The sequence below is a fragment of the Nilaparvata lugens genome, chromosome 1 (genome assembly GCF_014356525.2).
Source record: "Nilaparvata lugens isolate BPH chromosome 1, ASM1435652v1, whole genome shotgun sequence".
Taxonomy (NCBI): Eukaryota; Metazoa; Arthropoda; class Insecta; order Hemiptera; family Delphacidae; genus Nilaparvata; species Nilaparvata lugens.
Window position 1 is genome coordinate 87436239 of NC_052504.1, and position 72089 is coordinate 87508327.

At 34.9% G+C, this 72089-nt stretch overlaps 2 protein-coding genes across 3 annotated transcripts; one reads left to right on the top strand and one right to left on the bottom strand.

The window, feature by feature from the left end:
- The first annotated feature begins 32351 nt into the window (after positions 1-32351).
- On the top strand, positions 32352-40146 carry LOC120355503. The gene is made up of 5 exons (XM_039443977.1): positions 32352-33148; positions 35398-35494; positions 37357-37458; positions 39188-39343; positions 39779-40146. Exons 1-5 carry the CDS (start codon positions 32352-32354, stop codon positions 39848-39850), a joined length of 1224 nt encoding a protein of 407 aa, XP_039299911.1. The 3' UTR covers positions 39851-40146.
- A 3419-nt stretch (positions 40147-43565) lies between these two features.
- On the bottom strand, positions 43566-56930 carry LOC111050538 (homeobox protein Nkx-2.4). Of its 2 annotated transcripts, none has more exons than XM_039419506.1 (4): positions 56278-56930; positions 52736-53315; positions 50297-50394; positions 43566-45016 (listed from the first exon to the last, which is right to left on the bottom strand). In XM_039419506.1, the coding sequence occupies exons 2-4, from the start codon at positions 53271-53273 to the stop codon at positions 44672-44674; spliced, it is 981 nt and encodes a 326-aa protein (XP_039275440.1). In that variant the 5' UTR covers positions 53274-53315; positions 56278-56930; the 3' UTR covers positions 43566-44671. The 2 variants fall into 2 exon arrangements, with proteins under 2 accessions (XP_039275440.1, XP_022192571.2); XM_022336879.2 differs by having other exon boundaries at positions 52736-53322; positions 56278-56929.
- Positions 56931-72089: the final 15159 nt, after the last annotated feature.

The following is a 72089-nucleotide window of genomic DNA, read 5'->3' on the forward strand; positions in this document are numbered from 1 at the left end:
TTTTCAACATCAAAATGAACTTTATTCCGAACTGAAAAGTATAAATTTAAAGTATTTTGCTCACTATAACCTTAGTGTCCGGTTTCCCATTAGGGAACTTTGGACTATATACGGCGAGGTGGAACTACCCTTGGGTCTCCCCACCATTCAAAGCCATACGCTAATAATAATAATGATAAACCTCTCCATGAGTGTTGATTCAACGATGAATTGGACTAGTACAGAGGACAACAGGATAGAGAGTCACTTGTACTCCTTGAGGGTTAGTTCAACGATGCAGTAGACTACTAGAGAGGACACCAGGAGTGATCTGCAGAGCTGCTCGTCAGTGCACTTGACTTGGCAGCGACAATCAGCCATCAAGAGCCCGACTTGATAAGTACTACCTCAGACTCATTCTAGAGAGAGAGAGAGACATAGACTGGCAGTGATGTGGAGGCGGAAGAGAGTGATTGAGAGAGGATGGATCAGTAGCTCACTCACACACACTCACTGCATCCACCCTCCACCCCTGTTCTGTGTTCAATCTAACGAACAATGACACAGGGATCAATCAGCTCGTCAACCGGAAAATCGTCTTCAATATGTTCTCTCTATTACGAGTGTCTCTTCTATAATCCCCTTCCGATTATGTAAATGTCCGAGTTACCACAACCCACAACTTATCCTAACGAGTCGGACGTGAGAGTCTGATGTCTTTACTGGAGTGGTGAGTTATAGCCTAGTAGCTGAGGTCAAGTTGGATTTTGAAAAAATCTTAATAATTTTGAGGGATGTCACGTTATTCTTTATATTTAAATAACGATTAGCCTCCTGCTTGGCATCAGTCGGTAAAGCATGAGATTTGATATAATTATATAATTAGGTCGTGGTTTTCTAATAGTATTCAGTCTTAAAAAATCTTAATAGGCCTAGGTATGGGCTTCTCCTATAACTCTTGTAATTCAATAAAAAATAAATATATATAAATATGATACTTATACAATAGTGATGAGGAATAATAAATAAATTGCACACCATAAACGTTTCATACATATATTACACAAATAATGCAAAAAATAAATCGAGGCAAGAAATATATAAAGAGCGATAAAAAATATAATATAAAAATAGAACAATAATTGAAATCAATAAAATATCACAGGCTAAATTCTATATTCTAGATTTATGGCACGAATCATTACCATGTGCCTTTATATTAAAATCATATGCATTCTTTTGCATGTAGCTGCGATATGCGCTTGCTAATACTTGTCGACTTGGACAATTCAATTAAAAAATATGTGCTTTAAGATCAGCTTGATAAATTAGCCACTAATAATCCAAATATATATATATATAAAAATCTCTGGTGCTTAGCAGATTTCTTTGTATCGAATATATATTTTTTATCTCAGGGTGCAAGATTCGGCACCTGACGGAATAGGTAGAGCCATTCATCTAGTGAATTAGAGCTATAACAAACTATCGCAAATTATATTGCAAAAAATTAAATATCATATGCATATGTTTTGATAGCCTAGATTTTGTACTTCTTTGATTTAATAGAAATTTCTGAAATATTGATCTATATTTTTCTTTCAAATAAATACCTTTAATACTATTTTACTTGCGCAAGTATTACTCTTATTAATTTCTTAATTTACAATAAAAACCCTTTCGGCGAGCTAGCTTTGATCATTAGATTAATTCGAAGCACTAGGGCGCCCATCACTAATTCAATATTAATCACTCACGTGTCGAAAATCTTTTTGTAAGCCGCCGATGTCGATCCAACTCCATGTGGTCCGGGAATATGGTAGCCGAATCGTCTCTTCCAAGGGGTTATAAATTTATTTAAAAATGAAAATGACTTCTGCTTCACAATAGCATCACGAAGTCTTTTAAGAAATTTAATAATTTACTTAACTTTAACTTTTACAAAATCATTATCAAGGTACTACGCTCTAAAATATTTGGGGTCCTCTCCTGGTGGCATTTGGTTGGCGAGTGCTGGTTCTCCTTTCTCAAGTTTTACAGATCCTATTTCCGACTTTCAAATTAGCATAAAATTTAAATATCTTAGTCCTCCGCCATTTAGGTTCAAGTAGATCTTACAAAAAATACCAAAATATTGCTTACATTGTATGATTAATAATTTCTTTGCTTTCGAGCCATATCGATAACATAGACTATACACAATTCAACATAGATTCCGAACATTTATAGAAATATATATAATATTTTTGAATTGGCCTACAATTGCCGCCTATTAACTGCCATTTTACTATTGGTGCATGCAAATTTTATTCGGTATTCATGCGCCTGGTACCTCTTATTTCCTGAATACATTAAATTATTTTTATCTGGTTTATTTGTTATGCTCTTTACATGCTAGCTAATATTCTATACATTAATATTAATTTCATGCTACCTAATAATTAGCCACGTGAACAGGTGTTTTTTCACATTGCACACTATTTGATTGCAGTAGAGCTCTGCCAAGGGGTTTTGGTCAGATTCTACGTTTCTCGATTTGATCGATCTCTAGGTCACCGATCCGTGAATACATGTACCTAACCTCAATCTTCAAATATTTTATATAATAATCTATTTATGAGCAATAAAATTCCTTCAAATCCTTTTTAGGTTTTTGTACCATTTAGCCAGAACAGGCTGATGCTATCTAATCTTATTTATTATCTATTTGGCGATATTAGCCAGTTACTTTATTTTCAGACCTATTACTGTTTCTGTTAGGGCTTTTTATCTACCCAATTTAATACTTTACACGCGCCCCTGGGTTTGAATTCAAAATATTTGAGAATCACAATGTTTTTAATGAAAACCCACCCTTCAATACATCGATATACACTATACTTTAATTATAAATTATACTCTCATACTTCTATCACAGTTCGCAGACATATTTGCTGCATCTCCTTTATACCTTTATCAAATACAATAACAAATTCTTCTCCTCAACACACATAAAATATCATAAATATAAACTTCTAAACGCACTCCTCCTGACAACACTTAAACATAGTAATTTTTAAATTCGCCGCTTGCAGGGCCGCCAACCTAACTACACACATTTCATAATTCTCACAAATGATTCCTTTTAGACAATAATTTCGATTCACAAAACTTCTGGCTTATATCTTATAGTATTCCTTAGGTCTTATATAAATAATTTTCTATACATCAGGTACAATACTTTTCTTTTGCTAATGGCTCTTTGGTTTTTTGGTAGCTTGTATTCACTTTAGGTTTTTTTCAGGTAACAACGTGGCATAATTAAAAGTAATAAATATAAAACATATAAATAAATATACCGACATTAATAAATATAATAAATAACAATAATAATAACAATTTGGGGTAACCATACTTTTTCATAATCATATGTTTGCAGGTATTACATATTTGATTCAGGTGGCTTTGCCCAGCTGGTCACTGGCTCTACAGAATTTGCTGTCGACTTTCATAATTAACCTAACTGCTGCATTTTTTCTCTTTAAAGGTAATTTACAAATTTTAAATATACTATCCCTGCTTGTGTCCTTTTTTAGTGGATGTAGCTAATTTAATTACACATTTAAAAATTATTCTTTTTCTTATTGCAGGCTTCTAACGGCTGGAAGGAATTAAAACACTGGATTGTTGCCATGCGGTCCTATGCCAAGATTAATTTATTAAGGAAGGTTAGTAATCGGTTTGATAATAATGTTTTCCTTGATTTCTTATCATATTTATTTCAAATTCTGTGATATGGCTTAATATTGGCTACATTTTCCCACCAAACAATGTGCGTGTTCTCACTCTCTTGTAACTGAACTGTGTTATGCTGCGATATGGCTACTATAGTGAATGGCCCTGAATAAATTAAAAAGAATTTGCGAGTTACTTTCTCCAAAGCATTTGATAACCTGTGGCTCTTTACTAAAACTTCATCTCCAACGTTATATGAAAATATTTTATATGCTCGGTCGTGGAATCTCTTTCTGCTATTTGCCTTCTGCTCTAGCTTTAACCTTACGAGATGATGGATATTAGGGTTTGTTAACTTATTCACTTCTGAGCTTGGAAAATCAATTAATTTTTCGATAAATGTATTGTTCCTTTTACCGAATATGATTTCGTAAGGCGTACGACCGGTGCTTTCATTTAGGCTATTATTATAGCATTCTTCTAAAAATGGTATATACCTAACCCATTGTTGGTGTTTTTCATTACAGTATGTCCGCATAAAACGAGAGATCTCTGCCATACGTCGCTCTACCGGATTAGCGCTGGGGCTGTAAAGAGATGTCCTCGACCATTTAATATTAGCCAGGTGAAGTATTTCTTTCCACTGCTTGCTACAAAAATAGGTTGCGTTGTCTGATAGTACTCGTTTGGGCTTTCCTACTTCACTTGTCCATCTTTCCGTTATGCATCGGGCCAAAACTTCTCCGGTCAATTTACCTATGGGAAATAGCATGGTATATTTTGAAAAAACACATGTAAGCACGAATATGTATTTTTTTCCGTATTGCGCCATGGGCAATGGACCATATATATCCGCTGATATCAATTCCAATGGTGCGCTGGGGAGAATGGGATTCATTTCACCCCTGATATGGTATCGCGGGTATTTGGCTTTCTGGCATATATCGCAAGTTTTCACTATTTTGGCCACTTTTTTATGCATGCTTTTAAAATAACAGCTTTCTTTTAGTAGGTGGAGGGTCTTCGTAGTTCCAAATGTCCAATACGTTCGTGAGCTTCTTTTATCAAATCTGTTTCCATATTAGCGGGGATGATTAGGCGCCAGTCGTAAGTATTTTTAGCCGGTCGGTGGAACATAAATCCTTTGTAGCGGGTATACTGTCGCAGGTAGTCGGGCGGTTCGGCAGCTCCTTCTTCCATCAGTTCGCGGATCCGGGACAGTCTTGGGTCTTCATATTGGGCGATACGGATTCTTTCAGGTGTTAACATGGCAGTATGAATTCGTGGTTGGATGTTGGGAGGATATGGTATGCTTTCTCCACTCTTTACGGCGAAACATCTCAGGTTGGTATCTTGACAATATGTAGCGTCTATTTCCCTGGATAGAAAGTCGGCGGTCTGATTTTTCTTTCCTGGCAGATGGGTCAATTCGATATCGTATTCTTGAAGCGCAAGAAACCATCTAGATAAGCGGTTGTGATTCAATTTGGCTGTTTTGAAAAATGTTAAGGCTTTGTGGTCGGTATTGATAAATATCTTATTGCCGAGTAACAATGTCCGGTACTTAATACATACTTCCACAATACTCAACAACTCTTTTTCAGTCACAGAATAACGACGCTGGGATGGATTGAGTGTCTTACTGAAAAATGCCAACACTCCTTTCTCTCCTTGCTCATCTTCTTGGAAAATCTCTGCGCCTATCGCGTAATCTGATGCATCGACATTCAAGAAAAAAGGTTTCTTTAGGTTAGGGTGTTTCAACACGACGGAATTTAGGAAAGCTTCTTTTAGTTGTTGGAATATGATCTCTTCTTTGTTAGTCCAAATCCAAGGCTTGGTACTAGACAGTATATGACTGAGTTGAGCAGTGTAGTGTGACATTTGTTTATTAAAACGGCGGTAGAATTGTAAAAATCCAATAAACTTTTGTAATTGTTTACGGTTGGTTGGTGATGGAAATTGTCTGATGGCTAATAATTTGTCCGGGTCCTGTGATATGCCAGTAGGTGTGATTATGTGTCCTAGATATTTCACCTCTCTCGCAAAAAATTCGCACTTAGATAGTTTGAGTTTCAATCCGCAATTTATCAATCTATCAAATACTATATCTAAATGCTGGCAATGTTCACGTATATTCTGTGAGGCTATTAATCCATCGTCCACGTATAATGTACAGTAGTCACTGATATCGTCTCCTAGCGCCTGTCTCAAACATCGTATGAATATAGCCATAGCATTTCTTAATCCAAACGCTAAACGAGTGAACCTATAATTGCGTCCATTAAACAGGAAGGATAAATAATCGCGCGATTTCGGTGCTACTTGGACTTGCCAATATCCTGCGCTCAAATCTACCGTTGAATATATGGTCTTGCCATGGAAAGTTTGCATAACTTGTTCAATTTGGTCTGGTCCTTCTCGGTCATCATCCAATATGCGGTTCAAGGCGCGAGCATCCAGACAGAGTCTCACTGTTCCATCCTTTTTGGCTACACACACAATCGGCAAACTATAGGGTGCTGTGGATTCTTCTATAATTCCTAGTTGTTCCATGCGAGATATTTCTGCTATGGCGGCGGATGATAGGTGAAAGGTATGGGGTATGATTTGCGGTAATACGTGTCGTGTGGTTTAACGTTGAGTGAACATTTGAAGTGAGTAGCTAGGCCAGGTTGTTCGGAAAAAACGTCTGCATTTTTACGGAATACTTGAATTATTTCCTGTCTAGTGTCAGGGTGCCAATCGGTACGTTGATGAATTCTGTTTATCAGTATCTCTAACAACTCTTCGGTACTAGAGTCGGCTCTTGACGGTGCTCGGTCCTTAGTTGTTAGGCTTAGTACCTCCATACACTCCATAGCATTTTCCATTCTGTGGATACCCCACTCCCTCGGCACGCCTTCCATGTAGTGAGCGAAATGTACCTCAGCGATTCCTTCAGTGCGTTTCTTCAGATCAAGGGGTACTATAACTTCGTATGCTTCGGTTTCGGTGAATGCATGAAATTTCGAGGTTTGGAAATTTAAACAGGCCTGGAAGTGTTGTAGAAAATCTGTACCTATTATTATGTGCGGACCGGAAACAGGTAATACAAGAAATGTATATGCGAATCGTTGTCGTTGAAGATTTATTTCCAGTAAACATTGAGTAGTTATATGTATTCGCCGTCTGGACTGATACCTGATACATATACGTTGGTTAACGGTAGAGTAGCTAATTTTGTTTTTTCTTTCAGACGTTGAAATATGTCTGTTTGTATGAGGCTACATTGTGAACCACTATCTACTAATGCTTGAACCTTCATTCCATATATTTCGATATCGATATACGCTTGCATTTGGATATCCGGTAGCCTGCTTTCTTTTTCCGTTTCTTCTAACAAAGTCTCTGGCAAATCATTTCTGAATGTGGTGTATGATGTTGAGATATCCTGCTTTTCTTGGTTTGTTTCACTTGAGCGTGTGCTTGCTGTATCGGGGGTATCATATAGTCATGGTTTATTAGCTGTAGTTTCCTGTATATCTGGTGGCGGGTCGTTGGGTGTTGGGTTCCGGGTTTTTTGTTGATTCAATCCTATTGCATGTGCTAATGTATAATTTGTACTTACTTGTTGAGGTGGCGGTTTATAATTTCGGTTGTAATTGTTTTGTGTGTGATTATTATGTGAGTTTAATCGATCACGGCCATCGTAGTGATTCTTACGATTGCTCTGCTGGGCATAGTGGTTGGTTGTACGATTTTGAAATTTTTCATTATTCCAGTTACCATTTTGCCTGTGCTCATAGCGGCGTTCAAATTGAGGAGCAGATCGGTAGCGATCATATGATACCGGTTCATAATTTTGGCTGTTATACTGATTAAATTTTGAGTTATGTTGATTTGGTGCGTATCTCTGGTCTGAACGGTGGTTTGATATTGCCATCACAGACTGTATGCCATATAAATGATTTATCAGCTGCTTGCAATCAGTAATGGGTTGTGTGGCGAGTGCCATTCTAACTTGATACGGTAGCTTCTTTAAAATAATACTTGCTAATGCCAATTCGTTAATGGGCTCGCTCAATTGAGAATTTTTAAACTGTAGGGCAGTGACGAAAGTGGTACATGCACCGTCTAAGTTAGGGTTGAAATCGCATGATATGATGTCCGCTAGCACGTCCAACTGTTTACTTCTGCTCCAATACTGTTCCAGGAAGACAGCTACAAACTCATCCAATGATGTAAATTCATGGGCTCTACTCCGAAAGAACATCAGGGGTTCGCCAATCAATAAACTAGTCAAACGAAGACGCCAAAAATTCCAAGAGGTAGGTGCAAGAGTTTGTACTAATTTTATCTGATCAATGAATGGTTGAGGTTGCAAATGGCGATCAGTATTATCAAATTTTCCTAGTCCTTGTAATATACTATGTACGTTGAGGTTGTCTGTTTGATCCCTTGAGGTCGTTGTTGAATATGATTTTCTAATGCTGTTATTTTTTCCTGTGTTATCTGCCATTGACTATTATGTGTAATTTTATTTGCGTTTATTTCTTGATTTAATTGAGTCAGAGTGGATTTTGAATTAGTAGAGTTCCGTTTAAAGCTTTACAGGTTTCAGTATTTTGATTGATGCTACCTTGCAGTTGGTTCATTTTTGTGGACATATTAATCTGTTTATTTTGTATTTCTTTAATACTGTTAATATTTTTGTCAACTGTAGTTGTTAATGTTTGATTGGCAACGGTAATTTGTTTGTGGATTTCTTGGTGGCAATCGGCCTTAATGTTATTGGTTATATCCTGAATGGGTGTAGTGATTTGTATGGTTAGGTTATCTATCCTTTCATTGAGTTCACATGTAACCGTATCCAACCTTTCCGATAATCCTGCCGTAACTTTATCCTGACTTTCTTTTGTAGGGTTATCATTGCTTTTAATTCTTCCCTATGATTCTCTACTTTAGTTTCAATATTATCCAACCGTTGTTCTACTGATTTTATAGCGCCTGCGGTCTCTTTCATGCCCTGCTCCACTGTTTGTTTATTTTCCTCTTTTACTGTAGCAATCTCTTTTTAATCTCCTGCATCATATTATCCATTGTTTTTTGTAACATAATATTGAAAGTACTGCTAGTTTGTTCCATTATTACCTTTTGAAGCAGATCTAACTCTGTGATTGAAAATATACTTTGTTTGCTCAGGTGTGACTCGGCCTCCGGCGATGCGGGTTCTGCAGGCTGCTCCTCGCCCCCTTCAAAGTTGATCTCTGCTATCCGTTGATTCAATGGTGTGTCAGCGGCGTCGATTCGAGTGGATGATAGAGGTTGCATACCTTGTGGATCAAAGACTATCGACCCGACGCTTCCTGGTTCCCTTTCTCATGGCGTATTGGCATCTACCGTGGTGGGGTTTGATGTGCTTGGAGTCGACAAAGTGGGATCTGTGCAACCGCCGTACATATATGAAACTTCAGAGTTTGCGGGAGTGTGATTCATTATGTCAAATATGATAAATGCTAATTAAAAAGTGATAAATGATAAGCGAAAATGCTTAAAAAAGAGACACAAACCGGGTGTTGACTGTCAGTAGATCGGGTTGTAAGGCCGATCTGCAAAGTAGTGGACTGTGTGGAAGTGTGTAGATGAGATCTATATCTGATCTAGGCACTGACAGCTTTTCATTATTTGCTATGAGCGGATTTACAAACCTTGAATGTGTAGATCCGAAAAAATACTCTGGTTTACTGTGCGTCTGAGCACAAGTAGAATGCACAAAGGTAGTGCAATAATGATGACTAATAATTGAAGAATGATAGATAATAAGTTTCTTATTATCCGTATGTAAAGCTGATATTTGAATGTAACTATTGGAATGCTTAAAATTAATGTAGTTGTAATTAAAATAAAAAGAATTAGGAATGCACTCAAGTTGTTTATTGTACCTAGACTTTGCTAGTACGTTTAAGAATACTGATACAATGTTTCAAAATGATGTTACCTCTGTGAGCGCAAAAGATTGAGTAATACAAAGATAAAGTTGGGATAACAATGTTAATGTTGAAATACACAAAGAGTATATTGATGCTGAAACTAATAATAGAATAATAATGACAATGAGTAAAGATTGAATTGAACGTACAAAATTTAGCAATGTTTAAAATGAATAAAATTTAGAATACTTGAAAAATGATAGTAAATATGAGAATCTTAACCTGACTAAAAATCAGTCGAGAGACAAAAATCCTAGATAAAAGTCCTGCAAAATTCTTAGTAATCTTAAGGTATGAAAATACAGAAATTATATGAATATGAACAATTACCTAATTTCACAAAAATGAAAACTAGGAATTCAGTTTAGGTAGAATCCAATCGTACCTGAAGCTTTCAAGCTGTTGACTATGTAACACTGAAAGAGGACAAATATAGCAACTTGGCTATAATGTAAGCAGAAGGAGCAGAAAGTCTGTCCAGAACTGAAGGTTCGATTAATAATAAAAATAGAAAAGGTTGAAAAATACCAAATACAATATTGAAAGGAGACGAAGCTCAGCATATTGTATTACATAAGCGGGCTGGGAAATGACAGCTTAACGCATGTCAAGTTACATGGGGAATATTACTATATGTAGAACACATAAGTAATAATAATAGAAGATAAAAAAAATTGAATGATTGATAGTATTAAATAGTTATTATTTAGGAATAAAAAGTTAATCAGGAACAAAATTGAATGGGATGAAGACTACCAGTAAACACAGTGCCTCTGAGAGGGTAAGTACAAAAATGTGAATAATAGAATAAGACTTCCCTGAATAATTAATGATGTGTTGCCAAAGTGATAGGCCTACGGTGACTCAAATTCCGAGGATGAAACTTGACTCCTGTCAAGTACATTGTAGTTGCAGACAGCTGCTGGGCTAATAGAAGTTGAACGAAGAAGATATCTTGATTATATCCTGATAAACGATGACCGATGCGGAAGAGAACTTGACTTGAATACGTTGAGATATTGAAAGTTGAGACTGTTCCAATATTAAATTGATAATGAATATAACGACGAATGGGCACTTCACAAATTGAATGAGTTTCACTGGTTGAATGTTAATTGGAAAAAGTTCCACCATGAGTTAAGTAGAATAATGTTTGAGGTTATGTCCTAAAGTTGATGTAATTGCAGTGAATAAATATTTGAAAAACGAGGTAAAATGTTCTTGATGAATGAAATCACTGGCATCAGTAAGAATTGAGATTGACAAAGTTCGACTAAATAACTGATGAGTAGCTAAGACTGAGTAGCAAAAAATGAGTAGCGGTTGACAATGAAAGGCAAACTGCACTTGCGCAAATTTCCTGAGTTGAAATGTTGAATAAGGTAAGCTGCACTTGCACAAGACTTCCCAAGTTGAAAAATGTATCTCCTATGAGCATAAATGAAGAATGAATGTGACCGCTAAAAAATGTGTACTGATGCTCAGTAAAATTGAAGTGATAAATAATAAATCAAAAGTTCATATTGAGGATTGTTGAAAGCTCATGTGGAATTCATGTTGAAATTACTTACAGTTCATAATAATAATATGATGAATAATTGAAAAACGTTGTACGCAGAAAGCATGGCGTGATTTGCAAAAAGGACGCTTAGTAGAAAAGTCCCGAAAGGTAAGTTAAATTCATAGAAAATATGGTTGAAAAACGTTCACTGATGAAAAATGCGTTGAATGGTTCTTGAATAAGCACACAAACTAGGACATAATGAATGATGAAAATGGATAAAGTTTTCCAAAGATGGACGCGTTAAAAACTGAGATGTTACATTGTATGACTGTACAAAGAGAGTGAGTCTTCTTGCCAAAAACTGGTTGAAGAGACAGGAACTGCCCAATAGCGGAAACATGACGTCAACGGCAGTCATGAGCACAAACTCAACGAATGAAGTGAAAATATAAAATCGATATTAAGCGAACTGAAGGTGTTGAGGTTGAAGTGACTGTTGAAGTATACCAAAGGAGGTTCAAAAACAATGAAAATACAATTCAAAATACTTATAGACGAATATTAAACTAGAAAACATTGAAAGAAGCAGACGACAACTAGCGCTACTATCGATCAAGCGATCAATGAAACCGTGACGTCAGAGATCGCATGACACGTGAGAAAGTTGTCTGCGGACTGTAGCAGCGGTAGATTCAAATGCTACAAAAACAAGATGGACGACCATAAGACTGGCTAAAATATGAGACGAAATCTAACACCGGGACTTACAGTGAAACAGTGATGTGTAAAGTGTTTGGATACTCATACAACAAGGTATTTATACTTAAGTTTTTTATAATGCTCTAGCGCCCCCAATGTTTTGTTTTAATTTATTCTTGGCTAGTTTACAGGCTGTGACTTATTTTCCAACCGGCTTAAACATATAATATATTTTTGACTAGAAAGTAATAGCAGTTTAGGCTTATAAAATATAATCTCTCTCTATAAACATGTATTTTTTACAGTACTAATAATATAAAATTTTCTTTAAAACATATAATTCTCTTATTTAAAGCTATTGATTCCCCAAAAAGTAATACAAATTTCACTTCGCCAGTTTTCCTCAAAACTCGTATAAGTTATCTATAATTTTCAATATGGTTATTGACTTAATTTCAAATAATTATTCAATGAGCTTGGCTCTCATCATCAGTCCCACGTTGGTACGGCATGTTTTTATGTCACGTTATTCTTTATATTTAAATAACGATTAGCCTCCTGCTTGGCATCAGTCGGTAAAGCATGAGATTTGATATAATTATATAATTAGGTCGTGGTTTTCTAATAGTATTCAGTCTTAAAAAATCTTAATAGGCCTAGGTATGGGCTTCTCCTATAACTCTTGTAATTCAATAAAAAATAAATATATATAAATATGATACTTATACAATAGTGATGAGGAATAATAAATAAATTGCACACCATAAACGTTTCATACATATATTACACAAATAATGCAAAAAATAAATCGAGGCAAGAAATAGATAAAGAGCGATAAAAAATATAATATAAAAATAGAACAATAATTGAAATCAATAAAATATCACAGGCTAAATTCTATATTCTAGATTTATGGCACGAATCATTACCATGTGCCTTTATATTAAAATCATATGCATTCTTTTGCATGTAGCTGCGATATGCGCTTGCTAATACTTGTCGACTTGGACAATTCAATTAAAAAATATGTGCTTTAAGATCAGCTTGATAAATTAGCCACTAATAATCCAAATATATATATATAAAAATCTCTGGTGCTTAGCAGATTTCTTTGTATCGAATATATATTTTTATCTCAGGGTGCAAGATTCGGCACCTGACGGAATAGGTAGAGCCATTCATCTAGTGAATTAGAGCTATAACAAACTATCGCAAATTATATTGCAAAAAATTAAATATCATATGCATATGTTTTGATAGCCTAGATTTTGTACTTCTTTGATTAATAGAAATTTCTGAAATATTGATCTATATTTTTCTTTCAAATAAATACCTTTAATACTAATTTTATTTGCGCAAGTATTACTCTTATTAATTTCTTAATTTACAATAAAAACCCTTTCGGCGAGCTAGCTTTGATCATTAGATTAATTCGAAGCACTAGGGCGCCCATCACTAATTCAATATTAATCACTCACGTGTCGAAAATCTTCTTGTAAGCCGCCGATGTCGATCCAACTCCATGTGGTCCGGGAATATGGTAGCCGGAATCGTCTCTTCCAAGGGGTTATAAATTTATTTAAAAATGAAAATGACTTCTGCTTCACAATAGCATCACGAAGTCTTTAAGAAATTTAATAATTTACTTTAACTTTAACTTTTACAAAATCATTATCAAGGTACTACGCTCTAAAATATTTGGGGTCCTCTCCTGGTGGCATTTGGTTGGCGAGTGCTGGTTCTCCTTTCTCAAGTTTTACAGATCCTATTTCCGACTTTCAAATTAGCATAAAATTTAATATCTTAGTCCTCCGCCATTTAGGTTCAAGTAGATCTTACAAAAAATACCAAAATATTGCTTACATTGTATGATTAATAATTTCTTTGCTTTCGAGCCATATCGATAACATAGACTATACACAATTCAACATAGATTCCGAACATTTATAGAAATATATATAAATATTTTTGAATTGGCCTACAATTGCCGCCTATTAACTGCCATTTTACTATTGGTGCATGCAAATTTTATTCGGTATTCATGCGCCTGGTACCTCTTATTTCCTGAATACATTAAATTATTTTTATCTGGTTTATTTGTTATGCTCTTTACATGCTAGCTAATATTCTATACATTAATATTAATTTCATGCTACCTAATAATTAGCCACGTGAACAGGTGTTTTTTCACATTGCACACTATTTGATTGCAGTAGAGCTCTGCCAAGGGGTTTTGGTCAGATTCTACGTTTCTCGATTTGATCGATCTCTAGGTCACCGATCCGTGAATACATGTACCTAACCTCAATCTTCAAATATTTTATATAATAATCTATTTATGAGCAATAAAATTCCTTCAAATCCTTTTTAGGTTTTTGTACCATTTAGCCAGAACAGGCTGATGCTATCTAATCTTATTTATTATCTATTTGGCGATATTAGCCAGTTACTTTATTTTCAGACCTATTACTGTTTCTGTTAGGGCTTTTTATCTACCCAAATTTAATACTTTACAGGGAATGAAGATCAGATGATTGGAGAGACTTGAGAAATTGTCAAAATATCTACTTTATTTTAATAAAAAAATTTCTCATCTGAAATAATATTAAAAAAGGCTTTAATATTCGAATAAAGTGGATTTTTCTACAATCAGTCTATTCAATCATGGAAAAGTTCCACAACATCAATATTCACTCTACAAACTTTATAAAATACATTTTTCTCGTGTAGCATATCCATCCATACTTTCTCACTAGTAGTTCTGTGAACAGTAGACCTCACGCAGTATTCTCATCCACAAGTAGCTGATTGAAACTATAGACCCTATGGAAATACAGCAATAGACTGGCTTCTCTACACATCTGTGTAATCACTTGTCAGCTGATTTATGATGAATAATTCTATAGTCTGATTTTTACTTTCCTTGCCCTATTACCATAGGTAAGGAAAGTATTGCTTTCCGAAAAAAATTAAGGTACCCCAATTCTAAATTTCTATACGTTTCAAGGTCCCCTGAGTCCAAAAAACTGGTTTTTTGGGTATTGGTCTGTATGTGTGTGTGTGTGTGTGTGTGTGTGTGTGTGTGTGTGTGTGTGTTGTGTGTGTGTGTGTGTGTGTGGTGTGTGTGTGGTGTGTGTGTGTGTGAGTGTATGTGCGTCTGTGTACACGATATCTCATCTCCCAATTAACGGAATGACTTGAAATTTGGAACTCAAGGTCCTTTCACTATAAGGATCCGACACGAACAATTTCGATCAAATGTAATTCAAGATGGCGGCTAAAATGGCGAAAATGGGTTTTTCGTGATTTTCTCGGAAAAGGCTCCAACGATTTTGATAAAATTCATACCTAAAATAGTCTTCGATAAGCTCTATCAACTGCCACAAGTCCCATATCTGTAAAATTTCAGGAGCTCCGCCCCATCAATGCAGATAGATTCCCAATTATCAGGCTTCAGATACAATTGAAACAAAAAAAATCAAAAGGAGTAGATTGAGCATGAAAATCTCTACAATTAATGTTCAGTAACATTTTCACCTAAAATTGAAAATAAGCTTTAAATTCGATAACTTGTTTATTTTAGCATTAATCGCAAAAAAACGCATATAAAAACAAAGCCAATGATATACTGAATGTATTAAAAAAACTCCAATGGAAAATTCAAAACCGTTGCTTGTACATTAAAACAATTATGAAGTGAAAAAACGAAGATAAACGAACGTCACCGCCAATAGTAAGTGCATTCTTCACTTCATAAGTGTTCTGAATTCAACTTTTTCTAGTGGAAGCTGACTACTAGATAGCTTTCTCTGGTAGTCCACTAATGGAAATCATAAGTGAATTCCTCTATGTGAACTTGAAAAATGAAATATTTTTGAGATAATCTCTCTCCATGTAAATGTTCTTTCCAAAGTCAAAAAATATTATAAGATATTTAGGATGAACAGAGATATTGTGGAATTTCTCCACATGAAGGTGAAATAAAAACGATAACGTTTTTATTTCACATTATTATAAGACACATGTAAAATATAATCGAGAAAATGTTTCACAATATAACTTTCCATGGTAATTATTATCATTAAACGAAAATCCAAATTAAATGTTGTAATTCACCCCGAAAACTTCTGCTACTGCAAATATTGACAACAGGGTAAACAGCAAGATGGAAATTCGATAAGCTCTACTATTCAAAAATGATTTGTCAGCCCGGGAACAAATTGGGCTTCATTGTTATAGCAGCTTCAATGTAGGGGATGAAATTTCCATTGCTGCAAAAATAGATCGTTTGAAAATGACATTTGAAGGGGGTGTCTGTGACACAATTTTTGACTTTGCAGCTTAATTTGGACTAGTTAGTAGGTGAACATAGCAGAAGTGCGCATCTTTATCCCCTCTGTTGAAGGTGTGGAACCGCTGAGTTGACACTTGTTGCAGCAATTAAAATTTTCCCCCCTTACTTGAAGTTGCTATGACAAAGAAAGGAAACTTGGAATGATAAAATAATACATCATTTCAAAGAGAATTCAATGCTCTACTAACCTACGATAAGCATCAGCTTTTATGATGCATTGTTGAAGAGTTATAAGACCTGAAGGAGCAAAACATTGGATAAAAACCTGTTATTTTAACAATCACACACCTTCAACAGCGAATATCTCGGGAACTGTTGGGAATATCACAAAATTCCACTGAACAAAAAAGCGTAGAGAATTTATCAAGCTCCATCTTTGAATAGTCAGTTATGCCGGTTGAACGCTTTGTCCAAGATATGAGCGTGGAAGCAAAACGCTGAAAAATGCAACTTTTAAACCACCCTCATCTCCTTAGCACATGAGTTACTAATGGGGACTTTTGATATGTACTCCTCCCAACTGGTCTCAACAAAGCTGCAAAGTCAAAAATTTTGTTTAAAACATTCCCTTCAAATTCCTCTGCCAATCGGTCTATTGTTGCAAAAATGGAGATTTCACACTCAACACTAAAGCTGCTGCAAAAGGAGTAGGGAAATTCGTAAAAGTGTGAAATTATACATCAAATTGAAGAGCATGTAATGCTCTTTAAGCATATAATCAGCATGGATTTTCCCGGTCGATTTTTAAAAAGTTATAAGCAAAAATAGAAAAAAATTGGTGGCAAACGTGTTGTTTTTTTCAAAAATCTCACACCTTCAAGGGCGGATATCTCGAAAACTAGATGAGATATAAAAAAATGTGTGAATTGAATATTGTAGGAAATTATGTGAGCTTTAATTTGTTATATGACAGTCAAGTCCTTAGGATGCATATATTTTTAGTTCTATGCGAGAAACCAAGAAACCACCCCCACCTCCTTAGCACAGGGGGTGCCTGGTTCATTGCCTGGTGCACAGGTTCATTGCCTGGACTAATTTTTTAATACCATCATGAATTGTGAAAATCCAAAAATAGCTGTGTTTGAGAAGAAAACACGTAATAGAACCGTACGAATTAAAACCTTATAATTATGTATGAAAGCCTCATTCGTTTTCGGCAACGAACCGAACCGAATGAAACGGAAAGTGTGTGAAGCTAACCTTACTCTTCAACACTCCCAACTACTCTGATACCTATAAGTTTTTACCCTAAGAAACTGGATCAAAATCAATGGATTTTACAAGACTCCACGAATTTCAAAATTTGTCTTACATAAACTATTTTTCTTCACACATCATATGCATGTGAGAATGGCAGTGAAGCTGAGATGTGACCACCGTATTTCTGGGGAAAGTGGCGCGACAATTGGAGCCATTTGAAAAGTCGACGTTCCGATCACGTGTGAACAGACGTGCTACTTTCATGAACAAGGAGCGCCGATAGGACGCCCACTGTGAGTCAGAGTGAGATGGAGTGGTTAGCAGTATAGTGAAGACGCGTTCTTTCCGATCGAGAGAGGAAAGCGGGTGCTGTGAGTTGCGAGTCTCAACTTTTGAGAGTCATTACGGTTGCGGGAAGAAGGAGCAAAAAGTCTTCTCCGTGGTTGCAGCGATCGTGTTGACAGGGGCGGCCAGGAGAGGGGTGGATAATGGGTGCTATCGGGGCCTGCTGAACTGAAGAGTCGCTGATTGGGCCCCCCTTTCTGCCTCCCCTTCCCATCACGGTCTTCTTTTTCGCCCTCGTGTCAAATTGCTCGCAATCTGCGGTCTCTCTGATTGAATGAGTGGAGAGGAAATAACCTGAGGCTCACATCTCGATTCTCTCCTTATCCCGCCACTCTTTCAACTCTCCTTCGCTCTCTTTATTGTCGATTGGTCTCAATTTTGCACTAGATTCGTTGATGCTCTGCTTGAACGGCAATATTCGAGGGCAATCTTACCAAAATAATGGACATCAGGTTTTCACTCAGACTGGCTTCATGGAAGCAATTGATGCTATTGGAAAATTGTTTTTACGTTTTCAAATTAATCTGAACATGAAACAATAATATGATTGGGAAGAGTAAATTCTAAAATTTAGAGTATAACAAGACTATTAGCACAGAAGCTGAGTATTAGCACATGGAGTGCTAATTCGTATCTTGTTAATTTTGTTTATATTTTTCTTTGTTGTTTCCAATCATCCGATTTAAAAGAAGTACTTCAAAATACAATATATATTGTATTTCAAGTACAAGAAGAAGATAATTGTAGATATTGTAGATTATTGTATATATTAGAAGAGGAAAATCATTGTATGATTATCAATATATCGAAGTACTTTATAATCATTATACTCCTCCATAGATGGGATTAAATGTGAAAGCGTGAGGAGTAGATGGAAAGTTAGCATTGTTGAATAGGACAATGAAGACAGTGAAAATATGTACGTCATAATTCATTGTCATCTTCAATTCTTCATTCATACCGATGGTTGAAAAATTGAACATGCAGTTTCTACGAGTTTTCGATATTTTACTCTCCCCATGATAAATAAAGGAAGATGATCATAGTTTCTTGCAAGCAATCAAGTCCTAAAAATTAATTTTGACTGGACAATTCAAACAAGCTTTCAGAACGATCATTATTGAATGTCCTTTTACACCTTGAAAATGTTTGAAATTAGTAACCCTTTCGAGTCATTATGTAATAAAAAATTAATTGAGCCTACTCAATGTTTTGCGTTTCTTCCAGAATGCAATTGGAAAATATCAAACCAAAATCAGATTGATTTAATAAATTTAGAAGATTATACCGTAGTGCGTAGTGGATCAGGTGTGTGTAGATTTAGAGAGGAAATCCCTCAGAAAAATGTGAACAATGCGAAAAGAAAATTCCTCTCTAAAGAACGTTTTGTAAAATTATGAAAAAATTTCTTCAAATACTAGTGTATGAAACAAAGAATGCAATAATATGAGACTATTATTTTGGATAAAACATGCTCATTTTATAGAAGCTACACGTTTATGATTCATATCAGTTCATAGTTCAGTATATTATACCATAAGAGTAAAAATACTGTTCTTCTTGTCTGTGATCTGTCTAAGTCCTTTGATACTGTTCAATTTGTCTAGAGATCCTAATCATTTTGTCTCTCTGATTATGCTAGAGAATATGTATAGCATGTACTAAGTAGTATTATAGAGAGCAATAGCATAAGCGTATGCTTTATTTTCTTAATGCTAGTATGGGTTATGTTCACATAAACACATCTATCCTCGTACCTTCTGAAATTTACTTCAAGATAAATATGAATTTGTTATTGTTTGAATCCAAATTCAGTACAAAAAATACCGATGGTGGATGTATGAATAAGTAATTACTAGTGAATAAGATCACTTCACTTGTATGAGCTACTTTGATTAGATTAATAAAAACAATATAATATATGTAGTACCCTTTTTATTTAAAAAAATTTAAAACTCTAAGCAGGTTTGAGTTTTAAAATGTTTCAAATAGAAAGGGTACTACATGTTTTATATTGTTTCTACTAGTGAACTAGGCTAGAACCCTCTCTTTTTTAATGAAAATTGTTTAGAAATTTCTCAGGTGAAGTCCCCTGAGCCCGAGATAAAAAACCACTCCATTGTCTGAGATAACAACATTATTCATTAGATTTTGCTGAAGAACTTTCCACTTTCCCAGGACCAATTCCAATAGGGTTCACTGGGGAGAAGCTCACTCAAAACAAAGATAAAGAAAATATGGAGCCGAACAGTAGTCGACTTACAGCTAATTTATTCAATCAGGAATGGCTTCAGATGTGTAGGAACAGACTTGGCACAAAGAAATTGGAAGAGCTCCTGTGTAATTAATTTCAGAAAGGACTAAATCTCCAAAGTCAGCGTTTCCTGAGTTCATTTCCGCAACTCCCTTTTAAATCGAGTGTATTTTCAATTCAAGCCACTTGACACGAAACCTGATTCAACACCCCTTTCGCTAAAAGACTTACCCTTCACACTCCGAGCGTCAGCCTTCAGTTCCATTTCTGCTCTATTTCTCTTTCTCTTTCGCTCTCTCTCACACTCCTTCTTACTCTTTCTGGCTCTTAATCTTTCTCTCTCCATCTTCCTAACACACACTCTCTCTCTCACACACTTTTTCACTCTCCATCCCTTTCTCTCTCTCTTTCTGTAACTCGATCTCTCTTACTCTCTTCCTGTCACTCATTTCCTCTGTTTTTCTCTTTCATATTCTCCCAAACTCTGTCATTTCCAACAAAATCACTAATAACAGTTTTGGCAGAACCAATTAGTTACTTGAATAGCCCACTTCATCTTCAACGATTTTCTTCTTGTACTTCTGTGTTTTGGAATGATAAACTCAATGAAAAAAAGTGTGTGCTTTGATTTAACATAAAATGTCTTTCAAAATTTCCCTCACAATAATTGACAGGTGAGTTGAGTTTCATTACTAGTGGATACAAGAAAGCAGTAAGTACATTTGTTGATATTAACAAAAATTTTGTTGATTTTTTCACGGAACTGTTTCATTACCTACAGACCAGGGAAGATTTGTACGAAAACTCAAGATTGTTTTATCCTATGCTACATGCCTGAAGAATATAACGTTTTATAAACTATTTCAATGGTTTTCGCTCCACTGAATTGAATCACGGATTTGTGACACAATTGATACTGATATAAGGATTCCTACATATCCGGGAATGTGTCCGGCACAGTGAGAATATCATTTTCATAAGCTCTTATCGGACTATTCATACTCGCTCGACTAAGTAGAAATAGTCCCATTAGATCCCATTAGATCCCATTAGATCCCATCAGATCTTAGTCCTTGAGATCACAAGGGAGTTTTATTTCTACTGTAGCTGAAATGTACGTGTATATGTGGGAATGCAGCTTTAATCATTGACAAGTAGAATCAAGCATGTAAGGAAAGCCTGAATTTCAATGTTAATTACATGAATTTAACAGTGCGAAAAAAGGTTTCCCAGGAATATATAATCAATTCTTTCACCAGGAATTTCCCGTTATTTTCTCGAATTCATGAATTTTCTCGTTATTTCCCAGGAATAACTATACTCTTTGGAATCAAAGAGTATGGTCTATTTTTTTGAAGTCAAAATTGAACAAGATGTTCAACAAACAATAAGTTCAGTTTGTTCTTGTTTTACTGATCACTTTACTTGAAGTTTTACTGAACACTTTACTTGCACATCGTAGCCACCAATTATTGAGAATATTATGTATGGACCCGGAAATGCAAGAATTCTGATTGGTGAAATACTAGTTCCAATGTCGAATACAGATCGAAGGCAAAAAACAAACTTCTCAGTTCCCTCCATCATCACATTTCTCTCTGAAGACCGAAAACGACTTTCTCTGTGAGAAAGAGCAAACTGAAACACTGAAAGAAGCGCCTGATACCAGTGCAGCCATCTACCAGTAAAAGAGTGAACTTATCCGTATAAGTGCTAAGGGAAGGAAGCAGTCATCAAAAAATTGAACTATTGTAAGAATTTTAACGAATAATAATTTCATCACACTATTATCAAGTCGTTTTCCAATATTAAGGTTATAGAATCACCACAATAAATCACGGCTATAAAACTCCACAATGAATCATTGAATTTAATTATTTAGAAATTACAGTAAGCTGCCCACGAATTCAATGAAAATAAAGTGATACAATGTGGAATACCTTTTTCATAGTGATATAACTCAGTGGCGTAGTGATGGGGGGGGGGGGTTCCAGGTCACAACACCCCCCCATGGCTTTGAAAAGATGGCCTAAAACCCAAAAATCCAAGATAACGTCCTCCCCCCCCCCCACACAATAGGGCTCCACAATTTCTACTATAAGAAAGTGTGAAAGTCCACAATTCTCCTCAACAATACAGAATTATTGTCATAAGAGCAGAGATGAGAGATATAAAGGTTACACTGTAGAGAGCAGAAATACCACCTAGTTCCAAAATTTTACAAAACCATGTTTGAAGTGTTTAAATTTTATTTTCTCTTCTTGCAATAGTGATTGTATAATGATTATTTGTTTTTTTTTGGCAATGAATATTTCATTTTATTTCAATAGACTACTGCTTGAGGATGTTTTATAACAACTAATTCATAAATCACTTAACTGTAGATGATTATATAATTATGGAATGAACCTAAATCTGGATTAAGACGGACATAATATTCCTATTATCCATGGATAGTACCCATTCATGGATATTATCCATGGGTATTCATGGTACCCATTGAAAATTGTACATTTTAACTCGACTTACTTGTTTTTGAGCCGATCACTTACCTTTTTGAACTTCTATCTTCGTACACCAATAAAAACGTTTAGTTTCAATAATGGTTCTGTCATTCTATTATATTTTTTGCCCTGATCTATTTTTGCAATATTTGTTAATATATGTATCAAATTGTTATGGTGTGCAATTATTTTATTCCTCAACACTATAGGATAAGTACCATATATATATATATATAGATATATATATATATATATATATATATAGATATATATATATATATATATTATTTATTTTTTAATGAATTACAAGAGTTATAGGGGAAGCTCATATCTGGGCCTATAAAGATTTTTATGAGACTGTATCCTATTAAAAAACCACGACCTAATTTTTATAATTATATCAAATTATTTCATGCTCTACCGACTGATGCCAAGCAGGAGGCTAATCGTTATTTAAAATATAAAGAATAACGTGACAACTTACCTTTTTGAACTTCTATCTTCGTACACCAATAAAAACGTTTTGTTCCAATAATTGTTCTGTCATTCTATTATAGTCTTCCTGTATTTCTATTGAATTTGAAACTGATCAATTGAATGAGATTGATGAGTTTTAGAACGAATCGTGTTTAACTTGAAACTCACAAGAAATTACGTTATATGAAACGAATGAGGCAAACTGTTAATACATATTAACAAAGTTATAAGATTCTCGAATAAAAATCAAAAGTTATTTGATCATCTGTTTTAGCTCACTTGAAATTTGGAAAATATGAATGTCAACAATGCTGGTCGTCGTCGACTGCGGAAGTTTACGCACAAACGAAAATGCACCTTATATAACAAAGATAACAGAGACAATGTCACTTGAAATAATAAACTACGAGACATTGAAGAATGACTTGGAGGGAGAAAATTGGAAATTTTTAGATATGATACCTCATAGGGCATTAATAAATTGGTAGACGTTTTCATGGACAAATATTACATAGATAGACACACTGATATCATACACATATCACATGAGAAAAGGCCACTTGAAAAAATGGATGACACAGAGTATGGCAAGTGCAATCCACAAATAAAAAGAGATGGCACGAGAACTCAAAAAGCAGCCTTTCAATAAAATTTGAGAAATCATTATAAAAACATTACAGAAACACCGTGGATAACATTGTTGGAAATGCAAAGAGAAATGCTTTAGTCTATTGCATAATTGAACGAGCGTCAGCGAGTTCTCACTTTTGACTTACTAAAGGCTAAAGTCGTTGTCCGTCTGTTTGTATATTCTACAATAACTTTAGAACATATTGATCAACCAGCTTTTGAACAAGTATTTTTTGAACCTTTTTATAGGTTAAGTTCGTTGGACAATGAAATTGACTCACTCCTTCATCCTTTTTCAGGATATAACAGATAACATTGAAATTGTATAAGACAAAATTTATTTTTATTACCATCTAGTCAGCTGAAGAATTCATTGCATGCAATTGCAACAGTTTTTTAATTCAATCAGCTGAAGCTATTTGGAAGCTATCACACAGACAAACATCATCAAACTGATACGGGTTTTAGCAATCTGCGGTTTTAGGACAGTGAGTATAGAATGTAACATTTCAAATATTGGAATGTATGAAATGAAAATTTCATTCCTACATTCCAATGTTACATACATTACTGAATATTACATTCTATACTGACAATCTTCGCCATTCATTTTCTCTTGGAACTCTGTATCAAAATCATGTATTACATGACTACCCTCTCATTTGAAAAAATGAGTTTGAATTCATATGAGGGACAAAAATGTTGAAGAAACTAAGTAATTTTTAATTTAAAATAGGATCCCCAATGAAACCTCCTGTCAAATCATACTTGTGGTATTATTATACCTCTCAAATAGTAAGCAACAATGCTGTTTACATAAACGCACTTTACTAGACTTCTAATATTACCTATACCCTGATAATGCTTGTCCTAAAAGTAGTACAAATTGTATTATTATAAAAGGAGCACAATAACTACAAAACTTGGCGCTAAGATAGAATAACAATAATGGAGAATCAAGTATTCATTAATCTGACTATACTCCTTGTAACATAGGAATATAGGAATAATACAGGAATATACCCAATCGTTAGTATTGTAAGCCCCCTGTGGGTTGGAGGAGCTTTGAGTCGATCATCGTACTCAAGAATGTGTTGAAAACCAGAATTCACCCACAGTATCCATGCTTGTCGTGGGAGGCGACTAAAATGGACCTCAAGGCAACTCCAGAAGCTGCCTTGCCTTCAAACCCACGGGATCTGCCCCATCAGGGCAGTTTCAGAGGGGCAAAAAGAAAAACCCAAGAGACCAGAGATGGGCGAAACTCCAGGCACAAATGTAGGTCAAGAGGCTAAGTCGAGGTAGCCGGGTGCTGGGCGCCCTAGAGGCAGTTTGGCGTCCCCTCTCTCAGCGGAAGGACCTACAAAAAAGCCAGGAGTGGAACTCACGTAGGTCACGAGTTTGTGGTTGGAGAGGCCAAAACTCACCAGGGTGGGTGGCCATTTAGGCAAAACTTCTTGGGAGAGGTGAGGCTTTTGACCCTGCAGAGTTTTCTAGGGACAATAAGAAAAACCCAAGAGACCAGTGATGGGTGAAAAACCAGGCACAAATGTGGGTGAAGAGGCTGAGTGGGAACGCGCCAACTAGTCTCCCCGACAACTAGTCTCCCCGACAGTAAAGCTCCTCTTGAAACCGCATTCGAGGGGATTTACTGACGGCGTCAACTAAGCTCCTGAAAGAGGAGCTTACTGACGGGGAGACTAGTTGTCGTCAGCGACCGAGGAGCTTAGTTGTCGTCTACGATCCCGACAACTAGTCTCCTCTGAACCAGTAGGGGATTTACTGTCGGGGAGACTAGTTGACGCTAGCGTGCAAGGAGCTTGGTTGTTATCATCGAACCCGACAACCAAGCTCCTCGCTCGCTCTGAGCGAGCCAACCTGACAACCTGTTCGACTGTTTGAATAGATGTGAGTCGTTTATTGAACATGATGGTTATTCAAATGCAAAATTCAACTGAAAATTACTCACTTTTTCAATTAAAACATTAAAAAATAGGAAATCATTTATTTATCATCCTGTTGTTGACACTTCATCAAATATCAATAGGTCTTTCATGCAACGTTTCTAAACTACTTTACACGGTTATGACTTGTTTTAAAAAATTAGCTGTGACCATATTGTACAGTTTGAAAATGTGATCTTCCATGAATTTGTCTCAATTTTTTGGCTCTCGAAACTATTTATTTTTTCAAGGTAACAAATAATTTCGAACAATAACTTTCATTAACAATTTATTTCTCAAGCCGAATTCATAAGATTCAAATATTTATTTAAATATGTACAAGTAATAAACTGATATATATTATACAACACATCCACAAATTTCAGCTATATTAAAAGGTGCAATTCATTTTTATATGGCTTGTATCAAATCATAAAAAAAAGAAAATTGAGTGAATACATGTTGAGAATATATATGGAATTAAAACTCATATATGAGTTAAAAATATGTGATATAAAATGGTAATAAAAAAATTAGGTGAGGTAAGCGATGATTAATATATAATAATCCATGCATACATGCAGGAATCACTTGCGAGACTTACAAACTCATTCTGAAACTGCTTGCCAATTCAATAAGGAACATTTCCAAGTCAGTTGAATTCGGAAGTTTATTTTTGAATTATACAGTGGTTTTTTTTTAATTTTATGTTTGCAGTGATAGAAGTGACAACTTCAACAAGCTTCTCTTCTAATAATCGAATTCATAGAATTCGACTGAGTCATTGTCAATATTGCAGAACCGTTCCATAATATTGATTAAAAACTCAAATATGTTGTCAAATTCAACACTGTTTGAATTCATAGAATGTGTATAACAGTATCTGTGATTGTACTACTTCCCCGCCCGCTTCAAGCTGGTTCCAATGTTCAATAGGGTATTAGCTGTCGGGGAGACTAGCTGTCGGGGAGACTAGTTGTCGGATACGATCACGACAACCAGACCCCTCATAGACCTATCCAGCAGGGGATTTACTGTCGGGGAGACTAGTTGTCGTGAGCGTGTGAGGAGACTAGTTGTCGCCGACAACTAGTCTCCTTCGTTCTAGTAGGGGATTTACTGTCGGGGAGACTAGTTGACGGCAATGGTATATTTTGCCAGGGGATTTACTGACGCCTGTGATCAAAATAGCGAGGAGACTAGTTGTCGGGGAGACAGGTTGACGGCGACCCGGCTGAGTCTGCGGTGGCCGGGCGCACTAGAGGCAACTTGTCGCCCCTTCCTCAGCGGAAGGACCTACAAAGAAGGCCAGGAGTGGAACTCACGTAGGTCACGAGGACTAATCAGTCTGAAGAGACTGCCAAGCATATCACACTGGATTGCGACAAGGATTGCAACCAGGTGATGAATGGGATGTTAGTGTAGGGAAAAACTCATGTTTTTTGAAAAGGACATAGATATTGGTTGGCCTTACATACTACTTGGGAACACAATAAGCTTCGGTTGACGTTTGGGGCTCTTTGAACCTTTGGATCCTTGAATCCGTCCCTTCAAAAACAATAAACAATAGTATTGTAAAATATGTAAAACGAGAAATACTACTGTTGATTGGTGAAGCTATCATATGATCATTAAGGTTTGATTAAATTCAAGTTTTGTAAAACATATTTACAGTGAGTAATAAAGTGAAAATTAAGATTCTATCAAATAATAACAGTGTTCAATATCGAATACTCTGTTGATAAGAAATTTGTCAAGCTTTCTAGCATTAATATTAATTTTATTCATCAGCCAAACATTATTCCGATGACCGGAATGATCAAAGTGAAAGTCCATATTTTTGTATTTAGATTTGATTTGTAATAGAATAATATTGTTCACACTGTTACATTGTAACCATAATATGTAAGTCTTCAACATGTTATGCTTGTAAACTAATTCTGTGCAGAATAAATTAATATTGAATTGGATAAAAGTGAAAAAAACATATGAATTTAAATCAATGCAAATGTAACAATATTATATTCTCAATAAGCTTATCGACTATGCTATTCGGGTATGAACATAACGGTCACATAGATTTAGCTGACTATCGACCTTCTATGTCTATATCCATTTTAATGACTCAAAGGACCGATTACCGAGCTCGGGATCTATAAGTTCTAGACTTAGGATCTAGACTGAGTCCAGGACTAAAATAAGCATTCGGGTCTAATTCGTATTTCTGTTTAACGGGTTTATCTTCTAAACTCCGGTATATTAAGTCCTCGATTTCTTGCAACGCTTTTTGCGAGAAGATTCAACTCTTGAATGAGTTTCTTTATCACAACTCTCACTCATCTCTCTAATCAACACAATAAGAACATAAGACAAGAACGCTAACTAGTTTAGAAACCACTGCATATAAACACAGACCAACAAATACTCAAACGAACCCGCAAGTATCAAGTGAATACTGCTTAAATGGAACAGACAGTAGACACCAACTAATATAACCTCGTTGAATAAGCGTTAGCGAGTTCTCACTTTTGACTCACTCAAGGCCAAAGTCGTTGTCCGTCTGTTTGTATGTTCTACAATAACTTTAGAAAGAATTGATCAATCAGCTTTAAATTTTGAAGAGATATCCTTGAAACCTTTTTACAGGTCAAGTTCGTTGGACAACAAAATTGACTCACTCCTTCGTCCTTTTCAGGATATAACAAATAACATTGAAAGTGCATAAGAACAAATGTGTTATCATCATTTAGTTACCGGATTGCATGTAATTACAACAGTTTTTCTAATTACTCATTCACAACATCAGCTAAGTGTATTTGGAAGCTATCACACAGACAGACCTCCATGCACTGACACATGATTTCAGCTGGTTAATGTACAACATTTTACATCACAAACATAACATTTTTATGTACAACTTAATTCACAACATTTACATCAACAAACTGATACGGGTTGAGATATCAATGTGCGGCTTCCACCTTTCATCTTCTCTTGGGACTCTGTATCGAAATTATTAGGACGGGTGTGTCACAAAGTGTTTATCAAGTGACAATCAAGTTTGATCTAAAACGAAGGAGTGATTTTGATACCCCACTTTTTCTCCTAATGGCTGAAGAAAAGCAGCTTAGAAATCATTGTAAGATCCAATCCTGGAGATCAGTCGGTTTAAATCCTCGTGGAATTGTGAGTAGGAGCTGATCCTTGTCTGACGACAAGGTAGGTTGCGGACTTCGAGTCGATATGTTCGCGACGCTCGTGGCGGTCACGGCGGTAGGGCAGATGGGTCGAGAGCCCCTTCTCGACCATAGTGCGCGAAGAGTGGTAGTAGCCCCCACGGTTACTGTGAAGTGGTTCATTTCGGGTCTCAGGCGACTTTCCGGTGAGCATACCTCCGTTCCCTAAACACACCACTCTCAGTTAAAATGCATTTTTGCTGATGACATGAAGATATTCCGAGAGGTTGGTAGCCAGGATGATAGCTGTCAATTACAGTTGGATATTGATCGCATAGTTGCATGGTGTCATGCTAATAGCTTGGAAATTAATGTTTCTAAATGTAAGTGTATCACCTACTCTAGAAAACGATGTCCTTCTGCTTACACGTACAGGATTGGTGAAGCGGTTCTTAACAGAGTCAACACTTGCAAGGACCTGGGAATCATATTTGATAGTTCACTTACTTTCTCCTCTCACATTGAATTTGTGTCTTCCAAGGCTAACAGATTACTGGGGTTTGTCCTGAGAAATGCAGCTGACTTCAGCAATGTTGTGGCAATACTGAGTGTCTATTATGCTTTGGTAAGAAGCACTTTGGAGTATGGATCCATGGTTTGGAGTCCTCACTCAGACCAAAACATTCGGGTCATTGAAAGGGTACAGAACAAGCTGATGAGGTTCTTATACTTCAGAAGGTTTGGTGGGTCGTGTCCCCTGGGGTTCCCGACTCAGCAATTGAGGGATCTTTTCCTATTGGAGTCTCTACGTCAGCGTCGAGATAAAACATCTGTCTTGTTTGTTTGGGCATTGTTGGATGGTGCTGTAAATTCTCCTACCTTGCTTGCAATGCTGAATATCAGTGTTCCAGCATTCAATAGGCGGAATGCTAACTTGTTTGCGGCTCCAAGGTGCAGAACGGTGCACCATTTTTTCTCACCTTTCATAAGAGTGCAGAGATTGATGAACAAATTGAGTTTGAAGGTTCAGCTTGCTGGGTCAGAGAGAGAGGTGAGGAGTGGGTTGCTGAGGTCAATCCCTCGTTGATGGTTGGAGTTTGATTGGAGAAAGCCTTCTGTGACAGTGATCTCTTTGCTTTTTACTACTCCTTAAGTTGTGTGTTTAATTATTTCCTCTTGTTACTATTTTTTTTCTCTCTCTTCCTAGAATGACTTCTGTTTAATCATAAAGACTTTTTTTTTTCATTTCATTTCATTTTCATATTTTCATTTTATTATTTGCTGTGTTTATTTTTTCTGCTATCTAAAATTGTGTTTAAATTTTCTGTTATGTATATTTTTCAGAAAGACTTTTCGTAAAAATTTTATAAACTTTTCATTTCTTTCAATATTTGTATTGAATGTTCATTTTTAAATTGTTTCACTTGTATTATGTGTTAAGAGAGCAATTATGGGATATTATCCTTGTGCTCTCATATGTATCTCAAATAAATAAATAAATAAATAAACAAATTGAAGAGAATTCAATGCTCTATAAGCTTATAATCAACATGAATTTTCCCCATCGATTTTTAAAAAGTTATAAGAGCAAGAATAGAAAAAAATGGTGGCAAACGTGTTTTTTAAAAAAAATGTCACACCTTCAAGAGCGGATATCTCGAAAATTTGAAGAGATGTAAAAGAAGTTGTAGAATGAGTATTGTAGGAAATTATGTAAGCTTTAATTTGTTATATGACAGTCAAGTCATTAAGATACATAGTTTTCAAGTTATATACGAGAAACCAAAAAATGGTACCTTTTAACCCCCTTAGAACAGGGGGTAGGGGTGGGGACTTTTGATATGTTTACCTCCTCACTACCCTAAACAGAACTGCGGGGACAAATTGTCTTTCCAACTTTTCCCTCTATAACCTTTCCTTGACTGGACTACATTGGAATACAGAGACTCCTGACTGTCCGAACTGGTTGAATGGAAAGTATTGATGTATAGGTCGTGAAATTTTTATTACTGCAACAAGTGTTAACTCAGAGGTTCACACCTTCAAAAGAGGGGATAAAGATGCGCACGTTTCCTATGTTCACCTAGACTACAAGACTAGGAATACAGACAGACAGGAATACAGAGACTCCTGACTGTCCGAACTGGTTGAATGGAAAGTATTGGTGTTATCATAGAGTAATGATAACATAAGTGGATATCCCATGGTATAGGTCGATTATTTTCCAAATTTTAAGCCGATTTTCTGTTAACTCAAACCGATTGCAGTCGACTACTGCCTATTATCACTGTTTTGGTGAGAGAATACCTGCGTCTAGTAGGTAGTAGCTTCATGAAAAATCTCTACTAGGACTATCTGATTGTGTTGACAGTGAAATTTGGAACATGAACGCCCTATACCATGAGATTTCTTCTTATGCTATATTTTATCTATGTTTTTATTAACAAGGAATTACGTCTGTGAATTTCACTAGTGGAATGGGACAGGCTACAACTTCAAGCGTTCGATTGAGCACAGTTTGTATTTCTGAACAATACTGAGAATGATGTTAGCCTCAAGAAATATTCCGGTACAAAAATAGCTTTAATAAGAGTTACTTCTCAACTGTGACTAAATGATAATTGCTGCTGTCAACAATAACGATTATCATGGAAAGCTTTTGTAATTATTCTTTGCAAGCTGTGCAATCATCAAAATAATAGTGGGATGTCTACAGAAGTGAAGTATGATAATTTACTAGTAGTGAAGATAATTTCCAGGAGACTACCCCAAATATAGATACCAAATCTATATTAATTTGTCATGGATTAATGTTTTTGGTTGGAGGGTTGTTATTAGAGAAAACACTGCTATTATTTTAGATAATAATTGTAGTTTTGAGACCCCCAGAAAAGAATTCTCCTCCCTGCAGAACAAAGTAGTTTCTTCTTGATACCAGAAGAGATCAGAGGACTCTGAATAGTAAAGTGAGCATTCTATAGTAAAAGTCATTTCAAACTGTTCAAATTCTTCACGAATATGACATTAATTCATTCATTCAATTAATGCTGGCGCATCGAAGTGAATCTCACTATAATAGTATTAGGGGGATTGATGGCGCCATTGGTTCGAAATTCGAGGGGGATTAAAATTTTGGGTTACCTTATCAAATTTGCGTTAAAGTTCAGTAATATACTAAATTAGTTTAGTTTAGTCGTTTGAGTCATAATAAACATTTCAGTAAGTTAAAATTAAAATGTTAAACTAATGGTTGACTCTGAAGGACTATGGGACTTGTCTTGTTTGGGGGGGGATTTTGAGACATCACCCCTGCATGGAATTAAGGTTTCTTTCATCCATGAGAAGTTAGAATGGTGATTACCGAAAATCACATAAAAAATAGCCTCCAAAGTTTTGAAATACCCAATCAGTTGTCAATGTATAGGACTCACTACACAATTAAATAATATTCTATAAAAGATATTTGATAAAATGTTATTTATCATTTGGAAACGTAATTAACTGTATCACCATCAAAGATTTATGTCAAATATATGGGTTAAAATAATCCTCCAGTACAATCATTGAAAATTAAAATGAGCAATTATTTTACAGATTTAAATGGAAGAAACCATCTTTCTGAAGAAGTACATAAATTTGCTATGCTACGACAAGCCAAACAACTCACTTCCATTCTTGTTGTTCCTAGTTTTGGCAGTTGTGACTCTCACCAACATTCTATTGGCAATTCTGGATGAGTCCGATGCTGATGTTTTTAAAGAAGGAATAAAGGACATATTTACACTGACACTCGTCTTCTCATGCACTGTTGAACAGAGCCTTAACCCCCAGAGAGCTCTGAATCTTGTGCAGCTGATTGATGATGACTTTCTTGTCAATCAACATGACTTTGTGGACAGACAAGACACATGGGCGAGAATTTCAAAACTGCATGCGACGAAAATAAAAAGTATAAAGAAAAAATTCCAATATCTGAGTTGTTTCTTCATTCTCATATTTGTGGGATACTTCTTCAAACATTTGTTTAATCACGGGATGAGAATCGCTGTAGTCTCGGATGAATCGAGCCGCTTGTTGACCCCGTTTTTGCTTTACCGACTCCAACAACAGACTTCTGAATCGTCAGCCACTGCCTTCTTCATCTACGCCTATTGTCTGCATGTTCTTGCTGTGGTTTCGATCTGTTCTGAAGGCTATGTCGTGGTGTCAACTGCTTGTCTTTCTTCTGAGAAACTGCTGGGCGATTTTGAAACGTTCTTCTTACTGTTGGACTGTCTCACAAATGATTTTTCAGACTCTAGTACCGACCATGTGGATGATCACAGTTTAGGATCAAAAGAGGCAAATCTTAGAAAGGATATGGCACTTGTCGTTAGATGTCACCAAAACATCAACAGGTACGTCACATTTAGATGATGCTCTTGTAATGAATAATATGAATAATACTAGTAGTTCTATGAACAGTAGACCTCGCGCAGTTGTAACCCACAGCCTCCTCCAATACTGTATACTCTTCCAATACTACATCAGAGTAATTTCTGTCCTGTCCTGTCGTGTCGGCGAGATATGGGTGTGTAAACGACTAATAGCCTAGCTGTTTGGGTTGTTATATCGACAATGCTAATAATTTGTGGTGAACAACTAAGTTACTATCATCAAAAGCTTATTTGAAAGCTAAGTTGAAACACTACCTCCGTTTACGGAGGTAATTGTTGAAAGCTGCAGAGGAAAGTCAGGAGAAAATATTATGCTACTTCGAGTTATCAATTGCATGCCTCACTGCATGCAATTAATAATCCACAAAACAGCTGATTATTTACTAAGTTACATTGAGATATTAATTGCATGCAATTGATAGTCCACTCGACAGCTGATTTATGGTGAATAATTGTATTGTCTGATTTTTATACGAATACCGGCGTATGAAGGAGGCTCCTTTTCCTTTTATATAATCCTTAAAATGAATATTTTCCAAAAACTCTGTACATACGTCGACGCGCAATTTGAAAAGGAACATACCTGCCAAATTTAATGGAAATTTATTGCCGCGTTTCGCCGTAAATGCGGAACGTAAAAATATAAAGAGAAATGCAAAACCGTCGACTTGAATCTCACTTCGCTCGGTCAACCAGGGGCCTATTGCATAAGGAAAAATAAACCAACAATATTAGTAGTAAGCTGGTTATTAGAATAGGAAATTACAGAAATATCAGCTTGTAACAGGGCCCAGGTGGGCAGAATGGCCTCCCCAGTTACAAACAATAGGTGGATTGAATAAAAGCTAGCAATTATTAATAATTCCAAGTAATTTTCAAGCAAATGCCAGTACCGAGTCAGCTATGTATATAGTATATGTATGTAGCTAGAACCAATGACTAGTTGCTAGTCATTGAACACCCCTTGGAGGAGAATGCGACATATCTGCGGAGAGGGATTAGGTCAAGAGGGGAAAGTCATGCATGATATTACAAGCTGTTACAATGTTAGGGAAACACATGCCTTTTCAAGTTGTTTCCATGCCTGGTCATGAAACATTCCGTATACGATAGGATAGTATGGTGCAATGCAAAGGGCTTTTTGTGATTGTTTTGGTTTCCCAGTTTCACTGATCATGGCAAGGTCTGGATACTAGACCACAATATTATTAAATAGATGATCAATGAAGAGCAAAAAATCTCCACTTCTAGAAACCCAATTCAGTGAAATCCTATACTATTAAACGAGCAACTTCTTTTTTATGTTTAGATTGTTTGGATGTTAAGATGTTTTCATGTCTGTATTTCACCGGATCTCGAAAACGGCTCTAAAGATTCTCACGAAATTCAGAACATAGTAGGTTTATAATATAGAAATTCGATTGCACTGGGTCTCATCCCTGAGGAAACTCGCTGAAGGACATTGAAAGGATAATCATTATTCATCCTTGGAAAAACATCTGATAATAATTAATTCGTCGTCTGTTGGTGATGGAAGTGAGTGAGCGAGTTCATGTGTGTGGAACTGTGTCAAAATTATGACTCAGCTGTTGAACTTTTGTAATCATCCAATCAGGTACTTAGTGCCGGTTGCAAAAAAGCCGGGTTATCTTCAATACTGATTAATTCCAGTAGATCCATCTTTTTGAAATGGTCTTCTCTGATTTGGTTCACGTGAAGTTAATCAAGATGAAAATTTAACCGGCTTTTGTGCAACTGGGACTTTGTGAGGGGAATTTTTGCATTCCTCTGGGAATTAATCTCAATTGAATGTTATTAGATGGAACATTTCTGTATGAATGTTATTATAATTTCTTCTTTCGTAATAAATTTGTTACGCTTTTGTACTCCAGAGCGGAGCTCGGTCCCCGATATTCATAATAATATGTATCATTAAAAGACTTGGAAGTCTTGCAATTAGAAGTGAAACCAAACTACCAACAAAAATATCTTTGCACTGGCACCACACTATCCTCAGCTCACTTCAAATAATCCCACATAATATTCTGATAATAATATGATACAACATCGTTTATTGTGTACTGCAGTGACAACTTATTACCTGTCAGCAATAATTACACAAATAATGCTGACAGTCTGATCAGTGATTGTACCAATGATGAATTAATAAATAGTAGCCTTTTAATTGAATGTGTTTGTAAATTCCACAGGAAATTCAGAATTTGTGCGGCAAACTCAGCGTTTGCGATAACAGCAACTATTGCAGTCTTTGTCAATGATTCAGTTTTCGCATTTTTCATGCTCAAGGTATTCAAAACTTAACTAATTATGATGGAGATGATTCAAGTTAAAATTTATATAAGTTTATTCAATTGAATCACTGAATTTCATTGTCTATTCGGTCTTCTTCCAGCTGTCGAAGAAGATGTTTTCGGTTGTTCAGTGAGATATCACATTTTTCAAAGCCTTGCAAATTCATATTTTAGTTCTAATTACTGGAAATGTTAGGAATTCAATAGTGTGTGTGTGTGTGTGTGTGTGTGGTGTGTGTGTGTGTGTGTGTGTGTGTATGTATGAGTGTGTGTGTGTGTGTGTGTGTGTGTGGTGTGTGTGTGTGTGTGTGTGTGTGTGTGTGTGTGTGTGTGTGTGTGTGTGTTGTGTGTGTGTGTGTGTGTGTGTGTGTGTGTGTGTGTTGTGTGTGTGTGTGTGTGCACACAATATCTCATATCCCAATTAATGGAATGACTTGAAATTTGGAGCTTAAGGTACTTACACTATAAGGATCCGACACGAACAATTTCGATCAAATGCAATTCAAGATGGCGGTTAAAATGGCGAAAATGTTGTCAAAAACATGGTTTTTTGCGATTTTCTCGAAAACGGTTTGATTTTGATCAAATTTATACCTAAAATAGTCATTCATACGCTCTGTCAACTGTCACAAGTCCCATATCTGTAAAAAATTCAGGAGCTCCGCCCCATCTATGCAAAGTTTGATTTTAGATTCCCAATTATCAGGCTTCAGATACAATTTGAACGAAAAACATAATTTGAACGAAATACATTTTGAGTGGAAGAGATTGAGCATGAAAATCTCTACAATAAATGTCCAGTAATATTTTCACCTGAAATTGAAAATAAGCTTTAAATTTGAGAAAATGTAATTATTCAATTGCAAACTGTTGGCAACTGTTGATTCTATTAAATCATTCACTATGAAGCGATAGCAGACCTCGTGTGTCTCCAGCGTTATTGTCCTGTCACCAGCTGGCTCAGATCTTTGAATAGTAGACTTGAGATGTGCGAGATCACTAGCGTCAGGTGATCAATTCTCATAACGGCAAGGAAAGTTGTGTGAGTACGCCACACCACATTTTTCAACGAGCATAGTGTGTTTCATCTCTTCTAGTAGATAATATTAATCACAAATTTTAGTCACTTCCAATGAAGGCGTCCAGTAGTCTCAGTCAAAATCAATCAGTCCGTTCAAGTGTCCGGTGAAATATTGAGTTAAATTTAAATAATTTTGTATCTACTCTACTTAAAACTAGCATGGAACTCGTGATCCGCAAGGGTCTATTTCAAAATTTGACAAACTGAAAACTTGACGTAATGAAATATTGGAGAATTGAGGATAATTGAGAGAATTGAGGATAACCATCCTCGGTTGATTAAGAATTTATAGAATCGCTAACCGCAGAAAGGAAACATGTCCAACTTTTTCAAAACATGTTTTTTCTCAATAAATCAACTATTTAATGTAAGATACATCGTTTACTGTAGAAAGGAAACATGTCCAACAGAAAGCATTGTAATGGCGACGTTTTGTATATATCGTTTACTGCAGGTTTAAGTTTAGGTTTTAGCCTCTCCTGTAAAATTATGAAAACTGGACATGTTGCCTTTCTGCGGTTAGCGATTCATATGCAAAAGTTCAAGTTAATCAGTCCAGTAGTTCAGACGTGATGATGCGTCAAACATTATTTTCCTATCCTGTACGTGTGTGTATAAGCCAGTCCTCTCCTTTATTGTGGTATAGATTAACATTTGGCTGGTCTTCTACAACTCTTCCCAAAAGTGGCATAAAAAATCATAACAAAAATCCCATTTTATATGCTATGATTTATGCATATGTTTTGAGTAATACTTCATGTTGATACTTATTTCAGGCAAAAAGTGCGAAAAGGGCTGTAAGCTTCGCATTAATGCTCATCGTGGAGAACGTGACCATGTTCCTGATTTATCAGAATGGTCAACGAATTTTCAACCAGGTAATCCTTTGAAATAATATCCTCAAGACTTCCTATAATCTTACTCATTTTTTTCACATAAAGCAAAGCATAACATAAGAAGTGCATTCACAAAGTGAAAATGGTGGTTCAACTCTCAGGTGGAGATGAACATCTTTTCTACAGTGATACGAAAAATGGTAACGAAAAGAAATGATGTATCTTCTTTAGCTCAATTGTTTGATTGGTTGGCAGCCTTCCATCTGAATCTGTCCATTGCTACTCTTTTCCATTGTTCATAGCTCATAACACCCAGATCCTTCTTCATTTGTCTCAGATACATTTTTCTCAGTTTGGTAGAGAGTTAGTGGGAAGGATATTTTGAATATTCTTTTCGAAGAATGGACATTGATATGTCCAAAGCTCCGCCAATTTATGTAGATGCATAACAATATTATCTATAGTTATCACAAACTGCTTTTTTCATCTTCTATATATATAAAAGCGAAATGGCACTCACTCACTGACTGACTCACTCACTCGCAGAACTAAAAATCTACCAGACCAAAAACGTTCAAATTTGGTAGGTATGTTCAGTTGGCCCTTTAGAGGCGCACTAAGAAATCTTTTGGCAATATTTCAACTCTAAGGGTTTAAAGTTCGTCTTTTAGCATGTATATTCTTCTTATTCTCTTAATTTCAATTGAAAAATGTCCATACCATATGTTAATATAGAACTATAATCTAGAGAGAGTACCTCTTCGAAACAGTTGTTAACTGGTAACTAAATTAATAATTTTGTCAGGTTGGCATTAAGTTAGCTGACTTTGTTAGGTTGGCACCAAGTTGAAGATTGAAATGCATTTATCGCGGAAAAATTGATTGGGTACGGCTACTTCAATCAGAGCTATTCCTAGGAATATATAATTACTAGCCGTCGGGCACGCTTCGCTCGCCATATCCGTTTAGCCAGACGTTTAGTCTGGACCCCCGACTGGATCGTCCTAACATATGATCCTCCTACGAATGAAAAATGCATGATCTCATTCTTGGAAGATCCAGTCAGGGGTCCAGGGGGCGGAGCCCCCTGGCTAGACGGATATGGCGAGCGAAGCGAGCCTGACGGCTAGTATCATATACAGTTCAATAATAATTTTCTTAGTCTATATTATGAAATTCATCCACCATTTTGCTGTATTGTAAGCTATTGTATATAAGTGTATAAGCCAGTATATTGTTGTAATCTACATGAATAAAGTACTCAATCAATACTGTAGCCGGGGCCTTCCACAAGCCCTTTGTCCATTATCTGCACCTTCCAGAATACTTAAACTGAATGCGTTGTGTCTTATTATGTGTCCAATCCAAGAAAGTCGTCTGTCCCTGAGAAATTTCTTCTCAAATTTCTCTACCGCCCTTTGGAATATCTCCTCACTCGTGACTGTGTCAGTCCATTTTATTTTTAGCATTAGCCTCCAACATCACACTTCAAAAGCATTTATAGTCATTTCCTCAGCCTTACCAATATGTATAGTCTTATCAGCCTCACCAAATTATGTATAGTGATCAGAAATAATTATGTGATCGGGGGGTTTTCAATGTGTATAGCATCAGAGACAATAGAATATTCTATAATTAACAGAATATTATGTAGTAGTATTCCTTTCTCTACGGTAGCACAGCAGCTAGAATTGGAAATAATAATCCACAGTCGGAAAACATTATTAGTACAATAATATTCCATCATTGCCCATGCAGTATTATGTTACAGAATGATAAGCTGCGCAAATGCCTAGCTGGGCTACCATGGATTAACAAACCACGCTGGTTCAGGCAAACAGTGCTCAATATGATGACACGAGCAAACGTTGACACTGAGATGAGGCCTTATGGCATTTTCGTGCTCAACTACATGTCCTTCAAAGATGTAAGTCAAGTACTGAAAAATAAATTTGATGCAAAACAATATATATAATGAACCTGCAGACAGTCGATACACGCGACTGATCTGAGCAATCAAAAACGGATGTTGAGAATTTCTGCAAGTGAAATCACTCCCTTCCCAGCTTTTGATTATGAGTGAATAATTGATAGGGGTATCTATTATTATGGACCATTCTATTTCGATCTATGATGTATTGTACCTGATTTTGATTCACAAAACATATTATTTTCATAAATTACTACAACTCACCAGTTGAAGAAGGCCACAGTTGCCAAAATATCCTGTGAAATGTAAGTTTTTCATCTGTATCGTGTTTTTCGTATGAAATACTACTTTTGAATACAACTGAGCAAAGTAAAAATTATGAAACAATCTTCCATTATTATGTTTTATTGATCATTTTGTATCATTTTGCAGTTGATGAAATTGACATTTTCTGTTGGAAACGTACTCTACACCACGAAACTGGCAAACCAATCTCAACAATGATGGAAAATCTACCATAATAGTCTGATGATAGAGAAGAATTCACTTACCATCATTCCAGACGAGGCCAACTATATGCGTTCAATATTCACTCAAAACATTTTCTTTTACTCTCACTATTCCCGTACTGATTTGATAAATTAAACATTGTACCCAGTAAAAGATGCTATCCACTGTATAAGTTTCCTGTATAGGATTCCTTTTCCTCACCGCCTCAGAGCTCATGTACCTGCACAGATCTTTCTCCTGTGCCTGCGCATTATACCTCTTGTAAAAACTGCTCAACCTGGAGGCAGATTGACGACCCGCACTGTGGCGATATACAATCAGATGACAACCTCTTAAAATGTTGTCTTGCTCCAGAATGCACAAGACATGACCTCTTCATATTTAAAGGTGTTTAAATAGTGATTATCTTAAGATAAACTACGCCACCTTCTATCACTAAAATCCTTCACACTGTAGTAGGCTTGTGAAACCAGGAATTTTTACTCAAAAATTGGCATACAGTATCACCTGACACGAACTAACAAAAATCAATCCATAGTTTTTTTAATAGTTTTTTTATTGAAACACTTAACTCACATGGGCTACTTTTTAACAAATTAATAAAGACAATATAAAAATCTTCTAGTACCCTTTATTTTTTTAACTTGATTTCAACTTGAAAATGACCCAAGTTAGGGTCGAAACTAGTTGTTGAACTATTTTAAAGTTTTTAAAAAATAAATGGTACTACAAGATTTTTATATTGTCTTACTACTTTTTTCATATTTAAACAACTATCAATGAAAATATTGTGGGAGAAATGCAAACATCTATGCTTTTCTCTCCTGAATTGAGATCAAATATCGTTCAATGTTCCATTTTCTCATGCCATGGAACATGACCACCATGAACAAGAATTATTACATAATATAGTTAGAGAAAATTCATTATGCGTGAACATTAAAATGTATTGAAGATGAAAGAGATTGTAACACACAGATAGAATGTCTTTATTTACAAAATTTCCTTCAAATATTACAGCATTAAAAAAATGTAATCCAAATTAAAATTGAAATAATATGTATTCTACAGAAATAAAGACACATATTATGACATATGGAGACATACTTATGCTATCACACATCACAACCAATCATTCTACATTAGGAGCGTTGGTCGAGAACATCAATTAGGAGAAATAATAAGGTTGATAATATTCTATTCTGTACAAGAAGATTATACCTTTCAAATAGTAATCAACAATGCTGTTAACATAAACGCACTTTACTAGACTCGTAGCCCTAATAATGTTTGTCCTTAAAATAGTACAAATTGTTATGATTATATTAGGAACACAATAACTAACTTACTGAACTTGGCGCTAAGATAGAGTAACAATAATGGAAAATCAAGTATACATTAATTTGACTATACTTCCTGTAACACAGGAATAGAATGAATAGATCTACAGTAATATACACACAATATCTTCCAGCTGCCATTAATACTCCAGCATATCCATATACAATAATACCCAATCAGAAGTATGTAGAACGAGAAACACTACTGTTGATTGGTGCAGCTATCTATCACACGATCATTAAGTTTTGTAAAATATATTTACAATGAGTGATAAAGTTCAAATCAAGATTAGATCGAATAATAACATTCTCAATGTCTAATACTCTGTTGATAAGGAATTTGTCAAGCTTTCTAGCATTTCATAATCATTTTATTGATCAGTCAAACATGATTCTGATGAACTAAATCAAAGAGAAAGATTCAATAAATAGTCCAAATTAAAATTGTTGTATTTAGATTTGAATGTAATTGAATAGTATTGTTCACACTGTTACATTGTAGCCATATTTGATGTTATGCTTGTAGACGAATTCTGTGAAGTATAAATCTATATTGAATTGAGTGAACAAAGCATATAAATTGAAATTATAATGCGCATGTTACAATACTCAATAAGCTGATCGACTATGCTCTTAAGGGTACGACCAGAACGATCACATAGATTTCTGCTCGCTATTGACCTTCTATGTCTATAGGTCTATCAATGACTTGATAAATGTTTTTATCATTGCAGATTGCACAGGTTTAGTCAATATCTACTATTACTTAATAATGGTAGGTATTGGTTTAGTGTCATCGATCGTAACCGCAATTCGCTCATTCACTCACACCTTCAAGTGATGTATCTTCCGAATTGTATTCCTTAACTCATGTGTTACACCGATTTGGAAGGTGTAGGACGAACAAAAATCATGAAATTATAGTTTGTGTAAAATAAGTTGAGACTTGGCCCTCCATCCGAGGAAATTACAGGGTTGCCAAATCGTGTAAAATTGCAACTTTCTCAAATTTCCAATTCAACGTCAAAATTTGATGTAGAGTATCATCTTCGATATCCTAGTAGTACTAAAAAAAGCTTCAGGGTTGGAGGATTAAAAGGAAATTTAACTTTTATGATAAAATTGGAAACATCGCATAGATTTGTTTTTCTTTTGAATATCACTTCTCTCAAAATAATGGGGCGTTGTAATGCGTAATAATTTTATATCAATTCAACGAGGAGAATGTCTCCTTTCTATTGGTGTCTGGATCATTTTTATCCGTCTTATGGTTATTTTTAAATTGATGATTAAGTTCGTCAGTGTCGAGACATTTCCAGCAGAAAACATGAAATTTTCGACATGCTAGAAACTTTTGTGTTTCAAAAGATAAGTAGGTGGTGAAAGCGAGGAAGTTTCTCAGAAATAATTGAAATTATTCTTCCAAATGGCAAAAGTAGTCGGAAGATCGTATTTTGGTCTCCAAGGAATTTTAAAGTTAGGAGAGCGGCTGCATGGTATGCATTGTGTACCAAATTGTATGCTGAAGGCTGGCAATTTACAAGATATTTGACTGAATTATTTCAAACTTAAGCAGCTGATTGCCTCTAGAAAGGCTGTAATGAAACACTGCTTGGATTATTCGAGGCAAGGTTGTCATTTTCACTATTTATAATCATGTGGCTTGCAGTTGATTAATTTTCCAATGATCGTTCTGTATTTTGTTTTTGTTGATCCTAGCTATTGATAGCATATGGTGGAACACCATTCAGCCGCTATCCTTGACTTCGAAACTCCTGAGAGGCCAAAATACGCTCTTCCGAGTACGTTTGACAATTGTAAAAATAATTTTAATTATTTCTGAGAAACTTTCCCGCTTTCACCACCTACTTATCTTTTGAAACAAAAAGCAAATAAAATGGCGGCATATTGAAAATTTTACCAATTCATTCAAATTTAGGTTAGGGAGCTGAAATTTCCTGAGAATATTTCAAGAACCTACTTTGTAAACTGTGTGAAATTTGAGAAAGTTCGGTGCATGAATGGGCACGAAATATAAAATTAAACGTGGAAACCTCTTCGTGGGACACGGTGTGTTATCATAGCCGCAATATCTTTATAAACTTCAACATTATGGATATAACTAGAAGTACAGTAGGCCTACAGTAGGCTATTAAGGAAAAGATAATCACACAATTCTACGCATTTTACCAAGACTGTTGCAGAATATTTAGTGCTGAGTTTGAAATCTTCAGCTTTGCAACAATAGACATGTTCAAGGCATACCAGGTTCAGAGTTGACTGCCCCGCAACCTAATGTGATGTAATAGACTAATTTATTGATGAAGGAATTTGGAGGGAATGTTTTAAACATAATTTTTGACTTTGCAGCTTTGTTGAGACCAGTTAGAAGGTGATCATATTTTTCTGAAATCCCAACTCTTACCCCTTGTTCTAGGAATAATGATTTTTTTCAGTCTTTTGCTTACACGCCTATAACATCTTGGGAGAAAAACGGCATTACTAACAATTCAAAATGTAGCTTGACAATTTCTTTACAATTTTTGTTCCGTATCTGATATTTCCGAAAGTTTTCGAGAGATATTCACTCTTGAAAGTGTGAAATTGTTCAAATAACAGGTTTTCATCCACTTTTTCAAGGCTTATAACTCTCTAACAATGCATAGTAAAAATGAATGCTTATCGCAGGTTTGCACAGCATAAATTATTTTACTATTTAATTTTTCCTCAATTTTTTTAGCAGGTTTCATGTGGAGGTGAAATTTGGTTTAAAAAACTGTAAACTTCCTTTGTAGATAATGTTCTTAACGGTTCAAGAAGCTTTCGATTATATCTAGTTGACTAGTTCTAATTTGAATTTTTGGTTGATCGTTCTTTTCTCAAATGTATTGACAATTTTGTAAGATTCTGGCCCAAATTGGTCATTATGTTCGATTAACATTATATTCGATCATATGACAGAATGTTAGATTTTTTGTTAGCCACATTAAAGCTTCTTCTTGACTTAACTATCTTGTGACTTAACTGATCCAGCATCATGTTCTCCATGGGAATGCATGGAGAAAGGGGAGCTTGAAATATTCCAACCCTCAGATTTCGAGAAAAACCCTTAGGGAGTGGAGCTGGATCCAAAAATCTATAGATTTTTCATACATTCAACAGGTGGCTGATTCATTCTTGGGGTTAGGTGAATGACCTCAACGAATCTGCCACTTGTTGAATGTCTGAGAATGGTTGTTGGTACCATAACTTACTTATTCATGGAAATATTTCACTATTCCTGACTTTTGACCTTCACAACTGTAGCTTCCAAAATTTGAATTTCTGGTAATCTCACAAACATTTTGCTGTTAGCCACAAAAGCTTGTTAAAATATAGCTTATTCATGGAAACATTTCATTATTCCTGACTTTTGACCTGTATAATTATAGCTTCTGGAATCTGAGTTTCTAGTAATTTCACAAAGGTATTGTCTTCACATAGCCTGTTGGTTGAAGCCCAGCTGAGCTGGAAAGCTCTGCCCGTTAACAGGGAAGCTCTGAGGTTTCACTGATACTGACTGATATAACAATGCAGTACTACTATCATAATTAGCGGTGTGATTTGCCTTGAACTTATGTCTACCTCTTCCGTTCATCGACAGAGCACAGAAATCGTGGTCTGCAAAGCCTCTCATTCGCTTACTCTTGTAGCGTCTGTTCTGGAACCAGATTTTCACCTGAGTAGGAGACAGGTTGATGGACTGCGCCATCTGCTCTCGCTCTGGTGCTGACAGATAGCGCTGCTGTTTGAATCTGTGCTCCAACTCGAACACTTGTGACTGAAAATTAGAATATTGCAATAAGATATCAAAATAATAAATATTAATAATGTGAAATTTTAAATTTTCCTTCTATGTTTGGTTTTGAAGCATCTAAATTTAAAAATTATCATTTTTTAATAATATTAAATTTATTTTTTCTCCCTATCATTTTCGATGTACTTGTTGTATGAATCGATAAAGAATAAAGAATAAATGTTTGAATAGAAGAGGAAAAGCTTTGCAATGTAGACAGTTTTCCAGAATATTTTTTTCCACTTGTAACAGTGACTGATGTAAACGAACAATCTACAGCCGCCATGTTTTTTTTTTTCATTCTAACAAAATAGGTTACTTGAGTAGACAAGTCATATAAGTTAATTGATTAAAAAAAATATTTTTGAATTAATGGAATAATGTTTAGATTTTGCCGTATGAGAAGCACGAATATTATACCTGAAATTTATTTTTTCAAATCGATAATTTTGACCATCCTAAACTTCGCACAAACTCAAAACATGCTTCAGTTCCAGTTAACCTAACTATATAGGTTACTGGTAGTTATAACGAAAGGTTATTCCAGAATTATTTCCATTAAAATCAAGTTAATTTATTATAAATACAATTTCAATTTTGCTATTATTTTTAAGAGAAATTGGAATAGAATTACCACCGAATAACTTAATTTCTGTTGGTTTAGTTCAAGATTCTTGTATCAAAGCTTTTAAAATTAGCCGCCAAGATTTCAGGTGTGTATGAGAATAAAACTTTTTGTGTAGTTGAGAAGTTGATATTGTGGTAATTATTCATATTGAATGAAAAAGACTAAGAAATTGTCAAAAAACCACAGATTTATTGATACTTAGAAATACCGGTATCGGTTATTACACCATTGACAATCTCTGATAAACTAAAACTAAATACGAGTACAAGAGCAGCAGAATTTATACTAATAGGCGAGTACTGCTATTGGTCAATGGCATGAACGTCTGCCATTGGCCCAGCTAGACAGTCTCCTCCCACTCAACGGTGTCACAAAATGGCGGCTTAAGCAACAGACTCGCCATGATAACAAAATTTACTTTCAGTGCAAAATAAGAACCAAGTAAACAAGGGTGGAAGATAATAAAACAAATATGTAAATGAAAAAACTATTGACTAATGTATGCTTACAATGTTATGATAAAACTAAATTCAAAAGAAATAACAAGAGTAATTGAGGAAAATTCCCAGTATAGTTTAAATGACCAGATTCATTTCAACCAATACAACACTACGAATTTAGTTTTATCATAACATTGTAAGCATACATTAGTCAATAGTTCTCCCATTTATGTATTTGTTTTATTATCTTTCACCCTTGTTTACTTGTTTTAATTTTAGTTTATCAGCTGTGTTTTAGTAGTCTGTGGCAAAATGGAGTCAGATATAGAGAGTCGGCAACCCTGTTATCCCATCTTTCTTCACTGCCATTATAACGTGGACCTCCTTATAGACATTACCATTATAATATTACTGATTGAAGAACAATTAAATTGTATATTCATTTTCTATTTTCATTTTGTATTGGCACAATCGGTTATTACATTTTAGATATATCTCAAAACTTCAAGACATTCTGAGAAATCATGGAAGCTTCTCATTATCTTAATTATAATTATTATAATGATAAAGAGATGAAATTTGTAATTTTGTCCATAATTTGTAGAATATGATAGGAATTATTGGGTTATGGATGGGAGATGGGGCCGCGCTACTTGTCCATCTCCATTGTGAGTATTGTTCAATTAAGGCACAAATAGGTTTATTTTTCCAACTCTCGACTAGCATACTCTATTTTCCTCTGATTCCACCTCATTACCCTCATTATAGTTCGTGCAAATTTACTTCAGACTTGGAGGAATATGCAGCGCAGAGAAATGGATGGAGATCAGCCAATTACAGTAACTAATAGAGTAATAGTGTAAAAACAGCTGTTCTACGAATGTTTTTGTGATTTTTCCTCCTTCTCGTGCGTGAGGTAGGTAGGTAGAGCAGTTTATTCAAAAGAACACACATGTCGATATTTTATTTGTAGAACAGCTGTTTTGACAACTTTTAAAAAATCCTCAAATTTCATAATAAAATTCAAACAAAGGAAAATGTACCCTCTGAAAACAATAACAATAGTATAATCATAGTTTTAACTATTTAGCCGCCTATCGGCATAATGTTATTCCCCGAAATTACCCTCTTTTAAGAATGAGGCTTATAGATCAATGAGCAAGGAAAGTTGTGTGAGTGTACCACACCAGATTTTTATGAACTGCTCTACCTACCTACCTCATACACAAGAAGGAGGTTACAAAGTCCATTTCTCAAGGATGGGGTGGACCCCCATTAGTTTCCCAGAATGGAGACTCATGCCAGTTGATAGAGCTGATAAATAACTATACAGGGTATGAATTTGAAAAAATCGGTCAAGTCATTTTTAAGAAAATCGTGAAAAACATGGTTTTTTAGTAATTATCCGACATTTTTCTCAAAAATATTACGGAGCTCCTGCAATTTTCCCAGAAATAAGACTCATGTCAGTTGATGGGGCTCATGAATAGCTATCCATGGTATAAATTTGAAGAAAATCGATGGAGCCGTTTTCGAGAAAACCGTGAAAAACATGGTTTTTAGTGTTTATCCGCCATTTTTCTCAAGAATATTACGGATCTCCTGCAATTTTCCCAGAAATGAGACTCATGTCAGTTGATAGAGCTTATAAATAGCTATCCATTGTATAAATTTGAAGAAAATCGTTAGAGCCGTTTTCGAGAAAACCGTGAAAAACATGGTTTTTCTATTAATTATTCGCCTATTTTTCCGCCATCTTGATTAGAATTTTATTGAATTTCTTATTGTCGGATCCTCATGGTATAAGGATCTTAAGTTTAAAATTTCAAGTCAATCGGTTGATTGGGAATGGAGTTATCGTGTTCACAGACATACACACAGACCAACACCCAAAAATCATGTTTTTGGACTCAGGGGACCTTGAAACGTATAGAAAACTTGAAATTATGGTAACTTAATTTTTTTTTGGAAAGCAATACTTTCCTTACCTATGGTGATAGGGCAAGGAAAGTAACTAGTAAGATATGTCAGAGAGAAATTCACTTAAACTATTTAGAGAAATTCTATATATTTTATAGAATAAGTTATGCTATTCTTGTAGTATTTTGTAAAATTAACGGTTTTTTGTTTTTAATATAAATACAATTTAAACGGCCGCCATTCTGTCTCATAAATTTGAATATTTGTCCTAATTTTTTGTGGCTCCATCTAGTTGTCTCAAATTATTGTGCAAAGTTTCACTTCGGTAAGTTCAGCCACTATGTAGAAGAAAAATAGTAAGTGGAAAAACAAAATGATTGTTGAGATTGTTGATATGGGAATGAATCGTTTAACTGTTCTGAATCAAGATAATAGTTCTGAATGAAAAATATTCAGTTACTTTTTTGCCTAAAACCAATCCTCATCAATCAGGATTCAAATGAGACAGAAGAGACAAAAATATAGCACAATTGAAAAAGCTCTGCTTTGATCAATAAAATACCAAAATCGTAAGGTTTGAGTACGTTTCAGACAAATAAGAACCTGATCATGTTCTATTAAGAATTGAACTATCTACAATTTCCTTTGATTGAAAATACCTCGAAATTAAGTGAAATGGATTCGTAGTTATACGACGTTTTGATTGAAAATAACGTTTTCCTACAGATACCCTGAAAAGTGACCATTTGTGCACTGATTGCAGGCTGCAAAGATTCACTTTTCCGCACTAGTGCGCAAAGTGAGTACTTTGCGTACTCCAGATTTGCAGCATGACAACGCAAAATAGTTAGTAGGTTATATGGAGCACCAGTGCAGCAAAATCAAAATTAAGTTGGTAACAGTGACTGCTGTGGCTGCTATAGTGAGCAGAGGTGTAACGAAGCACAACGCGCTAATTATTAAGTATATATTATAATGGAGGACAATGACAGCACAGTGCCACCACAGCACACACCACACAGCTGCCCCCCGCCATTCAAACACTACTACATTATTCAGGCAATTTTACCCATAATTACCCACTTTTCATATTCAATGGTAACTGTAGGAAAAATTTAATGTGAAATACGTGCGCAAAGTTCGTTTGCTGCACTCAAGAAACCATTCCGCCCTCGCCTACGGCTCGGGCGTAAACGTTTCTTTCGATGCAGCAAACTGTCACTTTGCGCACTAGTTGCACAAATAACTATTTTGGCATATTTTTCCAATTATATCAACAATCAATTAAGTTACATACTTATTCGATTTCCAAGCTGATTTACATAAAGCTGCGTTTACACCAAAGTTATTAACAAAATGTTATTAACTCAATCCTTATAAATCCTATTAGATTAAACGGAACTTGACAAAAACATATGTTCATCATGTGTATGATAAGTTATGTTCATCCTAATAGAATCTATAAGGATTAAAAAATTTATTTATTTATTTATTTATTTATTCATATGCAAATACAATTCAGGTAAAAACAACAGGCATTTGCCCAAAACTGCTTCAAACCTTAATTTGGAATACACAGTCTAAAGGTTATGCTACTTACGTAACTTAAATGATAATTTGTACACAATTTTGAGTCAAAAAAATGTATCTACTACAATTTTGAATCTATTAGATTGATCAATTTCCAAATACGAATCCAAACAAAACTCTTCCTTCACAATTGCAAAAAAATATTGAAAATTTCACTCAAATCCACAAACTCATGTAAACATCAAAACATATGTTGAACGAATATGTTGAAAATTGCAAGGTTTGCTCATGTACTTCTTTCTGTATGTTATTTACATTTTGTTTATAACTTTGGTGTAAACGCGGCTTAAGATTTGATCATTTCTGCACCCTCATGAAAACGTCAGAAAGTTATATAAAATTATGAATTTAGAGCAACATTTGCAATTTTCCGCTATCAATATCTCGGTAACAATGCATTTCAAGACTCATGTTTACTGGAACGTTTTTCTTCATCTTGTTTTTTAAGGAAACCACTCACGAAGTTTGTAGCTCTATTAGGTACAAGAACACTTTTTGTATGTTTTAATGATGATTAGAATAAACTTCAATTATTGAAGTACTTTTAAATATGAATCTGAGTACAATGGCATTATATAGCCGAAATATGATGTGATGAAATAATTTTAAAAGGGTACTCAGATTCATATTTATATTTATTACAATATTTGTAGGCTATTATTGTTAGTACTGAACATTGCAACATACCTGTGTGAATAAGATCCTGGGTTTCCTTTTGGATCTTGATTTGGGCTTGTTAGATGTGACCTTTCTAGCTTTTGGTAGTTGTGCTAGGACGTTGGGTTCTGAAAATAAATTAAAGAATTTTATTGATGTGAATGAATAATTAACAGTTTCTACATAATATATACAAAATATCTTAAGTCTTGAATATTACATATTATAGGCTACAATGGGAAAAATGAATCAATGTCTTACAAAAGAAATAGGGCATGATGTGATGGGAAATTTATTTTCTCTGTGGTATGAATTAGTAATACCATTGTTATAGACAATTATTGTTCCTTTTCCACGCTATGGGTTGATATTTTATGTTCCACTTTGCTTGATATGAATAATTAAAGTCATTAAACTTTCTAGTTACTCAAGAAATTATTTCTTCAATATACTGTAGAGTCTATAAGATGATTCATTATTTTGCATCAACTGAATAGAGTTCTATTGTGAATTATGATAATAACATTGTACTGCTACAAATGGACTAAGCCAGAACCTGGCTTATATAATATCATAGAGAAACAATAGCGTAAGTTTATGCTATTGTTTCTCTATGATAATATACAGATATTATACTATTATATTGATATTATATGATAATTATCATATACCATATATAACCATAGCGTATACCATAAACCACATGATATAATAGTATAATATTTGTATATTATCATAGAGAAACAATAGCGCAAGTTTAGGCTATTGTTTCTCTATTATAATATACAGATATTATACTATTATATTGATATTATATGATATCATAAACCAAACATACAGACGAACAACGATTTGGGTTGATTTCGTAACTTGTCATAAGTAGAGCTCGCTAACGCTCGTTCAATCATAAAACAGGCCCCTGATCTTAAAATTCAAGTACAAAATGTTTCTATTGCCGTGAACAGTTACAGGTTATTGACAAAGTCATCTGGTGAGCATTATACATACATACATTCTGCATACTCAAAATAAAAATAGAGAGATTTCATCACAGCAAACAGTTCGTCGGTATATTCATAACAATAGCATATTCCTAAGAATTATTTTTAAGCACTCTTCAGAAATCAATGTCGGTGTGTTCGAAAAGCTCCTCAATAATAAAAATCTGGTGTGGCGCACTCACATAACTTTTCTTGACGTTATGAAAATTGATCACCTGACGCTACTGTTCATGCGCATCTCAAGTCTACTATTCAAAGATCTGAGCCAGCTGGTGACAGGCCAATAACGCTGGAGACACACGAGGTCTTCTATCTCTTCATAGTGAATGATTTAATAGAATCAACAATAATTTGCAATTGAATAATCACATTTTCTCGAATTTAGAGCTTATTTTCAATTTTAGGTGAAAATGTTACTGAACACTAATTGTAGAGATTTTCATGCTCAATCTTTTCCACTTGAAATTTTTTGTTCAAATTGTATCTGAAACCTGATACAATTGGGAATCTGAAATCAAACTTTGCATAGATGGGGCGGATCTCCTGAAATTTTCACAGATATGGGACTTGTGGCAGTTGATAGAGCTTATCGATGACTATTTCAGGTAGGTATAAATTTTATCAAGATCGTTGAAGCCGTTTTCGAGAAAATAGCAAAAACCAAAAGACAGCATTTTCGCCATTCTAGCCGCCATCTTGAATTGTATTTGATCGAAATTGTTCGTGTCGGATCCTTATATTGTAAGGACCTTAAGTTCCAAATTTCAAGTCATCACGTTAATTATTGGGAGATGAGATATCGTGTACACAGACACACATACACTCATACACACACACATACAGACCAATATCCAAAAACCACTTTTTTGGACTCAGGAAACCTTGAAACGTAGGAATTTAGAAATATTGGGGAACCTTAATTTTTCTCGGAAAGCAATAGTTTCCTTACCTATGGTAATAGGGCAAGGAAAGTAAAAAGCGTTTCTTAAGAGCCACTCAACTAATTTGTGAAGAACAATCTTCTTTGAACTTGTTTAAGGGGTTGGAAAACTTATTTTAAACCTTTGTAGAAAGTACCACATAACTTTTGAGAGATTTACTCAATCTGCAATATTGGCCATCTGCAAAATTTTACTCAATACTCTTAATCACTGCACACACACACACACACACACACACACACACCACACACACACACACACCACACACACACACACACACACACACACACACACACACACGTCGATTTTTGTTCGTACGATATTTTTTTGTCATCCTTATGAATTCTATCAGATTAAAAGGAGCTTGACAAACATCATCTGTTTGAAATCATCTGCTTAAGCCAATAGAATTTATATGGACGGCAAAGTATCAAACGAAAATCAGTGTGTGAAGCTAGCCTTACTCAATCTTGAAATTCTTGATCGTAATTTTATTATATTACTAATAATGAACAATTCCTACTCACTTGGCTGATGGCTGGTGGCATCTGAGTCGTTGAAGGGAGGCGACAAGTGACTCAGACTATGAACATGGCGTGACGTCATACCGGTCATGGCCATTTGACCCTCGCAGGGTAGTTGACTCGGTACCTGACTCCGGTCCCGACATGACTCGACATGATGACTCGGAGACATCTGACTCGGCACTTGACTGGGAGACATATGACTCGGCAACTGATTCAACTTGACTCCAGTCGACCCGAACGGGAACTGCTCCACATAGTATCCAGCCTCAGCATGCTCCCAGGAAGTGAAACCTTCCACTGTTTTCTCGACTCTCGGCACAGTCTCGTACCAGAACCCTGCTTGGTTTTGGGGATCGTCCGGAAACAGAGATGCCTCCAGCATGCTGACTCCTCCGCTCTCCTCTGTGCATTGGCCCACCAGGTTCAGGATGTCCCTGATGGAGAAGTGAGTCTGACTCGATTGACAGGAGTCCGGCGGACGACTGAAGCCGTTGTGGTAGTCCAGCTGTTGGTAGGCGATTGTGTGACTTGACAGCATTTTCGAGCTCTTCGCGATTACTCGCAACTCATAGCCTCAAATCTGGAGTCAAGAAATACACATTTAATTAGCCAACCAAACAAATTATTTGATCTGGAAATATCTTCGAGAAAGAGTTAGTATCTTCAAATTGTTAGTTATAGGTATCTGATAGCATGTTTTTTATTTTGTTGTATCGCTGATGTAAGCAATAAAACTTGAAACTTGAAACTTGGAATTAAAATACCCTTTTCAAAACATTATTCTTCAACTCACGACATATATACTTGAAAATGGCATTAATACGTCGAAACATGTCGTGTCAAACTGAGGATGATGCCCACATAATCTCTTAGGCTTGTGCGCGGGTAATGAGTTAGAGGGATGATTATGAGAAACTATTCGAATAAATAAATAAAAATCACTAATCATTCATCTCAGGGATCGATTAATTATGTATTTTGTCGTAAGACCACTGCTACGTCGAGAGAAATATTGGAGCTAGCTAATTTCAAACTTGCGAACTAGTTACAGTTCATCTAACAATTAGCTGTTATTTATTAGTTCCTTCGATCAAAATTCAAGTAATAATATACAAGAGTTTTGTACAGTAATTGATCTATTGTGGATTCGGAAATACATTAATGGATGAATATTGAAGTGAATGATACTTTTGAATTATCATTCCAACTTTAACTAACATCAATAACCATACAACGGCACGTGATCACTGTGTAGAAAAACAATATTAACACTTGAATAATGGAGTAAAGCAATAAATTAGAACTATTTTTTAAGAGGAGAGCGCTTATTTCGTTTTGAAAAAGACGCAGTACAGTATGTTGAAACAGGTTATACTGAAGTCCTTGAGATATGATGAAACTGAATTCAAGATTCGTGTATTTGAATACTGTATGACCTGCTTGGTTACCTAAGGGTTTCTCCTTGAAATATGATGAAACTGAAATCAAGATTACTATATTTGAATAATGTATGGCCTGCTTAATCGGTTACCCAAAGGTTTTTCCTTGAAATATGATGAAACTGAAATCAAGATTACTGAATTTGAATAATGTATGACCTCATTGTTTGCACCCATGCACCAATGTTTTGTACTCATTTTAAGAAAAAGGAACGGACTCACTTAATATGTCTACAGAAATATATTTTCCCCCATCATCAGTATACAGTATATACTTAATACTTCTAACACAAATCATACTATGAACACAAGTTTTTAGTCAGGTCACTCCCGTGTTATCGGTTGGGCACGTTGAATTGTCGGTCTCGTCTGAAGTATGACAGTCGTGAGGACCATTTGTGGTCTAAAGTATACATTCAGGCGAGATGGGAATTTACAACTTACTTTTACTTAGTTAAAAATAAGTAAAGTTGATAAGAAAAATCACAGATTTTTCCAATTTCCAAGTTTACGATTTGAGCTACAGGACAAGAAGCCACACGAGAGAGTGCCGTCATGAGGCTAAAGTGAGATCCAGATCGTTTTTTCACAATATAGAAATAGAAATAATTGATAGAGAATTCTATCTAAATAATGAAAATTGATTATTCAATCATTGGAAAATATATTCTTTTAACGAATAAAATATAATTTATTATTTTAAACAAGAATGTACACTTCATATTACATCAGATATACCGGTATCAGCGGCTATCCTCTATAGAAGACATTGGCAAGGCAGTGTTATTATCCTATATCTTTCTTTACTGCCTTTATAACGTGAACCTCACTATAGATGGCAAGTCCCCCCAAAAATTGATGGAAGTTCTTGAGGAAAGTGCCTTAGTGTGAGGGGGTGAGCATCCTAAGAAACGATGAAATAAAAATCTCAATGGAATAAACTTTCAAATCATTGATTCCATTAGGAAAAATTAGGAAACACATTTCCGAGAGAGACTTCAATTTTCAAAAGACCGGAACAGGCAATCATGCCTAAGCCGTGGAAGTCAGAAGAAGACTTCCGAGAGAGAAGTAATATGAAATAATTCAATAATAAAAGTTTATATTCATTGACAAGTGAAAGAAATTCCGGTTCAATCAAAACTGATTGACAGTAATTATCAATCAATTAAATTGGATTTAAATAATTTGATTGTATGGTATGAGATGTTGTGGTATTTCTCCATAATTGAAAGAATAAGACTTTGATATTGTCAATACCACTTTTATTTATTCGAAAATTAATTCATAATTCAGTACCAGGTTTCATGGTAAAACCTACCACATCGTCTTATTCTTTCAATTAAATTGGATTTGGTTGTCTAATGGTAAACATACAATTTACAATTTGAGGTTTATGTCTTTTAAACACAGTAATGTTGTTTATTATATTATAAATTTGCTCAATTCAAAAAATAAAACAAAAGAATGAATAATTCAATAATTTAGTAGCCTTATCTTATCGTTTCTTATCTTTAATTTACTATCTCTGTCAGCTAGCTTCAGAAATGTGATCTCTATTTAAAGACGAAGTTGAAAGCAGATTTACATAGACTAATCAAATCCATTCTCTTGTTTGAAAAAGGTAATTTCGAAAGACTGGTCAATGAATCAGATAACTTGACTTATCGCCAATTAGTTTTACAGTGTTAAGAGTGCTTTTAATATTGTAAATAGTTCATTATGTGGCAAAGTGTAGCACCAAGTTGAAGATCATTTTAAAACCCGAAATTCGCCTTGAAATCCGATGAACTTTGATCAATTTTTGAAGAATGTATGATTGACTTTATATATAGATATTGAAGAATAAAGATACAATGAATATTCCATTGAAATATTTGATTAGGAAGTCAAAACTTGATATTGCTAATTTCCCATTCATGCTTAACGTCAATTTAGAGATTCGCAATAAATAGGCATTTTTCGAATCTTGGAATAAGTTGTATAAATCTTTGAATTGTAGTAATTGTTTCCACGTCAATCTTTAGCAAGAAAATGAGAAACATTCCAATTCCAAAATATTCACTAACTTATCAATAAGAAAAAAATATATATATAACTCACCACTCACGAAAATCTTGTGATTGAGCCAAAGTTTTAGTTCTCCATCCTTCCTATACTTTTCAACAATTTATTGACAGAACGTACAATCCTGAGTCACTGGTGTCAAAGTGTCCCCAAAACTTTTCAATATCTATAAGACAATCTACCTAACAAACAGGATGAATTTTCAGACGGTGATTCGGATATTAATAAATATGTTGATTATTATAGATACTATATCGAATGATTTCAATGCAAGAAGAATAATAAGTTCTAAAATCCAATCTTGAAGTTCTTGGGTGAGGTATGAATGTTTGCAAAAATATCGAGATAGTTAACTACTAATAGTTTTTCATCGTAGTTCTCAACACTTTTTCTGAAGCTCTATGCGTTTCCCTCAACTTTTATCAAAAAATCTTTGAATTTTCTTTACATTTGATTTAGAAACCAGGATAGAATTTAATAAACTACTTATACTTGAAATTTAGGTATAATTTTAAGATAATCAATAACTAGCTGATATGTTTTAGAGTTTTTAACATTTTTTCGCGTTACCCTACGTTTGAAGGAAAAAGATATACAATACGAAGCAATACTATATAAATTGAGACACTGATAACAAACTCTTATCACAATAGATTTCCTTACTCACTTCGCGTCGACTGGTTGAAAAATGACCAAACTCCTGTGATTTGGTCCATCGCAAAAGAACACCAGACACCAAAAACTTCCCCCTCTCCTTATCAGCCGAATTCAAAGGCACGCCTATCCTATCAGTCAATCATCCTCCTTCTCCTCCTCCTCCTCCTCCTCCTCCTCCTCTTCCACATCCACCTCGTCTTCCTCATCCTCTCATTTCCTTGCCCGCTCGCCCCTCTATTAAAGCCACAAACTTACTCTCTCACTACTTCACACTCACACTCTCTCTCTCACACACACACAAAACCTCTCCTTCGACCCGCTTCTCTCTTCCAAAACGCCGAAATCACAACCAAAAACACACACACACACACACATAAACCTTTCCGTATTTTTTACATCCACCTTTCCCCCTCTACCGTTTGTTCTCCTTCCATTCATATTGAGGGAATATAGTGGTGATGATGATATCGAAGATGATGATCATCATGATGTTGTTGATGATGATGATGATGTTGTCGATAATAATGACGTCGCCGATATCCCCTCAGCTTCCCTTGGACAACTTCCCTGAAAGCATTTAATCCTGGCCGTAATTGCCCTCTAATGCATCGATAAATAGTAGACTAGGCCTGCCAGCAAGACGATCCTTCCTCTAACAGAAGGCAATCTGAGCCGAGGGTGAAAACCATTATTAAATAATAAACAGATTTGGTTATCCAGGGCGTCAATGCTCTATTTCGGAAATTTCATGGATTATTAATATCTTATTAATATGACATCAAAACTTGGAGTATTGATGTCTATTGTACGTATATTGTACATACTGTAATATCATTATAATTATAAACTGTTATAGAATTATTATTTAATTATTAAAAAGGTGTATTTTGCGAGCACAGTTATTCTGTTTTTCCGTGTAATTAATTTCTATTTCTATTAGGTATACCTACGTATATTATTTTTGTTGTTAGCATATTATATTAGATAATATCTTCTCCTAAATAGATTATTAATACAGAGAGACTACAAAATGAATGAATATTTATAATATTGTAAACGATGATTTATTGCAGGCCTATCCTATAAGAGATTAGACTTGACATTTTTCTCTTAAAAATAGAAGAGTCTTTCTGTGAAAATACAGTATTTCTGTACTACAGAAAGACTACAGACTAATGTATAAATAAATACATATTTATAATATATTCATCAAATACAGTACGGTAGTAACTAGAATCATCTAATTATTATCTGATACATCATTTAAAAAGTATTCATCTAGCCTGATTATTTTATATATTTATTTATTCATACAAGTTGCTTATATATTCATTTATTGATTCAAAAAAAACACGTAATATAAGTCGATGATTGTTGAAGAATCGAAACAGGATCACCCCAAAACTGTATCTCTCCTAAATTTCAATGTTATTATTAGAGTCCAAATGATAAGGTTATTCATTTTTAACATCAAATAGATTATGATAATGCGATGATGATGATGATGATGATGAGATACTAAAAAATTAGATAACGCAGCCACACTCAATTTTCAAAACTGCATGATCGACTCAGTAGGCTACAAGAAAAGAATTCATTTTGAGTTACTTGCATAAGACCAATCAGAAGCGTTGGGCGGTTCCGGGGAGTCGACCAATGGGAAGCGTAGGCTTGTAGCGGCAAGTTTCACTATTACCAATAAATTACAAATAACTTTATGTCAACTCATAAAATGCTGTAGACTTACTATTCCATGGCTAGCTTGAGATAACATACTCAACAACTAACAGTAAGCCGGATATCGGAATGAGAATGATTGTTATTCCAGTGTTCCAATAACAAGGAGAGAAGTACAGAACAATTTCAAGATTTATTGCTAGCATTTGATTGGCTTTTGTCGACCAATAGGAGCGATGAGCGTTCCGATCGTGTAGACCAATAGTAAGCCTGGGTTCGAATTAAACTTCGCCCCAATTTCGCATTTGCATTAGTATTATTTCTGGATTTCTATCGTTGATACATAATTAATTACTATATCGAATTAATATACAGTACCTATCTTTGAAGTGTTATTCTAATTCTATATGCAATAAAATTACTTTATATATGTTACAAGATTATATAAGACTGTATGCCTTTTAATATATAATATTTTAGGAGTACATAATATGATTGGACTGGATGTAAATTGTATCACATAATATTTTTTCTTGCTGTTCCACATAAACCTTCACTTGTTCGTGGATGATTAGATGACATCATCATTCAACAATACACCCTTGGAAGGATAGGAACCCAAGACCAGCCGCAGCCTGGTCTATTTAGCCTAAAAAAGCGTGTGACGGTGTGACAGTCACCTCGTATGTCTATATTTTCAATCAACATTCTCCGACAGTTCATTATCACATTGCTGAGTGTTTTTTTCTTATCTCGTGGAGCTCATACAATAGTCTTGCCAATTCAAATATATTTTCTGGACTTGAATTGATGCAAGAAACTTGTTGCAATATTTCAATTATTGAAAATGAAATGAAACGACTATTTATTACTCTTTATTGGGTGGAAAATTCTGATTTAATTTTCGTATTGAAACTATTGTTACAATCAGGCCTAGGCCTATGGTTTGTCATGTAATTGTTGCAGATAACCTATTCTTGTTAAAAATTCGACTGAGTCATTGTCAATATTGTAGAACCGTTCCATAATTGAATAAAAACACATTTATGTTGTCAAATTCTACACAGTTTTATTTGGTACACGACCATGGTTTCGTGACCACACCGGTCACATTTTCAATTTGATTCAAGTTGAAAATGTGACCAGTGTTCCGGTCACGAAACTATGGTCGTGTATCAAATAAAACAGTTTAGAATTTGACAACATATTTGTGTTTTTATTCAACTATTCTTGTTATTTATCGATAGACACTATGATTATACTATGATGTATATTTCAATCTATATGATCGACCACACATATTTCATTTTTGATACTTTGGCATACTCAACCAGTTTGTTACTGAATTTGCGGTTACTAAAGATAACCACATAAGTACTTTGGTACATTAATAGATACTCTTATCATCGATGTCGCATATTTGCCCGAAAACACAAATTTAATGTTACAATATGACTAGAGCAAGGGGGAAGACGTAGACAGAAACTAGACTGAGACGGCTGAGTGTTGGCGAGATTAGCCGTCCAATGAACTAGGCCTACCTGCGTGGGAATTTCGGGACGACACTAACCAGACACTAGACACACGGAGGGTGTCCACTCTGTGTTCGGGGTGGCCCCGGCGGCAGTCAGTCCATCATCCGTACGACATGCATCAGACACTGTCAACCGACCACCCTGGCTCAATACAGTTTCTAAAAGCTTTAGACTTACTTCAATCAAAATTCGGAAGTTTGGGGCTAGGCCTGTTGGTCATTTTCTGATCAGGTATTTGATTTGTGTATTATGAAATGTGAATAAATAAAAGGCTAATTTGTAGAACTCTGCTTGAGTTTGAACAACGTTTTTAACAAAAACTCTAAGGGTGATGCCCACACAAGCTACAGACTTGTGCGTGGATAATTGGTAGACCGCCGACAACCCGAATGGGTACCATTTCCAAGGATATGAGGTCGACGGATTTAGAGCCTTAACTGACTCAGCAGCGCTGAGAATGGCGGAAAAGGATTAGGAGGGCCGACCTCCCCAAGAGAAATGGGACATAGGCTTGGGAGAAGAAGAAGATACCGTATGTCAAATTAAATTGTGGCAGAATGTCGATAAAATTTCAATGTATTTCAAAGACAAGAACTGAGATTTTCCATACAGCAATACCATTATTGTACTGTTGAAGAATGTTGATAGAATGTAAATGTTTCATTTCAATTTTATTTTCACTCACTACAACTCGTCTCAAACTATTTCGAAATTCTAAATTCAAAATCTTTTGTGACTATTTCGGAACCAAAATGTATGTGTTCAAAACTGCTGAAGAACCATAACCTCTTTTGGGCTAATATGCAACCAAAATTTGGGAATGGAATAGTAAGGGCTATAAAGCTGAGTTTACACCAAAGTTATTAATAACATGTTGATAACTCAATCCTTATAGCTTCTATTAGATTGAACATAACTTATCAAACACATGATGAACATATGTGTTTGTCAAGTTCCGTTCAATCTAATAGAATCCATAAGGAATAAGTCAACCCTTATAGCTTCTATTAGATTAAACATAACTTATCAAACACATGATGAACATATGTGTTTGTCAAGTTCCGTTCAATCTAATAGAATCCATAAGGAATAAGTCAACCCTTATAGCTTCTATTAGATTGAACATAACTTATCAAACACATGATGAACATATGTGTTTGTCAAGTTTCGTTCAATCTAATAGAATCTATAAGGAATAAGTTATTAACATTTTGTTGCAATCAAAGTTCGGGAATGGAATAGTAAGAGCTACGGTTTAAAACTGCGTTTACACCAAAGTTATTAATAACATGTTGATAACTTAATCCATATAGATTCTATTAGATTGGTGTAAACGCAGCTTAAGCCTCTTTTTCCGATTCCAATTATTTTATGATTAAGTTGTTTTGTAATTGTTGTTAAATAATAATCTACAAAATAGTGAAACCAAAAGTGAAAATTTGCCACACAGCAATATGTCACACTGTGGGAGTATTCCGATACTGTAGTACACTCAGAGGGGCAAGAATCTTGAAAAAACTTCAAACTCAAAAATCAATTTTTGTCACATAGCATTACCATACTGTGGGAGAATCCTGATAGTTGCAGGACAGAGAAGGCAAGAAGGCAGGCAGGCAGCACCTGCGAAAGAGTAGTAATATATCCAGATTCATTACATACTGTCAGCAAAAGTTGAATGGGAATCCTGGGATTTTATTCATAAGGAATGATGAGAGTTTGGAGAGTGTAGAGCGATCTAGCGTCTGGCATATGTCAAAATAATATTGGTCGCCGGGCCGGCAGACCAGCATCGGCATAGACTCTGGGAACGAACATGGACTGGCGCCTCGCCACACCAATGCCCCAAATATTCTTCGGCTGCTGCTGATAACACACTAATTCACTGCTCAATATTGTGCTCTGAAATTTTCTCAGCATCATCCGGCTCCCCGAGAATTAATGCAAGTGATGGGGGAGTGATGAACGGAGCAGGAGGGAGAACTGACATGGATGAAGAGACAGTGTTCATGTGTGAGAGAGAAATGTAAAAAAATTAGTTTGTGCTTTTTAGAGTTTGAAATTTTCTCAGAATCCTGTTACCCGAAATTAATGCAAGTTGTGAGAGTGATGAGCAGAGCAGGAGGGAGAACCGTCATAGATAAAGAGAGAGTGTTTATGTGTGAAAGAGAAGAGTGAGAAAAAATGAGTTTGGGATTTTTAGAGTTTGAAATTTTCTCAGAAACCTGCCACCCGAATTTGATGCAATTTGGGAGAGTGATGAGCAGATCAGGAGGGAGAATCGACATGAATAAAGAGAGAGTGTTTATGTGTGAAAGAGAAGAGTGAGAAAAAAGAGTTTGTGCTGCATGGAGTTTGAATCCTGTTACCCGAAAATTGATGCAAGTGATTGATTGAGTACTTGATGTAGATTTCAATATATACTGGCTCATACACTTATATACAATAGCTTACAATACAGCAAAATTATAGATGAATTTATATAATATAGACTAAGAAAATAATTATTGAACTGTATATTATATGAAAAAGCAATTTGGAATAACTATAGATAATATTGTAATGCATCTACATAAATTGGCGGAGCTTTGGACATATCAATGTCCATTCTTCGGAAAGAATATTCAAAATATCCTTCCTACTAACTCTCTTCCAAAAGTGATGAGAGAGTGATGAACAGAGCAGGAGAATATGAACAACTTCAACCAACATGGATAAAGAGATAGTGATCATGTGTGAAAGAGAAGAGAGAAAAAATAATTTGTGCTTTTTAGAGTTTGTATACGTTTGAGCTTTTATCTATGCAGATTGCAATACGGTATGTCTGTTTCGGAAATATTTTTGAAAGAAGTAGCGTGTAATTGGATTGAGAAAGTACCTGATCATCATACAGAGGATGAGACAGTTGATTTATTATTATTATTTACACATTCATCCAGTGTGGGAGCATTCACGGAAACCCCCAAAAAATAGCTCCCTGATCAAACAATTTATAACAAAAATTGTTGATGTATGGCATTATTTAGAATAATAATTTCCGTAGGCTTACACTCTAATTCATAATCAAAACATTGATATTTGATCAACGAATTCTATAGACTTGTAAGTAGTATAGACAGAGAAATTATAGACCTATATAGAGATGAGATTCAGTTTAAATGATATTATTACGATAATACATTTTGTATCTAGTTTGGCGGAGTTTGAACAGACAGTCAATTTTTGGAAAAGGATATTAGAGATGTATTTTTCATCATCACTCAACCAAAAGAGAGAAAAACACAGAAAATGGGAGAGACAGACGAAGAGAGTGTTATTGAGAGAAAGAAGTGTGTGTTGTTGTGAGAAAAAGAAAGTGATTTGATTACTTTATACATGCACTCATGCAGATTACAATGCAAATTAACAAACTTTGAGAGATACGATAGGAGGAATAATAGAACACTATAGAAAAGAGGCAACGAGCACAAATTGCGATGATTGTACAGTTGTAAATTAATTACAAAATTCAAAAGGCTACCGTAAACGTATTATCGTAGAGTTCGGTCAATAAATTATAATCGAATTCTATTTTCAAAATCTGTTCCATCAAGCTAGCATTATAGATAATGTGCTGGTAAAACAACTAACCCCTGGCCCGTGGGTGTTGGAAGTTGAGTCATTTATAGACTTAAAGATAATAGAACCTGGTGTCATGTTGGCCTGTAGAAGCAAGGGCTGCTTTCACACGGAGAGCTCTGTTATCGGCCAGGCTTCTGCATTAGAGAGATTCACTTATAACTGTCAGCATTGCGTAATGAATGAACACCAATACTTTACATTCAACCATAATGCCGACAGGCTGCTATATTAGCGCCTGGTAGCTCGTTTAGATATGACGCAGACCTTGTAAACTGTCCAGGGTTATCGGGCATCTTTGGCTTCTGGGTTCTGGATATGGCTCTGTTCATCATTCGGGCTGTACACACATGCAGGCTTCAGGTAATTGCCAGAATAGATTCAACAGGCCACATCACAAATGCTTTCATTTTCACATTACATATTTTCAACCATCAACGCATCGACAGACATTTGTGTGGGTGAATCAACTATCTATAGTGAAGTCCGCGTTATAATAACAGTGTTCGATTAGCAATTGTACTACTATCCTTGTCTATCATTCAACAAAGCAGATAGCGCTATCTCTTTCTTGCTTTGCTATGTTTCCAGATCGTCGCTTAACAATGTAAAATTAATAATTAAACAACAAAATATTTCATCTTAATCATGAAAACTCATTATAAATTTATTGAAAAATATAATTTCTTGCTTAATAAAATATAATTGATTATTTTAAACAATGAACAGTTAATATTACATCAATAATCCTGTATCCTGTCTCTTTCTTGCTTTGCTATGTTGCCAGATCGTCTTTTAACAATGTAAAATTGATAATTAATAATCAACAAAATATTTCATCTTAATCATGAAAACACATTATGAGATTCTTGAAAAATATAATTTCTTGCTCAGTAAAATATAATTGATTATTTTAAACAATGAACAGTTAATATTACATCAATAATCCTGTATCAGCTACCGTATATAGAAGGCATCGACAAGACAAAGGATCGGCAACGTTTCACTCCTATCTTTCTCCACTGCCATTAGAACGTGGACCTCACTATAGTCAATTTATTTTCGTTACGATAGCCTACTGTCTGTAAAGTTTTTTTCATACTCAGAAGTTTGATTTGGCCGATAATGTTAACATATCTTTTCAATTTTAATTATGACATGGACAGTAGAAGAATGTCATAATGACAAAATTATTGGCATTAAACATAATTATTCAAATTATCTATCTCCATTATTATATTATTATTATTATTATTATTATTATTATTATTATTATTATTATTTATTATTATTATTATTATTATTATTATTATTATTATTTCAATCTTGTGTTATGAATCTCAAACATTTTTTGTCATAGCTTCCTTGTTTCTGTCTTTTTGAATTTGTCATTTGCTTTTAATTGTTACTTTGTCGTATCGGTTGTAAAGATTGAGATGTGACCTAATTTCCGTAATTTCATTTATTTTAGTGGTTTGAATGAGCTCTTTTTTCTTTTCTATTGACATGTTTGCTCTACCTAGTTGTTCGAACTCAGGTACACAAGTTGTTCTTTGCCGGTAGGCTAGTGCTATTTTGCAAGTTAGAATATTTATTTTATCAATCTGTATTATTTTATGGCAAAATAAATGAATTTGAATTTGAATAATAAAGCTTACTTATAAATTACAAAACAATTGTTCTGATTACCTTACGTTTACCAAATCTTGGGGGGTGTCCTAAAAAAGGTCAGCAAACAGTGTTTAGTGACACACACTGCTGATGACATTTTTATGTTTTGGGTTTCCAATACAAGGGGTTGTGTCCTTGGGCTTGAGGGGGGCACCTTTGTTCAAGCATTCACTGAACACACGGGAAGTATCATAAGATATGCTTTGTCCGTGGTTTGAGTTTATTCATTTTATTTTGTGAAGTTTAATATAACTTTAGAAAAGTTCAGAAAACTTCAATATACTTCAAATACTTTCATTATACTTCATGAAAAGCACAAAAGTTACACAACAACTTTGTCAAAATAACCAGTTGATTATAGTTTATACTAAATTATAAGTACCTACAGAGTAGAACTCCAACTATCCGAATGAATAGGACCGGAGCCAATTCGGTTAATCAAATATTCCAATAATTTTGGAGTTTTCACAGGGAAGCGGGAAATTAGAAAAACCGTAAATAAATATATTATTTTCTTTAATTATAACACATTAAACACATACTTGACTGTATAAATTAAACTTCGCTGAAAGAGTGTTTTTTGAGAATATCTGAAATTCGTGGAAATTAATACGCTATAGCAGAAATTCCGCCCATTCTCTTCTAAAAGCGATACAGATATCCGGAGCTCAGCTATAACTGGAGCTCTCATCTACTGTACAAGAAATTCACATCAGCATAGAAAACACCATATCGACAGTAATATTAATGTCACCAACTCTATCAACAGCCTATATTACTATCAAAAACAATAATTTTCTGTTGCAATTTTAATTAGTTATAGGCCATAGAATAGAATAGAATTTTATTGTCCTCAACACACAATTACATCGAATAATATAAACACTTTACATTTTATCCAATGAAGTAACACGCAGTATTATTCTACGGTTGACAAAAATTCATTAGGCATGGCCGAAGCCGTCAGCCAGAGTTGGTAGATAAAGACAACAGTAAGTTATCTCGTATCTAATCAAGATAAAAAAGTTTGATAAATTTCAGCAATAATATCATTGATTCCGGTACCTACTCTATACAAAAATAGTTATAAGCCTTCTATTACCATGAACTATTATTCAACTATATCAACAGAAGGATAGTAGCCTACCACTATCAAAAATATAAAATTCAAAAACAATAATTTCTGTAATAAATTACAGATCTCTTCAATAAATTCTGTTGCAATTTTAATAAGTTACCGTATAGGCCATATAAACCTCAACAGTGAGAACCAAACAAGGTACATAAATTTTATATCGTTATTTTTAAGTCCTCTCTCTCTCTCTCTCTTAATTTACTCTAATGACTCATTTCTTTGTCATTGATGTCATTATTTTCATTTATTTATTCACAACGACATACTCATTATGTCCAATGTCAGATCCAATCAGACAAATCCCAGAGTAACAGTTCATTCGCCTCACAAAACTCCACACAACCAATATTCGCCGAATAGGCCTATTCCCTAGGAAAGGATGTTTGTTAATTTTCAAACCGAACGAACCATTGGCTATCAATCTGTTTACGCCTCGGAGTCGTATGCCGCTATGTCGGAATGTCGCTCAGTCCGAAATTCTCTTTTTATTCAGCGAGAGTTGTCGAAATCGCATGAATAAACAAACCGCAGTCTTAACAATTCGTTGAACCAAACATTAAAGCCAGAACCCGTCAAGGCGGCTGGCTCTCTTCAATGCAAGCGAGACAAATTTATGTCGCTTTTGTTCATGTTTTTTCTGGAGATAATCACTTTTCAAAACGTTAAAATACAGAAACAGCCGGAAGTATAAACACCTAATTAATCTTCATTGAGATCCAGACTCATTGAAGAGACTTTATTAAAATCAACTAGATTTTTTGAGAAGTACGGTACAGTAGACCTACTCATTCGTGGAATACCGAGCTAAAGTGCTCCCAGGTCAGGGGAACTATCAATTATTTTTCTCAGCAAATAAATCAAAGATCTGGTGGTCAGTGATACATACTTGACTGTTGAATTGTCCCCCTTCTCCATAATGCAATGTTTTATTTGTCTATTAGGCAGGGGTGCCCACAAGGGGGGGATCGCAGACTGCATCCTTGAAATTCTAAAGAAGGCTGAAAATTAAAAATCTTGTGCTTGTGAAGGATCCCAAAAAAATATTTAAATGACTAAAGGCATTTTACATGACAAAAGATGAGGGAGCAGGGTACTGATTTTTTTTCTCAATTTAGTACTATGAGCTTCCAGATAGCTGAATTGATCCGATATCCACAACATTATTAGAATTACATACGATTTCTTGAAAATCGACATATTTTTGCCGCCATCTTGTTTTTTTATGATGGCAAACATTCCTGAGATTGCCATCATAGATAATCTCTTTCTACACATTATTACAAAGAGATTAATACCATTCTCAAGTCTGTACCTTCAATGAGTCCAAAAAAGTGGTTTTGGGTATTGGTCTGTATGTGTGTGTGTATGTATGTGTGTGTGTGTGTGTGTGTGTGTGTGTGTGTGTGTGTGTGTGTGTGTGTGTGTGTGTATGTTAATCTGTGTGCACGATATCTCATCTCCCAATTAACGGAATGACTTGAAATTTGGAACGTGAGGTCATTACAATATAAGGATCCGACACGAACAATTTCGATCAAATGCGATTCAAGATGGCGGCTAAAATGGCGAAAATGTTGTCAAATACAGGTTTTTTTGCTATTTTCTCGAAAACGGCTCCAACGATTTTGATTGAAGTTATACCTAGAATAGTCATCGATAAGCTCCATCAACTGCCACAAGTCTCATATCTGTAAAAATTTCAGGAGCTCCGCCCCATCTATGCAAAGTTTGATTTTAGATTCCCAATTATCAGGCTTCAAATACAATTTGAACGAAATATTTTAAGTGGAAAAGATTGAGCATGAAAATCTCTACAATTAATGTTCAACAACATTTTCACCTAGAAATGGAAATAAGCTTGAAATTTGAGAAAATGTGATTATTCAATTGCAAACTGTTGGCAACTTTTGATTCTATTAAATGATTCACTATGAAGAAATAGCAGACCTCGTGTGTCTCCAGCGTTATCGCCCTGTCACCAGCTGGCTCATATCTTTGAATAGTAGACTTGAGATGCGCGGGAACACTAGCGTCAGGTGATCAATTTTCATAACGGCAAGGAAAGTTGTGTGAGTGCGCCACACCAGATTTTTTTTGGTTGAGATGATTTTATAATAGCTGTATCACTGAATCGAATAGGCCTATGTCTATCAAGCTGAAAGAATGGATAAATCATTGCATTTGTGGAATAAAGTGTTTTTATTTCAATAAAATTTATATTTAATAAAATACAAATGTCTTTAATCCAAAATTTAGATAGTATTCCATCCAATAAAAAATCGATAGAGTAACAAAAGTTACATTGATAAGCTAGTATAAACTACTATGATATAGGAAGAATCAATCTACATGACTGTTATGACGTCATTAATTAGTTGTGGGGCCTGAAGTAATAGTAGGTATTGCTAGAACACTGTACCAATAACACTAGTGTATGTCTACTGTGAATACATTTACAGGGTGGAAAGTGAAATATTGTCCCCGAAAAAATGTATGTTTCAAGTTTTTGAATAAATATCATGAGAAGAGTGGTCGAAATGAGTAGATTCTCTCGAACTTCATAGTTTGGTTAATTCAGAACACTTTGGTGGTAAAACCAATCCGATATCTCTCACAATAACTAAATAGCAAGCGATATAAAAATTTCTGTCAATACTGACTGACGTCTTGAATTTTTCAATGATGTCGAATATTTTCGTTGTTTCCATCATCAGTATTCTTTTTCATCTTGTTGTAACGAAGAGATTGAGACCATTTGCAAGTCTCCATCTTGAATGAAGTAGTCAAGAAAAAATCGATTTTATAGTTCTAGCTTATCACCTCATGCTTATGGAAAACGCACCAGAAAGCGTGCAGGGTTTTCTTTGGAGAACTAATTTCTTGACGTACAGCGCATGAAGATATATCGTTCGAAGGTTGAAAAAAGGCTCTAAATTTTATAGGTTTAAAATTTCTCTGTATCTCTCGCACGAAAAAAGTTATAATGGAATGAAATTTGAAAAAAATAGAAAAAACTTTCTTTTGGGCTTTTGAAGGTTATAACTAAAACAATATGCGTTTTAGAGGAAAATTTTATAGAACAGAAAATTTAGAGGAGGGTTTTTAAAATATTTTCGTCTAGAAAAACGGTTGAATATCTTGAACGGTTATTGAAATACAAGTGATATAGCAAAGCCCTAAAAATTTTGTCGGCCATCTTGTTTCCGAGGAGTTTGCCTGTGATTTCGACTTCCTTCTTATGCTTATTATGCTTATTATGCGATCACAATCCTTATTATGCTAGACCTAACGGAGAAATTGAGATATCTTCCACGGCTGTTACTCAAAAATGACCACGGAATAACATTTGCGCCCGAACTAAATCTATTTTACATGCCTTCTGTTTTGATATTCCTCAATTTACTGAGCATAATGAAGGAAAATATTGCCTAATCTTGTAATTTATTATTGAAAGAAAAAGACCTACCTTTCAAAATGCTTTTCTACATGTCTTTTTTAAAATTATTTCCTACCTCGTAATGAGGTCTATAGCAGCTAAAATCCAATTTTTCCAAATGATATTTTTCTAATAGCCTCGTCTAAATAAGTTTATGAGTCTATCAGGCTTTATTAAATATTTTAGGCCTTCTAAAAGAAGATTAAAAATAGTGTGGTAACATGATAAAAATAAATATACACGACTCCAAAGTGTCAACAAGTTTTACTCAACAAGTTTGTCAACATCAAATTTCAACAACTTTTGATTATAAAAAAGAGAGATTCACTAGCAATTAACTAAATGAGATTACATCCATTGTTCCAAACAAGTTGAAATTAACATTTTCCCAATTTTATGTATCGCAGTATGTACAATAAAATCTTTTAATGGTATCATATTATTACACATTATTACAAAAATTGAAAATTTTCAAGAATAAAAACTTTATTTTTAAAGGGTTTGACTTCAAAATCTGAAGTTAAAACATAACTGTAGTCTGTAGAAAAATAATCAGGTTTTCAATGTTTGCAATATTATCACCACTAGATAACAGATAACAAGATTCTCTTGCATGGTTTGAAATAAAAAGTAGTCTATTCTGAAATTGCCAAAAAATACACGTCAATTAACCCCCTATGCACCACTATCACTTATGCTTATCTATCACAACTAACTTGAATAATTATTATGAAAAGTTCCAAATTATTTCATTAACAGCACTAAATATACATCATTTTTTTATAATAAGCGTCATACAATTTTATAAACCATACTTATTTATATGCAATCATCGACTTGTACTCTGTGAATGCATATTTATATTTATGGTAAATATTGACTATTTCCCAATTTGTGGTTTTGCCCAAGAAGTGCCTCATTTCATAATAGATATATAAAAAAACAGAGGTATTAATATCATTCATCAATTCTTTTTAAATGTGATTTGTAACGTTTTTTGGTACACACTCTTTAATCTGGCGATCCATTTCAGATGAGATCTGACATGACTTTTAAGAGTTGGTATAAATTATTTATAGTGACAATACTTCTATGAGATTTGACAGACTTTTATGTCGTTGCTTTAGTTTTAATTGTTTTTAAATCACTTACTCAATTGCTTTACATCGTATACCTTTATAGCTTAGCAATATGTTTCAAATGAGACCTTGGGCATTTTATTTAATTATTCGGGATTTATTTATTGGGGAGGGTCTCAGTTCCTCACGATATCAGTTCATCCTAGTGCCTACTTTCATCAAGTCCCTGCCATTACTTGATAAACTGAAACAATTGGAAAGTTCAGTCGTTCATCTCGTCAAATCTCACGGTATCAAGTTTACGTTGCAGGTTGATACACAGTCAGTTACAACGTTGCACACTAGTTCGCGATTAGTGAGAAGGGTTACTGAGAAGTTACAGTAGTTAAATGTAATGTTGAGGGAAGGTTAGGGGTTAGATTTTTGCTGGTATAATTGACCGAGCGAAGTGAGGTCTAAGATTCAAGTCGACGGTTTGACATTTCTCTCAATTTTTAAATGTTTATATGTTGCGCATTTACGGCGAAACGCGGTAATAGATTTTCATGAAATTTGACAGTTATGTTCCTTTTTAAATTGCGCGTCGACGTATATCCAACGTTTTTTGAAATTTTGCATTTTAAGGATAATAAAAAAGGAAAAGGAGTTTCCTTCGAACACCAATATTACCGTAAAAATCAGACTATAGAATTATTTTCATAAATCAGCTGTCTAGTGGACTATAATACTACCCTTTTCAAAAACATCGAACATCTTGAAAATGTATCTTTCCATCAACATTAAAATACTACTAACTTTGTCTTTCCAAAAGCTGAGGCCATGATTCTTGTTTGGATTTTGGAGTTATTGATAGAAAACATTTTTCTTTTTTAATCTGATGATTAAAATTGCAACAAATATTATTGAAAAGAAATTGATTTCTAAAATCATGAAAAGTGAGAAATGAAGTTTTTAGGAAATCAGCATTATGGTAGTTTATTTTGTTAATTTCAACACACCGATTTCTCGCCAACACGACATCACAGAATGTTCTCTGATGGGAT

Bases quoted from the DNA above. Each gene is read 5' to 3' on its own strand.
- LOC120355503 (XM_039443977.1), top strand. From the start codon at position 32,352: ATGGAAGAAACCATCTTTCTGAAGAAGTACATAAATTTGCTATGCTAC. The intron at 33,149-35,397 runs GTACGTCACATT...TAAATTCCACAG, and splicing joins TGTCACCAAAACATCAACAG to GAAATTCAGAATTTGTGCGG. The intron at 39,344-39,778 runs GTAAGTCAAGTA...ATCATTTTGCAG, and splicing joins ACTACATGTCCTTCAAAGAT to TTGATGAAATTGACATTTTC.
- LOC111050538 (XM_039419506.1), bottom strand. From the start codon at position 53,273: ATGCTGTCAAGTCACACAATCGCCTACCAACAGCTGGACTACCACAAC. The intron at 50,395-52,735 runs GTGAGTAGGAAT...ATTTATTTTCAG, and splicing joins TGCCACCAGCCATCAGCCAA to AACCCAACGTCCTAGCACAA. The intron at 45,017-50,296 runs GTATGTTGCAAT...TCTAATTTTCAG, and splicing joins CCAGGATCTTATTCACACAG to TCACAAGTGTTCGAGTTGGA.